This window comes from Acartia tonsa, chromosome 11, assembly GCF_053477335.1.
Source record: "Acartia tonsa isolate MP-2025a chromosome 11, ASM5347733v1, whole genome shotgun sequence".
Taxonomy (NCBI): Eukaryota; Metazoa; Arthropoda; class Copepoda; order Calanoida; family Acartiidae; genus Acartia; species Acartia tonsa.
The window spans coordinates 41,366,374-41,438,462 of NC_137270.1; the positions used below are offsets into that span (position 1 = coordinate 41,366,374).

Consider the following 72,089-nt stretch of genomic DNA (forward strand, 5'->3'; position numbering starts at 1 on the left):
CTTTGCTACACACATACATACAGTTAAATATACATTATGTCACTTTTATATAATAATTACGCTTTTTATGCCATTCAAATTTAGTTGCTATTATGTATGGAATATAGTTGAGTAAATAAATTTGAAAACCTTTCAATAAAAATGAATTTATATTGTACTTTAATAGCATGTAGAGTTTACCATTTTAAATATTTTTAGTTATTTATGTACAAACTAGCGGCTTCGCCCCTAGCCTCTAGGGGCTTTGCCCCAAGAGGTTTGATCAAACCAATTTTTCGTATTTTAGATTTAAAATAAAAAAGGAAAAAAAATTTTTTTTTTTTTTTGGGGGGGGGATATTTTTCATTTTTGGGGGGGGTAGGGGTGTCCCACCCCCCAAGAAAATAGTTATAAACCTTTCCGGGAACTATGAGAAGCTACCCTGTAAAGGAGAACCCGATCGGTTCAGCGGTTAGCGAGATCCTTCGCTACAAACAGACAAACACACAAACACACAGACAGACATCTTTCTACTTTGTATTATAGATATCTTCAAATATTCTTTAAACAGGAACAAAAAGTTTAAAGTGCGCGAAAATTTTAGTCTTTGGGGACGTCCCCTAACAAATTGTGAATGGATATTTCTTAAGCATGTCAGAATTGTCCCAGCAATTTCAAACTTTGATTAGGATTTATGTAACAATTAGAAACGATTTTTTGAGCGTAAAATTCTCTATAAAAAACAAACTAATTTTAACTGAATGACAATAATTTTCGTATTATAATCCTTTCAATTTGAATTTTGGTACATTGATTCCTAGGTCTATAAGGCAAAATATTTAAAATTGGGGGGGGTGGTTCTGCAGTCTAATAGCTAAACAAAATAAGACTTCCGTGCAGCCAAAGAACTTGCATTGAATAATATGAATAATAAAAAATCATGTTGAATATACAGAAAAATTATTTTAAAAGTTTAAGATAAAAAGGATAAAAACAAAAGTTGCGAAGCAAAAAAATCACGTTTAGATTATCGAAAAAGGTTAAATATAGAGAAAATGGTCAGTGGTCATAAAAAGACAGTAAGAAAGAGAACGTTATAAGAGTTATAAGTTAGAAGCATGATAGAAAATCACGAAACTTTAAAAGAAATATTAATATTTGTCTTTTGTTGAATTAATGACGGGCTGACGGACCATGTAAGTTAAAAACACGATGCTCATTGGAAAGGGACATCAATTTGTATAAAAGAGAAGTTAAAAAGAACTTTTCTCATATTGTTCTACACTGAAGAACGGACATATGAAGTAGCTTCGCTACTAAAAAAGATTTTTAAAATTTTGAAATAGTATATTGAGTATTGACGTTTTGAAAATGGAATAATCATGTTTTATCTTTGCCTATACTTATAGAATCTATCTAAACAATGGATATAGAATACTTGGATATATTGACAAGGAAAAAATTTGTCGTCAATTTAGGTTGCTAATATGGAACTCATTTATTGGTCAATTCGTTTATTCAGTAGGAGAGAAGGGAATGGGGTAAGTGTATGGATTATTATTATTTTAGCTAGCTGCAAGTATCACTTGATTAGAGTACATGAAAATCTGGTGCAACATCCAATTATTAATATATCGATTAACTAAATATACTTTTTCCATTTAACGCGCAAGTCTTGTTCTATAAAGCCATGCTTCTGATTTTGGAAGAATAAATCCAGCGCTTGTGAAAACTTTTACTCCCCCCTTATTGGTTAAAATCTAGGGGTGGTAAGATTTAAAGGGGTGCAATACATATATTTTCAATTGTTGGTGGGGTTAGATACACCCTACTAAATTTATACTCCCCTTTATACTCAAAAATAAAAAAAACCTTATTTGATTGGTAAATTAAAGCGCGAAACGCGAAAAAATGTTAAACCACCCTTCTATTTTAGCTTGACAACATCTTGGATTTTTGAGGAACTATTCAAGGGAAAAGTTGACAAACTTTTACCCTCCCTTTCCCCATAGGTCACTGACAAATTTGTTAGTAAAAATAAGTTATTAATGTTCATTTTTTTTTTCTATGATTCTTATTAGTTCTTGTTTTCATAAATATAGGGAGAAAAATATGCCTACTCATAGCATTAGAGTTTTCTTTTTTGCAATTTAAGAAAGCGAAGCTAATCTTATATATGTCAGTTGTTTCTTTTTTAACGTAAGCGGCTTGCCGTTTTTTTGTACGATTTATTTTTTCATTATGACTCTGAACCAGTTCTATTCCAACGGAAATTGATTGGTTTTTCGACTAAGCAATACTGGAAAACCTTCTACAAGATAGAACTATTTTACGTACTCTACTTTGAGGTTATGTACATACCATAGTTGTGGAATAGCTGCGACACTAGTCCCCAAAGTGTATAATGTTATTTTCTTATTCTTTAGCTTAACAACTTTTGTTACTTTTATTAAATTCTGATTAGTTGGTTCAATAAGTTAGTTGTACAAACGTTTATTACTAATTGTAATCGACGGAAGGGGTAATTTTGTGTTTCATAATTGAGGATTTACATAAATTTATCAGGTATTGTCTTATCCCATCCCCGATAAAATTAGTAATTTGTATGAAAATATTCTTTTTAATGATATGCAAATTATGAAACTAGATACTAACAAAATACAATTATATGAAACAATTTGTTATAGAACAAAAATAACAACCTCCATAATAGCGAAGCTCTAAAACGGGAGGACAAACGAACAATAACACTTGTAGAATGTCAGAACTGAATAATCAGAATACAAAAAAGTGTAAAAGTCGAACAAAACAAAATTGTAAGTAAATCTGTTGAAAAACTGCTTAAATAAGGATATTGTTTAAGGACATACTCGAAAGGATAATTCTAGCATGCCTAAATTAACGGAAAGAGCTAACCGTTACGGACCGACCCTAATTATAGAAAAGCTTCGCTTTTAAGAGGAAGTTTGAATGGATATATTATTACGTGGATGCGGCACCAGATTTTCATATTCACTGATAAAGTAGCTGGATGTTTGTCTGTCCGTCCGCCCGTCCTGAACCGATTGGATTCTACTCTTTAGGAAAAGTACCTAGTGGTCCTGTGGTGGTTTAAGGCTATTTTCTTTGGGGATGGGACATCCACAACCCCCCCCCATAAACAAAAAATCTTCCTTCATTATTTTTTTAAAACGGATGGTTGTTGCACCAGTGGTACTGATTTTTTTTTTTCATTAACTCTTGGGTCAAAGCCCCTAGAGGCTTGGGGCGAAGCCGCTAGTACTCTGATAAAGTGATGCTCGCAGATGGCTAAAATAATGATATCACTAATCCACCCCCTTCACCTTATCTCTTTCTATTGGATGAAATAGTTGACCAATAAGTGATGTCCAATGGTCCATGTTAGCAAACTAAATTGGCGACAAATTTTCTCCTATCATAATATCCACGTATATTCTATATCCATTAGACTGGCCCAAAAAAAACATGATTTTTTTAATCTTTACCATATCAATTTGCGGTTACCTTGAAGTTGTTAACGGCTCAAATGTAGACCTTTTAGTGAAAACTAGACCTCTCTACAATGAAAATTGATTTCAAAATTTCAATCTTAAGCTTTTTATCAAAATCTTCATATTTTCATGATTTTAACAAGAAATAATCAAAGAACTGCCAACCTAAAATAATGTAACAAGAGTTCAAATATGAAGGAATTATAAAAAGTAGGCAGAACCGCCATTCCTGCCGAATAATTCCGAAAAAACGTCTAAAAACATTGTTTTATTTAACCCTTACAGATCGGGCCCCAATTCCCACCTTAATAGATTGGGGGAGGGGGGGGCTCAAAGAGCCCCCCCCCCTCTATCTCGGCTCCTGGTACAGATAAAGACGTAAAATTTTTTTCTGGTGGTTTATGTATATTTTTAGAGAAAATTACTTTTTCTAGTCATAGCAGTCAGACCGCTCCTTAGCCGCTTTTTAGCGGCCAGCCGCTAAATTTTAAAACAGCTGTAGAGCGGCCAATTTTGCAGCTAGGATGACCAAATTTTAGGACGAACTTTTATTTTTCATAACAAAAAAATTACTTTTTCTGATCATCGCCGAAAAACGGCAAATACCGGAAACCGCCATTTTCGGCGGTTACGGCGGTAAAACGGCGGTTGGCGGCGCAAATTATTATTTTCATCTGTTTATTATTGCTCAAGGATTTACCAAAAAAAATTATAGGTCTCTAGCTGTGATAGAAGCCACGATATTCATGATTTATATCTGTAGTAAAAGCCGGACAAAAATCGGTCATAAAGTCGGTCAGGGAGAGGTCAAACGGTCATAAAACAACTTTTCTCAGAAGGTCATTGATATCTAAGTATTCACCAAAAAAATTATAGGTTTCTACCTTATACACAAAAGTCAAAATGTAGAAATTAAGACCGGACACCACGACCGACACAGACCAGATATCCTAATAAAATCAACTCTTGCCGACGTATAATTACTAAACTTAAAAAGTCATGAAGTTACAGCTCTCCATCTTACCTACAAAAAAAATGAGACTGAAAAAACAAGAGGGGGGGGGGGCTCTTTGAGCCCCCCCCCCCGATCTGTAAGGGTTAAATTGATAATTTGTGTAAGAAATTGAAGTAAAACAGTAGCTATTAGTCTTATGAGAAGAGAAATGATGAAAAACTCTAAAAAATATACATTTTAAAGACATAAAATAGGAAAAAGTGTTTTTAATAAATTTCATGGCTCAAAAGACATTGTCGCCAATAAAGAGACAATTTACTAAAATAAAAAATTAAATGAAGGTAAAAAAATGCGTAATATACTTATTCTCATATTCAACTTTTAAAAAAAGCATACTAATAAAAAAATTAATATTGCAAAAAATAATTTGATTGTTTTTTATTAAACCAGGAGTAAAGAGTAAGGCTTATCTTTAATTATTTTTCTTCAATGATTTTGCAGTATGAATTAGCTTTTTCAAATTATTGTAATTGTACAAAAATAAATTTTTATACTTTCTTTCTTCATATGTTTATTCCTGGTGATTTTAATATTTTATTTCAATGTTTGTAAACAAACAGACAGAAAATTTGATGTTTTACTTTATATCTGATGTAAGGCATTCTTAATTTGGGGAAGTAAAGGTGAAAATAAATATGCATTGGGCGAGATAGCGAAAGATTTTTTCTTAAAATCAATTATAGGGCTAAAATCTACAAACAATACATAACCTATTTTTACATAACGCACATTGAAAAGCGATTTAGACCTTCATTTGGGCCACACTAATATCCATCGTTATGTCGCAAAAACATAACAATTAGTGTATCTTTGAATTTAACAAAGTGTTTGATAAATGAAAATAGTTAAAAAAAATTATGTATAGAAACGTATTACAATAAATTTTCCATGGATAATAAAATAAAAAACCATAAGATTAATACCAGTTTTGTCACCGGTTTACTGTGATAAATAACTATCATTGCATATTGCCACGGATTAATCTGTATATTTTAAAATTTTCGAAATACGATGTTATGCATGATTTTTCATTACGGCTGAGAACCGGTTTGAATCAAGGGATTTATATCGGATCGAAGCCATACTGGAAAAGGGATTTTAATCAAGTTTGCACATAAAACTACTACCTACAATTTTCCGTTCTTGGCTAACGACGCAGCCACTAGTCTAATTCAAAGAGTAGTTGTTGAAAATCATTACATATGCAAAAAAAAATCCATTAGAGCAAAGTTTAACAAAACATCATTTTAGGAATCGCCTAAAAAGAGCATCATTTATTCATATCATAATATACATATGAAGATGAGGGCACGGCAGCCGCGCGTTGTCCGCGTGTAAGCCTCAGTAAAATCTTCATATTACAACTTAAATTTAGGTGGATGTCTAAAACAGATTATTTATATTTTTGGATTTTTTTGCACTCAAACGGGTTTAAAGGTAAGGTTTAAGGGCGGCTGAGGCGCGGCTGCCGAGCCCTGAAAAATTTCTTTGTCTAAAAATTCCATCTTCCTAAGCAAACAGTTTTGATTACAGTTTTCAAAATAAATCTGTCTATTAATCTTCCGGGTGGTTACAGGGTCTACTTATTTTTAGGTATTTCTTTTCTAGAGCCGATTTCTTTTGGGAGTAAAAAACCTTCGCAGGACCTATGAGAAGCTATATATTGTAAACAAGAAGCATATCGGTTCAGCTGTACATACAGACAGACACAGATCATGTTTAGGATTGTTTTAGGATTAAAAGGATTTGTTAAGTTATTGCTGAATATGATTTTGTCAAAGCGAAGCTTTTCTATACTTTTGGTCCTTGACAACAACAACTTTTTGTATGATATAATTATCCTATTCATCTGATTTTTTAATTTATTCCTTGCAACAAGCGAATCATCTCTAATACATATTTTCAATGATAATTTCAATTATTATAACACTTAGGATTATGTTTAACAAGGATGACAACATCCATAAAAGCGAAGCACTGAAACGGTATGAAAAACGGAAATTAAAACTTGTATAGTGTCAGAACTGAATATTCAGAATATACATGTATAAGAGTCGAAGCAAAATTGTAAGTAAATTTGTTGAAAAACTGCTTGATTCTGGATAATGTTTATTAGGGCGGGTTCATGTCGGAATTAGACAAAGAGGGGATGTGCAACAGATAAAACTAACTTAAATAAAATATGCAATGACTACAATCAAGTGCTCTCCACATATTATCTCAGTTACTACTAGTGCTAGAGGGCTAATATTTTTTGTGCATTTCCCCAGTTTTATAATGAATTTCCGGCTATAAGTCAGTCAAAGTCATATTTCGCTTCCTTACCCTTTATTTACCAACCTTTTACCTACGACCAGACATTCAATTGTTTAGCTATTTGTAAAAGGGTGACCATTTTTTGAATCCGAACTATGGCTTCATGGTGCTCCCAGGAAAGGACTTGAGGAGTAGAATCAGAATTCAAAATATCTCGTTCCTAGCCTTAGAAATGACTAAAAAACCACCATTTTTTAAGATTTATTGAGAATTGTCCAATTTGTAGAGGTTTTTTTGAGATTTTCTCAGGCTAGGAACAAGATTTTTTGAAACGGTCAAAAGTTCCTGATTCTACTCATCAATGCCTTTCCTAGGGAAAACAGTAAAAGTGTCGAACTATGACGTCAGAAAAAATTAACAATTAACCAATGAGAGGCCGCTTCTTTTTGGTTAATTGTTAATTTTTTATGACGTCATAGTTTGACACTTTTACTGTTTTCTTTCCTAGGAGCACGATGAAGCCACAGTTCTGATTCAATAAATTTTGACACTCTTTTACAAATAGCTATATAATTGAATGTCTGGTCGTCAGCGGTTTTAAGACTTAAATTAAATTTTAAATCATCCAGAGGTGTATTATACTCATACAAATCATTTGCTGATCCCCGCTTTGGTCTCAGAAAACAAATGTCCAAAATCGACCCACCCTAATGTTAATGGACATACTTACATTTTTAGGACTTGATTATAGAGTTGCTTCACTTACAATATTATACTTTGTTGTCCCAGAAATTAATATACTAAAAGTCAGATCAATCGGATTATTAGATCACATAAAAATTAGTTGTTAAAAAAGTGAACAAATCAATATGTTTAAAATGGACGTACGGACTTTCTAGGATTATAGAGTTGCTACGCTTTCTAAACCGCACCTAACTTCTGGATGAATTACCATGCAAAATATAAAATATATTCACGAGAAAAGCTATCCGTCACGGACGTACGGACCGATCCTAATTATAGAAAAGCTTCGGTTTTAACAATGTATTATATTCTTTATTTTAACAAGGATGACAATCAATCAAAGTTTCACATTCACAAATTGTTACAAAAAATTTGACAAAGACTAAACTATGTCAATATGATCCATGTGACGTCATAAAAATGAGGTATTATAGATTTCTTTTTTAGGGGTTTAGTTTCCCACTTCTCCTCTCATCTCCCTCATTTTTATGACGTCGCATGGTTTATTTTGACACAATTTGGTCTTTTTCAAAAAACATTGTTTGAAATAGTAAGGAGGATTCTACCAACGAGCAGCGATCAAAGCTATATATAACAGACAAAATAATGGACCAACAACAATAAATGTAGAAAATGATTGATCCTTTCATCTAGACACCCTGTAGATTAAGCAAACATTGTCTAGATTGAAGTTTAAAAATGTATTATTAATTTATTATTATTCCACTAAAACTTGAAATTTTTATATGTCACTAAACAAACATAGACAAAGTTTAATACATTTTTCTTGTATTCATTCGAATCCGGTGGATAGGAACCGGTTCTTATCCATACGAAAAAACTATGTCTAGCATCGTATTATATCCAGCTTTCTACGAATATAAAAATGTACAATCATAAGATTAAAACCAGTTTTTTTAGCCGGTGCCTTCGGCACCTCGGAGCTAAAAAAACTAGTTTTAATCTCATAATTGTACATTCTATATCCGCGGAAAGCCGTTTATAATACGATGCAAGAAATAACTATTATTTGTATTATTTATATTTTTAGTAGCAAAACTATTCCATGTATTTATAAGGTTAATTGTCCATCAGTCCATTCGTGAACGTAAAGTTCTTATGATATGTGTGTGTCTGTACCGAAGAATCTATGTAACTGCTGAACTTATATGGCTCTTCTTTACAGTGTAGCTTCCCATAGGTCCTGGGAAGCTTTATAACTGTTTTGTAGGAGGGTACATCTTCCCTCCCAAAAGAAATCGCCCCTAGAAAAAAAATACCACCGTCAAAGTTATTTTTTTTCTTTTTAAAACTACAATTGGGGATACGACACCTACTCATCCTCAATAGCCCCTGGAGGCCTCTAGAGGCGTATCTGCTAGTTTAGGATAAATAGAGGTAAAGACAGAGAGTGAAAGAGAGATACATAGATAGAAAGAAAGGAAAGATAGAGAGGGAAATAGAAAAGCATAAAGAGAGAGAGATAGTTTAATAGATAGATAGATAGAGAGAGAGAGAGAGAGAGAGAGAGAGAGAGAGAGAGAGAGTGAGTGAGTGAGAAAGAGAGAGACATAAAGAGAGAGAGAGATAGTTTGATAGATAAATAGATAGAAAGAAAGGAAAAGGGAGAGAGAAGCCAAGGAAAGAAAGAGAGAGAGAGATAGATAGATAGATAGATAGATAGAGAGAGAGAGAGAGAGAGAGAGAGAGAGTGAGTGAGTGAGAAAGAGAGAGACATAAAGAGAGAGAGAGATAGTTTGATAGATAAATAGATAGAAAGAAAGGAAAAGGGAGAGAGAAGCCAAGGAAAGAAAGAGAGAGATAGATAGAGATATAGAGATAGAGAGAGAGATAGAGAGAGAGAGAGAGAGTGAGTGAGAAAGAGAAAGAGAGAGAGAGAGAGAGAGAGAAAGAGAGATAGTTTGATAGATAAATAGATAGAAAGAAATATGGAGAGAGAGAGAGAGGAAATAAGTTTGTATTTGATATTGGTTTAGTGAAAAGAAACAAATTTATTCCTTTCATAAAATAATATCTAATTTTCAGTAAAGTTATATTTACAAATAGTTAGACTCCAACATTTTAATGTTCACAATTATAAATATTATAAACATTCCCATAAACAAGGATGACAACATCCATAAAAGCGAAGCACTAAAACGGAAGGACAAACGGACATTAACACTTACATAGTGTCAGAACTAAAATAATCAGAATACAAATGTGTAAGAGCCGATGCAAAATTTTAAGTAAATTTGTTGAAAAACTTCTTTATACAGGATAATGTTTATGGACATACTTACATTTTTAGGACTTGATTATAGAGTTGCTTCGCTTATAACATTATACTTTGTTGTCCAAGGAATCAATATACCAAAAATCAGATCAATCTGATGATTAGATCAAATAAAAATTTGATGTTAAAAAAGTAAAAAAAATCAACATGTTTAAAATGGACGTACGGACATTTCGGTAATGATTATAGAGTTGCTACGCTTTCTAAATTGTACCTAACTACTTAAGGAATCACCATGCAAAATTTGAAATCGATAGGACAATTCTAACCTGCCTAAATTAACGAAAAAAGCTATCCGTTACGGACGGACGGACGGACGTAAGGACGTACGGACGGACCGATCCTAATTATAGAAAAGCTTCGCTTTTAAAAAGTTAAACAAAAGATAAAAGGTTAAATAAACTAAAATGATTCAGATTGGGATGTTACAATATAATATTGTGTTACCACTTTTATATATACGAAACAAATGATCTCTAAAATTGCAAGGAGTGATTATTAGAGGGTTAGTGGGACCCTCCCCAAAAATAGTTATAAACCTTCCCAAGACCTAGGAGAAGTTACCCTGTTAAGGAGAACCCAATCGGTTCAACTGTTAGCGATTTCTTTCAGTACAGACAAACAAACAAACATCCTTTTAATTTATTATAAGGATTATGTTAGTAAAAAAGTTATTTTTACTATGATATTTTATTCCTCACTATCTAAATCGATGTTATAAAATGTAAAAAAAAAGTTTTCTCTATCACGCAAACTTTTAACCCTTGAAATACCTTTTAGAAATTGTATATGTCCTTCTGTCTGTCTGTTTGAAACGTTTTCTAAGCTGCTAAGAGAGATAGACATTAAATAGATTTTTTTGTCTGTCTGTTCGTCCGTCCGTCGGCAATGCTTCTGAAAAAAAAACGCCTTTTCAAATTGTGGTCCAAACCACGTCATAACTAAAGACTTTAAAAATTGGACATATTGGTGCTATGTCAAATGCATGATATTCAATTGATAGTCAGAGTACGGAGAATGTCTTAAAATCCAGACAAAGGTCATGTAATCAAATGGTTGGATGTCTGAAATAGTTGTAATATTAGTGCCTTGAGACTTATCAACAGAATCAAAAGGTAACACCCAAATTTGCATTTTTCATAAATTTTCCTTGAAATATAAAGATATCTCAAAACTGACTGATTGGGCTTGTAAAGGAACCATTTGAGTATCTTAGGTCGAAAAAGGTTTGTTTTTCTAGCTTTTTAGACCAAGTTGTGGCCAAATAATTATAAAAAGTGGTATTAAAAGTGGTATTAATCAGGATTAGATGGCTGACTGGAAAAAATCGTCGTCAATTTAAGTTGCTAACATGGCCATTATTTATTGACTTCGTTCATCCAGTAGAAGGGCAAGGAATGAGGGTAATGATTTGGGATGGAAGAATTGTTAATTTAAACATCTTAAATGCGATGCAACTCTACAATTCTTCAAATCAAAAAGAAAAAAATAAACGTTAAATATCTTATTCAGATTCTTCAAAAATAGACTTTTTGTATGTATTATTCACTGATTTGTGTTTTTTCCTTTACAGGACGATTGAGAATGATAACCTTAGTTATTGAAATATATATATGGCCTGTACAAAGATGTTAGTTTGATAAAGTAGTCTTGGGTTGAGATAGATCAATAGCTTTTAAAACTCTTAAAGTTTATGTACCAGATTTATCATTACTTCTCCTTCGATTTTAGGTGATCATCTAGAGAATCCAGAGCATATTTATATTACACAAGGATATTAGGTTAAGTAACATCCATCAGACAACCAACCCTTTATTTGCACGACTTTAGTCTGAGAAGTCCTAACTGTGCATGGTAGTTAGTTGCGCCTGTTTATGGGCCAAGACATTCCCCCTACAATTACTATTTTTGTTCGCGAAGCAGTATAGTAGGAACCATTTTTATCATCGTTAGTTGTGACGCAGTGTCAGCCCGAGATTCGAACCTATTACCTCCACGGCGACGAGCGGATGTGCTACGTGTTCCTATACTAGATTACTTGATAATCTGATATAACATCTTGTATCATAATAAATCCATTCTAGTTTTAAATGGATGGTTCATGTGAACGCCTTAGTATTTATTGAAAACAGCTTTGCTATGTTTATTGCCTTTCATAAATGTTTAATAAATATGTCTATGTGTTGGTATTTATCTTTTCCGAGGTGTACATTCATTTCTACATGTAATAGCTACGCCCCTAGAGGATTCTAGTGTCTCTTGATTAGAAGGGAGTTGGATTCAATAGGAGAATTTTTCAATTTAGAGTTGAAAAGAAAAAGTAAAATAGAATCTGGGGAGATATTTTTTGAGGAGGGTTGTGGTACTGGTGTCCTCGCCCCAAATAGTTACAAATCTTTCCATGACCTATGAGAAGCTACCTTGTAAAGAAGAACCATATTTGTTCAGCGAGATCCTTTGCTACAGATAAGAAAGCGTATTTGAAAGGTGGGTTTAAAAAAACTGTTTTTGTCCGCTGGCGACCATTGCTGGCTATGGTCGCCTAAAATTCGATCAAATTGATTCTTAAAAGCAGGCTTACATCACATAGTATCTATCTTTCATAAGAGTCGAACAAATACATTTCTCTAAATAAGTTTTATACCCTTCAAAGCATTACTGATAGACTGACAGACGTAAAACATCAATGAGTTGATGCATGATGGTAAATAAATTCTTTTTTAAAAATGCAGCTGTTTATCTCTAAAAACAGCTGAGTAAATAATATTATCCACTAGACAAATAAAGTGATGTACCTAGTATTTGGTAACAATGGATATAATTACTTGGATGTTGCACATAATTTTCATGTAATCTGATAAAGTTTTACTTAAAGTTTTATTATATGATACCGATACCGACATCCGCCCACCTTTACCTCTTTCCCTTCCGCCCTACTGGATGAACGAGCTGACCAATCCCAAAAATAACAACTAATTTTTCACTGTCGACTATTAAACTGTTCAACCAAAGATGTCAATCTACAGAAGGGAAGATGTGTTATCAAAATTTGGGATGTACATAATTTTTTTAGCACATTTATATATCTATTATTATCCCTTAATATAACCTAAAAATAGGTCAGCTGAATTTTAGTTTCCGATTTTGTACATATCACCCTCATCCTATCTGAATATTTACTACAAGCTAAAAAAAAGCTTAAAACTTAAAAAAAAATCAAAATTTGAAAAATTTAAATTTTGAATGTATAATGCATAAATCGTTTATACATTATATCGCTTTCCCTTTGACCGGAGTAGATGAAAATAGCGTTTGCAATAGTTAGTTTTTTTGTTGTACAACTTCGGAAATTAAGGAAGAAATGGGTAATCAATTGATCCCAATATACTATCATAACCGAGGGAGGTAGGGACCATTGGAATGTAAACAAGTTCTATTTTCATTGGGTAAAAACCAATAAGTACTTTGAACTAATCTTGATTAGTTGGTTAAATTTAAGCAGTGTTTAAACTGTTCAACCAAAGATGTCAGTCCACAGAAGGAAAGTTGTAGTTATCAAAATAAGAGATGTACATAGATTTTTTAGTTCATTGTCATATCCCTGAACATTTCTGCGAATAGCCTAAAAACATTTTTTTAGTAACATACGTTTTCTTATTGGTTGACTTAACAACTTTGGGGACCTTTATTGAATTTTGAGTGGTTAGTTCATTACATATAATATCTTAACGTTGTATAGTTAAATTGCAAGTGGGATGAAAACAAATAAGTTGTCGAACTGACGGACGGAAACATGAATTAAATTATAGAGTAGCTTTGCTACTAATAAAACAAAAAAAATGACTATATAATCTCTTTATTAACACATATTATATTTTTACATATAAAAACAATTTAATTAATAATTCGTTGTATTGTTTTATTACTTTTTTAGCCAACTAGAGGTTTCGCCCCTAACCACTAGGGGCTGTGGCCCCAAGTGGTAATCAAAAATAAATAGGTACCTAAAAAATAGCCTAAAACCACCACAAGACCACTAGGTTTGTTTCCTGAATAGCAGAACTCAATTGGTTCAGCGGTTACTGAGATCTTAAGCTTTGGAAAGACAGACATCATTCTACTTTGTATTATAGATTAGCTACAAAAACATAATACATTTATGCTATTGTTAACTACGTTAGTGGACATTTATTCTTAAAGATTACTTCAATTATACAAGCTCTAAAATTATTTTGTATAAACAAGTATGACAACATTCATACAGCAAAGCTCTAAAATCAGACTGCAACTCTTGTAAGAGTGTCAGAAATGTTAAACCTTGTTTTGTGGCTTGCAATAGATCATCCCAAAGCAGAACTACATAACTGCGGTTGGATATTAGCAGGGGTTGCTTATTGGAGTTGCGTCCGCGAAGTTCTGGTTTTAATTTTATTCTTTCCCGATGTTTATAAGCGAAGCTTTTCTACATTTAGCATCGGTCTATCAGTCCTTTCATGACGCAAATTTAGTTATCTTAGAATTGTCCTATCGAATTCATATTTGGCATAATGATTTTTGTGCAGTTAGGTATATTTTTTTAAGATCAATATTTCTAAATACAATACAATCACTCTATTCACTTAATTTTTGGACTTTGGATCCCTTTGACTATTAGGTATTATGTTATAAGCGAAGCATCTCTATAATCAAGTGAATCCATATCAATCTTCCCTTATTCAATTTTTTATTATATATATTAATAGGGAATTTATTTATCTTAATTCTCATTCTCTAAATTCGTCTGTCTGGCTTTCTGATTTTAAAAGCTTCGCTTTTATATATGATATCATCCTTGTTTATCAAGAATTACAGAAAATTAACTATAACTATATAAAACTAACAATTATATAAAAATGCAATAATTCTAATAAATACTTAATTTTAAACATTTAACAGTTAATTACTATGTTTTTTAGCTTTTCCAAATCATATTTAGAAATTTTTTTCCAAAAAAAGTCTTTATATGAAAATTTGTTGTTATATTTCAACTTCTTTCTTCTAATAAAATTTAGAATAGCTAAAAAAAACAATTTTACTAAACATTTTTTTTATAAAGCATTGTATTTTGTACTTTTATGAATGAACTTTTTTCTATGGCACATCTTTTCTTTAATTAAGTTTATCCTTACAATAGGGGGACAAAGTGTATAAAACAATTCAGCCATGTGACGTCCTAAAATAAGAGATTATCCATATCTTTTATAGGGTGTTTCTTTCCCACTTCTCCTCGCATCTCCCTCATTTTTATGACGTCACATGGCTGATTTATGAGACACTTTGTCCCCCTACAGATCTTTTCATGAAAATATCCTTTTTCGAATTTCAATCTTCTGCTAACCTAAAAAGTTACTTTAGGGGCCTAGAAATATATGTACAAAATTTCAGCTCTCTATCTCTACTGGCGACCTAGCGCCAGGCATGTAAAATATCAACAGATAACGGTAGCACGGCGGTTTTAACAATATCTCAGTAATGTGCAGGTTTTCAGCTCTTCTGCATATTTCAATTTAAACACATAAGGCCAAAGATATTATATCCAAAAAATCTTTTGTCAAAGTCTACTCTAGACCTAGCGCCAGTCAGTTTTCTAAAATCATGCATTTTATACCTGTGAAAAATGAAATCGCCAGCGCTAGGTGTAGAGTAGACTTTGACAAAAGATTTTTGGAATATCATATCTTAGGCCTTATGTGTTTAAGTTGAAATATGCAGAACACCTAAATTCACCTTCCAAGCCATTCTCTAAGCATTTTAATATTTTTTTTGAAATAACGGGATTTCAAAACTGCCTTTTGAAAAGGCCTAAAAAATATCTTTTTTTGTCCCTTTTTTCACTGTATATAGTTACAACTTATTAAGATATTATTTTCAGGTAAAAAAAAATTGGCGCTTCCAGCACCAAAACCGGCAAAAACAGCCAGTTAAACTTCTGAACCCCTACTTAACCCACTGACAGACCCCCCCTCTATCTCGGCTCCTGTTACAGATAGAGACGTAAAACTTTTTTCTGGTTGTTCATGTGTACTTTTAGAGAATTACTTTTTCTAGTCATAGCGGTCAGACCGCTCCGTATCCGATTTTTAGCGGCCAGCCGCTAAATATCAAAACAGCTATCAAAACTAAGAAAACCAAATTTTATGACAAACAGTTTGGTAGGAGGGGATGTAACATTAAATGTCTCTTCCAATTATCTTAACTAATATTATACCAAGCGGGTTAAAATTATGTAAGGCTTCCTATTTAAAAAAGAATTATCCCATCATTAGTCATATTAAGTCTTATATTTCTTTATCCCCTTTATCAAACATCCTTTGTTTTTAGATCCTTTTTAAACATAAAAACTTAAATGACTGTAATTTTCTTATTTCTTTAAATGTTTATTAATATGTAAATTTTTTAAAATATATATTTATCAAAAAATTTAATTGATTTGAAGCTTACATGGATTGCCACCACTGGCTGCAGTCAGCTGGAAACAACAGCTGATTTAAAAAAAAATTTAATATGTCATGTAGGCATGTAAGATAAGCTTAATTTTACAATTTTAAGTCTATAAGTAAAAAAGTAAATACACTGGCCATTCAAAAATTAGTTAAGATAATTAGAAGAGACATTTAATGTTACATCCCCTCCTCCCAAACTGTTAAAAGACTGACTTATATCATGAATATCGTGGCTTCTATTACAGCTAGAGACCTTGAATTTTTTTTTGTTAATTCTTGAGTAATAATAAACTTCCATGAATAGTAAGGCCATGACCGTTTGGCCACTCCTTGACTGATTTTTAACTGATTTTTTTTTTCCTACCTGTAGTTTTGCCGTTTTTAAGCTGCCAGTAGCGGAATTCTAAAACAGTTCTAGACCAGCCAATTTTTGTATGTAGTCTGTATGTAGTTTGTGATCATAAACAGATAAAACTAGCGCCGCCAACCGCCGTTTTACCGCCGAAATTGGCGGTTTCCGTTATTTGTAGTTTTTTGGCGATGGTCAGAAAAAGCATTTTTTTGTTATGAAAAATAATTGCTCGTCATAAAATTTGGTTTTCCTAGCTTTAAAATTGGCCGCTCTACAGCTTTTTTAATATTTAGCGGCTGGCTGCTAAAAAGCGGATAATGAGCAGTCTGACCGCTATGACTAGAAAAAGTAATTTTCTCTAAAAATACACATGAACCAACAGAAAAAAGTTTTATGTCTCTATCTGTAACAGGAGCCGAGATAGAGGGGGGTCTGTTATGGGGTTAAGTAGGGATACAGAAATTTAACTGCCTGTTTTTGCCGGTTTGGGTGCTGGAAGCGCCAATTTTTTTTTTAACTGAGAATAATATCTTAATAAGTTGTAGTTATAAACAGATAAAAATATTATTTAGCACTGCCAACCGCCGTTTTACTGCCAAAATTTCCGTTATTTGTCGTTTTTCAGCGATGGTCAGTAAAGGTATTTTTTATTATAAAAAATAATAGTTTGTCATAAAATTTGGTTTTCTTAGCTTTAAAATTGGCCGCTTTACAGCTGTTTTAATATTTAGCGGCTGGCCACTAAAAAGCGGATAAGGAGCGGTCTGACCGCTATGACTAGAAAAAGTAATTCTCCAAAAATACACATGAACAACCAGAAAAAAGTTTTACGTCTCTATCTGTAACAGGAGCCGAGATAGAGGGGGGGGTCTGTCAGGGGGTTAAGTAAAGGTTCAGAAGTTTAACTGCATGTTTTTGCCAGTTTGGGTGCTAGAAGCGCCAATTTTTTTTTTAACTGAGAATAATATCTTAATAAGTTGTAACTATAAACAGATGAAAATATTATTTAGCGCCGCCAACCGCCGTTTTACCGCCAAAATTGGCGGTTTCAGTTATTTGTCGTTTTTTGGCGATGGTCATAAAAGGTATTTTTTTATTTTAAAAATTAATAGTTTGTCATAAAATTTAGTTTTCTTAGCTTTATAATTGGCCGCTCTACAGCTGTTTTAATATTTAGCAGCTGGCCGCTAAAAAGCGGATAAGGAGCGGTCTGACCGCTATGACTAGAAAAAGTAATTCTCTAAAAATACACATGAACAACCAGAAAAAAGTTTTACATCTCTATCTGTAACAGGAGCCGAGATAGAGGGGGGGTCTGTCAGGGGGTTAAGTAGGGGTTCAGAAGTTTAACTGGCTGTTATTGCCGGTTTTGGTGCTGGAAGCGCCAATTTTTTTTTACCTGAAAATAATATCTTAATAAGTTGTAACTATAAACAGTGAAAAAAGGGACAAAAAAAGATAATTTTTAGGCCTTTTCAAAAGGCAGTTTTGAAATCCCGTTATTTCAAAAAATATATTAAAATGCTTAGAGAATGGCTTGAAAGGTGAATTTAGGTGTTCTGCATATTTCAACTTAAACACATAAGGCCTAAGATATGATATCCCAAAAATCTTTTGTCAAAGTCTACTCTACACCTAGCGCTGGCGATTTCATTTTTCACAGGTATAAAATGCATGATTTTAGAAAACTGACTGGCGCTAGGTCTAGAGTAGACTTTGACAAAAGATTTTTTGGATATAATATCTTTGGCCTTATGTGTTTAAATTGAAATATGCAGAAGAGCTGAAAACCTGCACATTACTGAGATATTGTTAAAACCGCCGTGCTACCGTTATCTGTTGATATTTTACATGCCTGGCGCTAGGTCGCCAGTAGAGATAGAGAGCTGAAATTTTGTACATATATTTCTAGGCCCCTAAAGTAACTTTTTAGGTTAGCAGAAGATTGAAATTCGAAAAAGGGTATTTTCATGAAAAGATCTACCCTACATCCTTACAAATTCAAATACATTCTCTTATTTCTGATTTGTATTTTTTACATGTTATCAATTTCATTTTCGTACACTCAAATATAAATAGTCTTAGCTTAAATATAAATTCATTCAAAAAAAAATGTCTACATTGCAATTCGACAAGTAACTATTAATTATTCAGTAAAGAATTGTACACAATGTTTTTTTTTTAATTTTACTTAATTTTAGTTAAAAATAAGTTTTAAATTCCATTTCATATTAATGTTTTGTACTTTATTTTGTTTTACTTCCTATTATTTCAATATTTGATGCATATACGTTTGGTCAATAATCGTTAATTTAAAAATATGTAAAATCTCAAAATCAACCAAAAAAAGCTTAAATCTTAACATGCATCTTTTTTACCAAGCAAAAAAGTTTTATTTATTGGATTTCTGAAAAAGTAACGTATGGCACAACTTAAATTTTTTTAAGAAATGAAAAAAAAGTCGAGTATTTGTATTTGTTATAGATAAAGTGTAATAAACGATCTAAAAACAGAAATATGTTATGACAGTGTACTTAAATATTATTTTTGGACACACATTGGCTGATTAAAAGATACAGGAGTAAACAAATTAAAGATAAATTTTTCTCGTATTCATTCGAATCCGGTGGAAAAAACTATGTCTAGCATCGTATTATATCCAGCTTTCTACGAATATAGAAATGTACAAATCCGCGGAAAGCTGTTTATAATACGGTGCGAGAAATAACAAATCTATCACCCCCTTATAATTTTAAAATGGAAGCGCAGCATGCTCCTGCATTATTTTCTTCTGTTTGTCGTATTTTCCCAGTCATCCTTGTTCTTGTGAAGCGTCCACACAAAGTCTCGTTGGTCGTGTCTAAATCATGTGAGTTGTGTGTTACTTAAAAGGACTCTCCACAGAAAAATCAACTTTGGATTTTTGAAAATCTAACCTGAAACTATTATTCTCTGTTCAATTTTAGGCATTTTTTGTTTTTGTGGCATCGCGATCGAAGCCCTTTGAAAATTTTGTCCGCCGCCTATTTGTACTGCCGCTATAACAATACATACTACACTTTCCTCCACTGAATATATGTTTGCCGCTAAAGAACATTTGCTCCATTGCAACCGGCCGCTCTACGATTTATTCTCTTCCTTGACTGGACAATCCTGCCGCCTCCATTTTGTGTTCGCCTCCGCCAAATATAACTATCTTTTGCCGCAGTTGCCGCATTCATCGCCCTTCTCCGCCACTACTCCGCTATACAATGCTATACACCGCTTACGTCGCTATACACAACACCCCCCAGCCTCCATTTAATTTCTGAACAAGGGAGAGGGGAGCATGTATTGAAACGCGACGTACAGCAATGAATAGCGGAGTAGCGGCGGAGAAGGGCGATGAATGCGGCAACATAGAAGCTAAAAATCACTAAAGCAGCACAAATTGAATGGCGGGAGGATTCACTTAAAGGAGGTAAAAAATTTCAAAGGGCTTCGATCGCGATGCCACAAAAACCAAAAATGCTTAAAATTGAACAGAGAATAATAATTTCAGGTTAGATTTTCAAAAATCCAAAGTTGATTTTTCTGTGGAGAGTCCTTTTAAAGGATCTGGAACGGCAAAAGAATCCTTCTTTTATATCATGTTAGTTCTAAACTATTTTTCTGTTAGTATATTAATATTAGATCTTTACCAATTAAAATAGCGTTTCACAGCTAACATTTACATCGGTAGAATGGCCCCTTTTATCCTACACCATATAATCATAGACATTGCATTGGTTGGGTTTAGTAAATCAAAAAAAAATATTAAAAGGTCCTATGACAAACGCAGGAGTCCCAAATGCAGGAGTGGACAAACGCAGGAGTGGACACTTAACCAAACCTAACCTATTTTAGAACTTCTTTTAGGTTTTTTAATGCCTAACCCCTGCGTAGTGCGGGGGGCTTATTTGTACATTCATATCTCAACCTAACCTAATCTGTATAGAAATACTTAATTGAATTAATATTTTAACACTCCTGCGTTTGGCCACTCCTGTGTTTGGGACTCCTGCGTTTGTCCTGGAACCTCTTAGAAGCATAATTGTAGAATATTTAATGAGTATGGTTTTTGTTTGTCCGTTAAGATCTCGCTAACCGCTAAAACGACTGAGTTTTCTATTTAATAAAGCCTTCCCACATATCTCGGGTTGGATCAAGGCCACTCTGCCCTTTCATATAAAAAAAAAACAGACTCTAGAAGCTTCCTCGTATGCTTTATTATCTTTGTTATTTAATTTATATCAAAATTAGCGGCTCCAGTAAGTCATACAGTGACACTTTAAATTTTGTATGTACATTGAAAAAAGGAACCATATTGGTTCATCGGTTCACATATCTTTCGTTACTGACAGAAAGACAGACAGACACACAGAGATCCTGCTGCTTTTATGTATATGAGCCGTGTTTGCCATTCTACAATTTACCTCTGGTCGCCTGTTGAGTAAGCTCCACAACTGATTACCTTAAAGAAAAGATAACATCCACAGTGTTTTTTTTAAAAGGAAAACAATTTGGCTTAATTTAACCCATTTATCATTGACATAATTTAATCATTAATATTTCTAGTCTGATACAAAACTCCCCTAACCAATGAAAGAAATGAAACGTTGATTATAAATTTGTGTTAATTCTAAGTGGGTAAAAAAAGCAATACTTTTTGTTATAATTCACCAAATAAAAGGTTTTTCTAAAGATTGAAATTATTATTATTGAAAGTTTTAAACATTTCTAGGTTGAACCAACAAATTCAAGATTAAGAAAAAATACCCAAATGAAGAGTTGGTCACGCTGATAAAACTTTAGATACCAGTATCATTTACAGTCCAATATCCCCTCCCTCCCTTATATTTGAATAACTAAAATAATTTTTTTAAAACTTACCTTAAATCCCATTATTTCCAACCCATTTAACACCTGAAAAATTTAAGTTAAATTAATTGGATCATATGAAGGAAATGAAGTCATTCCTAAAAAGGACAGAAATTCCCTTCCAAAAAGGACAGAAATCATCTTCCTTTTTCTCAGATATCTCAAATATGGACAAAAATCACTCTCCTTTTTCTCACATATCTGAAAAAGAGGATAAAAATCACCTTCCTAAATCTCACTTTATCTTCCTAATTCTAAGAAAATTAACCCAATACCTCTAAGTTCTTCCTTATTCTCAGATAGCCTACCTTATTCTAAGAAATTCTTCCTTATTCTAATAAGATCTACCTTATTCTAAGAAATACTTCCTAATTCTATGACAATCTACCTTATTCTAAGACATTCTTCCTTATTCTAAGAAATTCTTCCTAATTCTATGAAAATCTACCTTATTATAAGACATTCTTCCTTATTCTAAGAAATTCTTAGTTATTCTAATAAGATCTACCTTATTCTAAGAAATACTTCCTAATTCTATGAAAATCTACCATATTATAAGACATTCTTCCTTTTTCTAAGAAAATCTACCTTATTCTAAGAAATACTTCCTAATTCTATGAAAATCTACCTTATTATAAGACATTCTTCCTAATTCTATGAAAATCTATCTTATTCTAAGACATTCATCCTTATTCTAAGAAAATCTACCTTATTCTAAGACATTCTTCCTTATTCTAAGAAAATCTACCTTATTCTAAGACATTCTTCCTTATTTTAAGAAAATCTACCTTATTCTAGGACATTCTTCCTTATTCTAAGAAAATCTCTTCCTAAATCTCACTTAATCTTCCTAATTATAAGAAAATTAACCCAATACCTCCTAGTTCTTCCTTATTCTCAGATAGCCTACCTTATTCTAAGAAATTCTTCCTTATTCTAATAAGATCTACCTTATTCTAAGAAATACTTCCTAATTCTATGAAAATCTACCTTATTATAAGACATTCTTCCTTATTCTAAGAAAATCTACCTTTTTCCCTCAAAGTCTTCCTTCTCATCACATATCCTTCCTTTGTCTCAGATAATTTAGCTAATTCTTGCTAATTAGACCAACCATTCCTGGGATCTTAAGCTTCAGACAGAAAAACCTTACTATTTTCTTCATATTCTACCAGGAGATGAGAAAAGTGCTGTGTTGCAATAATTTTATGTAGATCAGATTTTTTCATCCAAATAAAAAAGCTAGCTTTTTTTAAGAGTGAAAAATAAGAATGTTTTTAATTTAATGACAAACTAGCCCCTAGAGACCTCTTTAATTTTAGTGGGTTTCTAATTTTTTTTTTGGGGGGGGGGGAGATTTTTCCTAGGGGAGATATCTCTTTAGAATGTGTTAGTACTCTCCCCCAAAATAGCTATAAACCTTCCTTTGTCTTATAAGAAGCTAAACAGTAATGAAGAACCATACTGCTTCTATATATAATATTAAACAAGGATGACAACATCCATAAGTAGCGAAGCACAAAAAAAATCATGGATGTTAATACGTAGAAGTAAATTTAAAGTGTATTTATTAATTGATATATTTGAGAAAATATTTTGTATAATGATGACGGTCAAAATAAATTACATAAAAGATGCTCATAACAATGGGAAAAATTATTTTGATACTGATATCCCAAAAAGTTTTAATATTGGACCAAAAACACCAAAGATATGGGGGGAAATGTAAAAAATATAAAAATAGCCAAAAACCTGCAAAAAGGAAGTCTGAACGTCATGGTTGTTTTCTTTAAACAAGGGGAAATTTAATTTTGATATGTATAACTGAAAAAGTTTTGGAAATTGTACCATAAACACTAAAGATATGGAGAAAAATGTGAAAAATACAAAAATAGCCTAAAACCTGCTGAAAGGCAGTCTGACCGTCATAGTTGTTTGCTTTAAAGGACAGGAAATTTAATTTTGATATCTATTACTAAAAATATTTTGAAAATCGGACCATAAACACCAAAGATATGGAGAAAAATGTAAAAAATACAAAAATAGCCTAAAACCTGCTTAAAGGCAGTCTGACCGTCATAGTTGTTTTCTTTAAACGACTGGAAATTTAATTTAGATATCTATAACTGAAAAAAATTTGAAAATCGCACCATAAACACTGAAGATATGGATAAAAATGTGAAAAATACAAAAATAGCCTAAAACCTGCTAAAAAGCGGTCCTACTGCTATCGATGTTTTATACTTAATTGTGCTCCTTTATGATAGGAATGTTGTCAAAAAATTTCAGCATTCTATCTTTTATAGGAGCTGAGTAATTCCCATTTCCCCCATAGCGTTACGGACTGACGGACTGACGGACTGACGGACTGACGGACGGACGGACGGACAAAGTGAATTATAGAGTAGCTTCGCTACTAAAAAATATTCTTATAAAAAAGGTAGCTTTTAGAAATTAGAAAAAAAACGTCCGTCAGCTTGGCTAGCCTGGACAAGAATTTGACGCAGCACGGCCGGCTACATGGTAAGGGAGGGGGTGTATTTTTTATGAACGAACACAAACCCACAGACATACATTTAAAATAAGACCATAGACTATGTATATTTAGAATTTTAAGAATTTTAATGGATAATTAATTATATTGTTAGTGTTTTATTTCAAACTAGCGGCTACGCTCCTAGAGACACTTTAGGTGGTGGGAATTGAATTTAATATCTCCATTTTCTATAGTAGTTTAAAATGAAAAAGTGAAAAAAATGAAGGGAAGGGGGTTAATTTTTTTTGTTTTGGTGGGGGGGGGGATCATACTCATCCCCACATTTTTCATTTCTGTTTTTTTTTATTTTAAATTAAAATTTTTTGTAAAGGAGTAATATTTTTCAAGGTGGGTGGTGGTACCCTTCTCAAAATGGCTATAAACCTTCTCAGGATCTATGAGAAGCTACAGTGTAAAAATGAACCATATCGGTTCAGCGGTATCTAATTATTTTAAAATAACTTTTATAATACATATTCTATATTTACAAATTGTCTTTGATATGTTGTCCTTGTCCCATGCCGAAACAGAGAAATCAACCTATAATCAGGAATTAAGAGGGATAGGACAATGGATGATAAATCAATTTACTTAATTAATTAAATAAAAAGTCTCTAAAGTTGTTGAGCCCATTAATAAGAAATTGTTAAAATAAAACTGTGTAATAATCCAGGGAGGGAGTGAATATTGAGCTGTTTATTACACTGCACTGGTCCCCAAAGTTTTATAATAACGTTTTCTTATTCAGTGACTTAAAACTTTTATTGAATTTTATTGGTTTGTACATTAAAATGAGTGTCCTGTCCATTAACGATTCAATTCAACCACTAATTATAACTTACAAAAGGGATAATTTTATGTTTAATCAGTGAGGATTTACATCAACTTATCGGCAATTGTCTTATTCTTTAGATCCCTGTTAATAGTAAACGATTTAACCACCAATTATAACTTACAGAAGGGATAATTTTATGTTTAATCATTGAGGATTTACATCAACTTATCGGCAATTGTCATATCCCTTTAGATCCCTGTTAATAGTATATTTGGGGAATGAATAATAGAACATATGGGTTAGTGAGGGGATGAGTGATGACCAACATCAGAGCTAAAGAATTGTTGATTTTCGGATATTTTTATAATTATAAATATATGTTCAAAAGATATAAAGGATTATGAATTTTCTTAATATTCATATTACTTAATACCAAAAAATAAAATATTTCTTAATGTCAAAACTTTTTGTATTTAGATTTTAGTATTGGTCTTTAAAAGCAACAAATTGGGTCGAGTTGGGTCAATATTTAAAAGGATGGTTCGATTTTTAAAGCTATAAGTACCCTATCTTATTGACATAGAGTTACATAGAAAAGTTGTCGCCAAATTAAGTTGCTAACCTGTTTATTGGTCAGTTTATTCACCATAAAGAAGGAAAAGAGATAGGGTAAAGGGGAGAGGGGATAGATAATGTTTTAACCATCTACAACAATGATATTTTAAGAGGATACAAAATTATGGTTCAACTTCCAATTAATTCTATATTTATTCACGTGGATATTATCACAGGAGAAAATTTTTAGTTAGTTTAGGTTGCAATTTCCCTTCGATTTTATTTGGTGTACAATTTTTCCATTAGGATGGGAGGGAATAGGGTAAAGAATTGGGTGGGGAAGATCGTTATTTTAGCCCGCAAGAGAGTTCACTCTATTATAGAACATGAAATGTTTCGTGTAAGATCTAAGTAATAATAAATCCATTGTGGTGAATTCAAAATTAAAAAAAAATTGAAAATTGACCCACTCTAATTGCCCTTGAATTGATTTCATAATTATCAGCTGTTTTAGTTTACCGACGAAAAGAATAAGTTGCCAACTTTCTATAGAGTTTGTACCACATAAATAGGAATGTGAAGAAAAAAAACATTACATTGGTTGAGACTAGCAGCTACGCCACTAGAGGCTTCTATGGACACTTTGGGTAATTAATCAAATAAAAATGTCTGACTCTAAGCCTGGGATTTTATTTTTGAAAAGGAAAAGATTTTTTTCTGATGGTTAGGGGGGAAATTTTTTTCTTTAGGCAATTTTTCTTGGGAGCTCAGACAAACATCCTGTTACTTTTATAAAAGGATTGCTAATTACATATAGTTATTGAAGAAAATTATCAGTAAAATATACAAAATATTTTAATTTGTTTTGAAATTATTACTTTTTTGGTCTTGGTCTAATATTTTATGTGTTGGCTAGAGAAAGATTGTAAAGACTACTTGTCTTTTTCTGTTATCCTGTTATTATTAGGTTTATTTCTCTGCAAAATTATGTTAATATTATTAATAATTTTATGAATAAAAACATAAACACTAAATGTCAAAAGATACAACCAAAAAAAATACTGAATTTTCTATTATTTCTTAAGATAATTTCATACTTCTGACTGGGGTTCCTATTAAAATGTACTTTATGAATTTCCACCTCTAAAGTACAAACAAACATTTCAGGTCAAAAGATACAACTCAAACTTATCCTACACATGTTGTTCTGATATCCCAATAAACATAAGGAAATATATGTGAGAAAAACCAAGATTTTGAGAGAATAAGGAAGGGGAAAAGGCAGAATTTATATATTCTCTATACCTCTATTTCAGTTATGATATCCCAATATAAATTAGGAAAATTATCTGAGAAAAAGGAAGAATTAGGGGAATTAAGGAAGAACTTCTTAGAAAAAGCTAGGTTATCTGAAAATAAGAGAGAATTAGTAAGGAAAAGGAAGAAGTTCTTAGAATAAGCTAGATTTTCTTAGAATAAGGAAGAATGTCTTAGAATAAGGTAGATTTTCTTAGAATAAGGAAGAATGTCTTATAATAAGGTAGATTTTCATAGAATTAGGAAGTATTTCTTAGAATAAGGTAGATCTTATTAGAATAAGAAAGAATTTCTTAGAATAAGAAAGAATGTCTTAGAATAAGGTAGAATTTCTTAGAATAAGGAAGAATGTCTTAGAATAAGGTAGATTTTCTTAGAATAAGGAAGAATGTCTTAGAATAAAGTAGATTTTCATAGAATTAGGAAGTATTTCTTAGAATAAGGTAGATCTTATTAGAATAAGGAAGAATTTCTTAGAATAAGGAAGAATGTCTTAGAATAAGGTAGATTTTCTTAGAATAAGGAAGAATGTCTTAGAATAAGGTAGATTCTCATAGAATTAGGAAGTATTTCTTAGAATAAGGAAGAATTTGAAGGAATAAGGTAGACTTTCTTAGAATAAGGAAGAATTTCCTAGAATAAGGTAGGTCTTCTTAGAATAAGGGAGAATTTGTTAGAATAAGGTAGATTATCATAGAATTAGGAAGTATTTCTTAGAATAAGGTAGATCTTATTAGAATAAGGAAGATTTTCTTAGAATAAGGAAGAATGTCTTAGAATAAGGTAGATTTTCATAGAATTAGGAAGTATTTCTTAGAATAAGGAAGAATTTGAGGGAATAAGGTAGATTTTCTTAGAATAAGGAAGAATTTCATTGAATAAGGTAGGTCTTCTTAGAATAAGGGAGAATTTGTCTAATTAAGGTAGAATTTCTGAGAATAAGTAAGAATTTGGGTAAATAAGGTAGATTTATTAAGCATAGTTGTAATAGTGAGGAAAAGGAAGAATTTCTAAGAATTAGGAAGAATTTGTAAGATGGTGGACAGAGGTCACCTTCCTTTAGTGAGAATTTGTAAGATAGTGGACAGAAATCACCTTCCTTACAGAGAATTTGTAAGAAAAAGGAAAGTAAATAGCCTTCCTATACCCAAGGAAGGGAATTTCTGTCCTTTTTAGGAATGACTTCATTTTCTTCATATGATCCAATTAATTTTGCAGTTGATTTTTTCCTACTCTTAAAACTTCAAAAAAAAAAAAAAAAATATTAAAAAATTAATATGATTTATAGTTTTTTAACTTACCAAAATCGATTAATATCTGCTAAAGTAGAACAGGTTCTTAGCCATATTGAAAAATCATGTATAGATAATTTTCCACGAATAATAAAATGAAAATCATATAATCAATGGATTTTTGACATCCGCGGAAAGCTGTCTATGATACGATGCGAATAATAAATATTCTTCAAATATCTTTATTCGAAAGGTGTAAAGCAGTTTATTTTTTGATATCTTGAATACAAATATCTAATTCAAATCAGGGATCTTAGGGCCGATGAATTGATGGCATTCCCTTCAATAACACAAATTTACCCCTTCTGTAGATTACAACATGTGATTTTAGTGATTAAAACGCTGGGACACTCAACTTGATGAACCACCCATTGGAAATTAAATAAAAATCACCAAGGTTGTTAAATCAGCGATTAAGAAAACGCTTTTAAAAAACTTTTGGGGCTAGTTGAGCTGAACAGACTAATGTCCCCCTTTCCCTGGATTTAAATAGTAAGTTGCTCTTATCCAGAGAGGGAAGGGATAGCTATGACGTATTTTTTATCAACCACCCTGGCGCTTTCCCTTAAATTGCCTTTTTGAGAAAGAGAACCCATCAGCTTTATTTTAAAATAAATCAAAAAAAGAAGTAGTTGTTCGTGTTTTTTTTATGATTTTTGGGTTAGGTTGGGTCAGATTACATAGGGTACTAGGTAGCTATACATAGGGTTTGGTAAGTATTGTATGTATGTTCCAAGGTGCGTGGAGAGAGGTCTAGTACCCAAAGCGACACCTAGCCCCCTAGAGTCGTAACATAGGGTTTTGACACTGCAGTCATTACTTGGCTAATAATTTTGTTTCTTAGTGTAAAGAATCAAGCAAATTAATATTTTCCAGTCTAGACCTATCCTTATACTAAAGTAACAAGATGATTGTCTGTTTGTCTGTGTGTCTGTACCGAAGGATCTCGCTAACCGCTGAACCGATCGGGTTCTCCTTGACAGGGTAGATTACCATAGGTCCTGGGAAGGTTTATAACTATTTTAGGGGAGGGTACCACCACCCTCCCAAGATAAATCACAATAAAATCGAAAAAAATGAAAATATTTCCGCCGCATAGTGTCGCTAGCGTAGTCGCGCTGCGTAGAGACATGAATTTAACAGCTGATAACATAGACAAATTATTTCTCAAATTAGATATTTTAAATAAAATAAAAACATTTAAATGCCACTAGAGGCCTCTAGGGGCGTAGCTGCTAGTGAATAATAAAGGAAAAATAATTTATATTCCATTGTCCTATCTTGATATCCATGTAATTTAAAGATTATACCTTTATTTTATGAAAGGGTTAAACTATTGAATATCAAATATAGTGGAAATTTTGGATAAATACAGATTTACAAGAATGGATATAGAATATACATGGATATTATGACAGGAGAAAATTTAGGTTGCAACCATGGACTTCATTTATAGGTAAGTTTGTTCAATCAGTAGGAGAAGAGAGGATGGGATAAAGGGGGTGCATGGGGGGTATCGTTATTTTATTACTTTTTTAGAGTACATGAAAATCTGATGCAACATCCAAGTAATAATAAATCCATTAAGACTATAACTTATTTTATGAAAGGGTTAAACTATTGAATATAAAATATAGTGGAAATTTAGAATAAAATAGGCTTACAAGGGTTTAATTTGAGTATATATGTTAAAATTTCAGTCATCATTTAGGGATTGAATCTGCGCCTAAATCTTGTAAATACAAAGACGAATAAAAGAGAAGGAAGGAAAGCATTGATCTAAAATGGGCTCAACACTAAGATGTATAAGTTGGAAAGAATTTTAATGTTAGAGGGAGATTTGAAATCTGCATCAAAGTTTAAGGATTTTTTTTATAAAATTCGTTTTTTGTATAATTCTTTATCTAAAAGCGGAAATACAATTTAAGTTAATTTATTTTGACATCTGTGATTGGTGGATTGAAAATTACCTTCGCTCTGATAGGAGAAGCTTAAGTGTCGCACATCATTCAACCAATTAGAGCGCAGGTAGTTTCCAATCCACCTATCCTGTTGGTCAAAATTTATGAACTTAAATTGTATTTCCGCTTTTAGATAAATAATTATACAAAAAACGAATTTTATAATAGTTATTTCTCAGATCGTATTATAAACGGCTTTCCACGGATATAGAATGTACCATTATGAGATTAAAACTATTTTTTTAGTCCTGAGGTGACGAAGGCACCGGCTAAAAAAAACTGGTTTTAATCTTATGATTGTACATTTTTATATTCATAGAAAGCTAGATATATTACGATGCTAGACATAGTTTTTTCGTATGGATGAGAACTGATTCCTATCCACCGGATTCAAATGAATACAAGAAAAAAATTGATGCAGATTTCAAATCTCCCTCTAACATTAAAATTCTTTCCAACTTTTATATCTTACTCAACACATTACAATTCACATAGTTTCCAGACAAAGGGTCGTATAATCAACTGGTTGGTTGTCTACTATAGTCGGGATGTTTAGGGTGTGCCTTTGAACATAATTTAAAAGTCTGACCCTACTTTGGAATTATAGACGTCCAAGGTGTCAATGAGAGGTATCGTAAAAAAAGACTAGTTGACAGCTTTAAACACTGTTATCGGCTAAAGGGGTTTTCTAATTATCGGGGGAGGTGGGGAATCCTTTATTGGGGGGCGTATTTTTTTTGGAAGTGGGTGGTGTCGCAATTTAGATAAAACCATCCTTGGACCTAACAAGACACACACTTCAAAGTTAAACATTAAAACTTTGGTAAATATGTCTTAAAGTTGTAAAATTATGTTTTAATCAATGTTAAAAACTTGAAAACTTTTTTTCCGGATCATTCCTAGATTTCGTTATTGGGGGAAATTTAGAGGATGAATATTTTTTCAGAATTTTTCCAAACCCCATCAATATCCGCTGGATTATATAGAACTGATTTAAATACGATACGTTACTGAACTATTCTGTATTGCTGAGAACCGGTTTTAATCCAACGTATACTTATCGGTTTCAAAGCCATACTGGAAAATAAAACTAAGTTCAAAAAGGTTTTACAAGATTTTTTTTATATGGGTTGTTCCCCAAATCTAGAAAAAATGAACGTATGCCTTTTCTTTCTAATCCTCTGAAATCTTTGACAAAGTTTTGACTCTAAGAATGCTGCACATTTAGCAAGTTATACATATGGTCTTTTTAAAAAGCCAAGATTTTCTATATAAAGATTCCTTCAACAGTTAGGTACAACTTAGAAAGCGTAATAACTCATTAATTGTTACCCGAAAGTCCGTATATCAATTTGAAACATGCTAATTTTAACTTTATTGACGGCATTTTTTGTGTGATATGATTTACCTATTCATCTTATTTTGGGAATAATGATTCTTAGGACAACAAGGTAAAGTATTATAAGCGAGGCAACCCTATAATCAAATCCTAAAAATGAAAGCATGTAAGTTTACTGTATACCAAACATACGCAATTTTGGAGCAAATTTATGTACAATTTCGTTTAGACTTCAAAATTAATGTTCTGCTTAGTTTTGACTCTCTACAAGAGTTATTGTTCGTTTGTCTTTCGAATTTCAGATATTTGCTTTTATAGATGTTGTCATCCTTGTTTTAAAAAGTCTTGAGATGTTTTCAGACCATATCTCTGTAAGTCTACTATTATTTCTATTTAGAGGGTGGTAGAACACTCCCCAGAAATAGATTAAAAAGCTAAATTTTAAAGGAGAACTGTATGTATGTTCAACGGTTAGCGAGATCCTTCAGACAACGACCTGTTAGTTACTCTTATATAAGTACTTATATGAGTTTTAGATATATTAAGTTTATCAGATGTTTTTTTTTATTTTGATTCTCCATATTCAAATCAAAGAAAAATTCATATTTTTGCTTTAAATAAATAACAAGGATGGCATTTGTAAGAATCAGAGAATATAAAAAAATCTATTAAAATCAAAGCAAATCAAAAACAACAATTTTATTATAATAAGACAATGAACGATAAAATGATATACATCCCCAATCATTTAAGACAAAATTACCCCTTTTGAAGATTAAAATTGTTGGTGTAAAAGTCTGTACAACATGTTATGAAAGGGTATGCCTTTTTAATTACATTATTTATCAATTAATAAATTACAGGCAGTGCAGACTAAGTGAGTTACAGACTAACTTCTTGGTACTAAAAATGAATTGAAACATAAAAATTGAGAAAATAGGAAATATAGAAATGGAATATAGCAGATTATGCCATACTAAAAACTTTAACTTTTAAATATTAAAAAACTTTTTCAAAAGATGAAGTCATCTAAAGTTTAGAAAGTTAAATATATGTTTTTTCTTCAAAAAAGTACATTAAAAGTTTTAAACCAAACTTAATTGGTCAATTTGGCGATAAAAAAACATTCATTTAAACAAAAAATATAAATTTTCTTGCCTCCATCAGGAATTAAAGGGATAAGACAATGGACGATAAATTGATATACATCACCAATGAGTATACACAAAAATACCCATTCTGTAGATTACAATTAGCGGTTGAAACGTTTGGACACTTAATGAACTAACCAATCAAAATTTATTAAAAGTCCCCAAATTCTTAATCCAACGAATAAAAAAATGTTTTGTCCGAGTATCCATATATGATTTTTTGGTATTTTGCTACTAATTGATTTTGTCATCCTTGTTTCAATATAGAACAATGTAAATAACAAAGTAATTTCATGAAAACAATCATGATTTTGATTCTACTACAAATAGATATATATATAAAAACAAGGATGACAACATCCATAAAAGCGAAGCACAGAAACGGTAGGACAAACGGACATTAACACTTGTATAGTGTCTGAACTGAATAATCAGAATATTAAGGTATAAGAGTCAAGCAAAAGTGTAAGTAAATTTTTTGCTAAACTGCTTGATACAGAATAATGTTTATGGACATACTTACATTTTTAGGACATGATTATAGAGTGGCTTCGCTTATAAAATACCCAGGAATGTCCCAGGAATCAATATACCAAAAATCAGATCAAACGGATAATTAGATCAAATAAAAATTTGTTGTTAAAAAAGTAGAAAAATCAACATGTTTAAAATGGACGTACGGACATTCTGGTAATGATTATAGAGTTGCTACACTTTCTTAATCGTACCTAACTACTACAGGAATCACTATGCAAAGTTTGAAATCGATAGGACAATTCTAACATGCCTAAATTAACGAATAAAAGCTATCTATCTCGGACGGACGTACGGACCGACGGACGTACGGACCGACCCTAATTATAGAAAAGCTTCGCTTTTAAAAAAGCAAAAAAATGAGAGAAAGCTTAATAGAGAGAGAGAGAGAGAGATATGAAAAAATATGCCTCTATACCATTGAGAGAGATAGAGTGAGAAATACTGAGAGAAAGAGAGAGAGAGAGAGAGAGAGAGAGAGAGAGAGAGAGAGAGAGAGAGAGAGAGAGAGAGAGAGAGAGAGAGAGAGAGAGAGAGATAGAGAGAGAGAGATAGAGAGAGAGAGAGAGAGAGAGAGAGAGAGAGAGAGAGAGAGAGAGAGAGAGAGAGAGAGAGAGAGAGAGAGAGAGAGAGAGAGAGAGAGAGAGAGATATATAGATGTCTCTATACCCATCAAAATTGAGAGAGAGAGAGAGAGAAAGAAAGAGAGAGAGAGAGATAGATATAAATAAAAAAAAATAAAAAAAGTATGTCTGTATACCAATCAAAATTGAGAGATAGAGATAGGGAGATAAGACAGAGAGAGAGAGAGAGAGATAGATGTCTCTATACCCATCAAAATTGAGAGAGAAAGAAAAGGAGAGAGAGAGAGAGAGAGAGAGAGAGATGGATAGAAAGAGAAATAAAAAAAGTATGTCTATATACCCATCAAAATTGATTACAAGTAATAAAACTACAACCTACATTGGGACACTGAAACTCATACAAAAAATAAATATATTCAAGTTGTGTTATTGTATACCATCTATAATACAAAGTAGAACGATGTCTGTCTGTCTGTCTGTCTGTCTGTCCGTCCGTCCGTCCGTCCCTTAAGATCCCGGTAACCACTGAACCGATCGGATTCTACTCTTCAGGGAATATACCTACTGGTCCTGTGGTGGTTTTAAGCTATTTTCTTGGGGGGTGGGACACCCCCAACCCCCCCAAAAACAAAATTTCCTTGGTCCTTTTTTTATCACCTCTTGGGTCAAAGCCCCTAGAGGCTAGTGGCGAAGCCGCTAGTATTATATAAAGTAGTAAGCGTTTTTTGTATGAGTAAACTTTTCTCTCTCCTACCTTAAGTGCCCCTAGAGGCTTCTAGGGGGCGTATCCGCTAGTCTTTTTTAAATTATTGGCACTTATATACAATATACACCCTTTATTTTGAAAAAAAAGATAATATGGGGGGGGGGGGTGAAGAGTTTTTCGGGTTTTTCCCTTTTTTTGGTCAGGATTGGTTATATTTATTATTAGATAGCCTCACAGGGTTAGGGTATAACAATCAATGCCGGCACTTTTGGATGTAAATTAATTGTCTTATCCCTTTAGATCCCAAGGATCAGTATATCTTCCTGTACCAAGTAAGTCTCTTTGATTGCACAACATTTGTCTGGAAATATTAGCTCTGTAATTTATCCCTTTACAGTCGGGCTCTTGCCGCACCTTCATCGGTCGGGGGGGGGGGGGGCGTTCAACGCGCCCCCTCTATTATCTCAGTTCCTATAAAAGCTAGAGGGCTAATTTTTTTTGTGCAAGTCTCCTGTTTGATAATGAATTTCCTACCTTTTATAAGTCTAAGTCAATTTTCGCTTCCTTCATCCTTTTATTTTACAACCTTTGTTTTTAGGTCTATTTTACTTAAAAATTTCAAACGGCTGTAATTTTCTTAATTTTGAAGCTAGAAGAACAATATTTTTCCAGAAATTGTTTATCTTTATGTAAATTTTACATTAGAAATATCAAAATATAAATTTCAGCGGCCGCAGCTGTACTTGGCAGCTGCCAGCCGTCGCAGTCGTTGGTCGTCGGGAAAACGGCAGCGGATCTTTATGAAATTTTAATACGTTATGTAGACATGTCAGAAAAGCTTAATTTTAAAATTTGAAGTCTCTAAGTAAAAAATTGCGGCCACAGGTGCCTTTTAAAGATTTCTGGACACCTGGAGGATCAGGACCTGCAGGATCATACCTGGAACCTCTTTATCTTTCACGCACAGAATGAGATAGAAAAAACCGGAAGAGGGGGGGGGGGCGTTGAACGCCCCCCCCCCCCGACCGTTAAGTGTTAAGGGATTTCCTATTCATGCATTCCTGATTCCAATTTTTACCCATAGAGGTATGGGCCATTGGGCTATTTATAATAACGTTTACTAATTCGTTGCCTCAATAACTTTTGGGGACCTTTTAGAACTTTGATTGGTTGGTTCATTACTTTGACCACTAATTGTTATCTGAAGAAGTGGTAATTATGTGTTTCATCATTTGGGATGTAAATAAATTTTTCTGCCATTGTCTTATTCATTCAACCCTGATTCCCCCCTTTTTCCCGCAAACAAATATGAAAACAATAAATAATATTACAAATTAGATAAACCTTGTCCATATGTAGCAAAGCTCATATATAAAAATAATTCATTTATAACAGACAGATCATTTTGAATTGTAAAGTAGTTTTGAATGATCCAAAGAATTATTATCTCAAATAGTAGCTGTGTAAATCGGTGCTTTCCCTCAAAGTGCCTAACGAGCACTGAAACCCCTCCCCTAATTTATAAAATAAATTATAATGAGGGGTACATTTTTTTTCTCACATGAATAACAATTTATTATATATATAAACACAGGTTATTTCATTAACTTTTTATTGATGGAATACAATTGTTTCACTATTAAAATAGATCATCAGTTCAAATTAAGATGTATAAAATAAGAGTTAAAAAATTTATGTCCTTGCATTTTGAATCCTTTTAATAACAATACAGGGGGGGCCCTAACGCTGCGTGACCTATATCTGTATTGTCCTATCCCTGTACCAGATTTAACCTACCCAACCTGACCTAAAGAAATAAGAAAAACAAAAAACTAGCATCCAGGTACGTCCAAAGGGGGGGGGGGGTTAGGGGTGATTTCCCCCTCCCCCAGAATGAATGAAGGCAACCCAAAACCTCCCCCTCCCTAAATAAAAAAAGTTTAAACGTCCTTTCCTCTAATTTTCAATTTTTACCCCCCCCCCCCCAAATAAAAAAGCTTGGACGGCCCTTGCTAGCACCTCATCTTATTTCAATTTCTTTCAAATAAATACTTAGAAACGTTATTTTCTAGACGGACAGACTAACAGAAACAGTAAATTATAGATAAGCTTCGCTCCCAAAAAGTTATGTTACTCTCCAAAACTTTATTAGGTTTACAGATAAATGATTAGGAAAGATTTACTGGAAATTTTTAATTTATTTTCTTTAGAGTCGCAGCTTCTATAAAAATTTTGAACGACAGTCCGTTTGACCGTTCGTTATATATATTGGGGCGTGTAGGTCGATTATCTACTCTAAATATATACTATTTAAAAGTGTATGCTTAAAATTCGGACTTTTGTAGGTAAATATTAATCAAACGACATGTTATAATTTTTTTCTAAATGGACGTAATTGTTGAAGGAATCACCATGCAAAATTCTCAAGTGATAGAACTATTCCAACATGCTTGAATTAAGATAAGAGTTATCTGTAAAAAAATACGTACGGGCAGTCAAACCCTAAAAGCAAAGCTTCGCTACTTCAAAATTTTGATACTGTTTATTCTTTGTGAGATATTGTCAAATCTAAATTGTTTTTATATTCAAATTTATTTTCCTATCTCGTTCACAGGGACAGGGATATATATTAACTAATGAAATCTAGTAAAATTAAGAAAAATAATTATTATTAATAATGGTTGTTGTCTAAGAATGAATTAAGAGGATGTTTATGCGTCTGTCTGGCATAAATTTGTATATTCAGTTGCAAAATTGTGTAAAAAATGATCTGTTTCAGAAAGTACATTTTTACGACTTGCTTATAGAGATGCTTCGCTTAAATCACTGTATCATATTCTCATAGGAATCATTGTTCCAAAAATCAGATGAATAGGATGATTTGTTACACATTAGAACTGGTTCTCAGCCATACTGAAAACTCATGTATAGCATCGTATTAAAGACAATTTTCCACGAATATTAAAATAAAAATCATAAAATAGACACCAATTTTGTAAGCAAGGGCCTTCGGCCTCTTGGGGCAAATACTGGTTTTAATGCTATATATATTTTTTTCATTTTCATATCCGCGAAAACCTGTCTATAATACGATGCGATAAATAAATATAAATTTTTTTGTGAATATTTTTCCTTCGTCCTTTCTTAGTTGAATGATGACAAGACAAACTGTAAGCATAAAGTCAGGGAACTTAAGGATAAGACAATGGATGATAAATGACACAATACAATCTTTCCCGATTTTGTATTAATTTTGCGGAACATGATTCCAGTTACGTCATGTTTTTCTTTCCCGAAAAAGGGAAGGGGGGAAGAAAAAAAGAGATGGGAGAAAAGGGGGTTTTCCCCATCTCTTTTGAAGAGATTTTCTTCCCCCCTTCCCTTTTTCGGGAAAAAAAATATGACGTAACTGGAATCATGTTCCGCAAAATTAATACAAAATCGGGAAAGATTGTATTGTGCAATGATAAATTGATATACAGTCCCAATGATGATAAACAAAACTACGCACCCATTATTGAGATTGACAAGATTTGATTCTACTCCACAACCCACATTTTTTGAGCCATTAATTATCACTGTTTAAAAAAAACTTTGGGTACCAGTGTAATTTCCAGCCTAATGTCCCCTCCCTCCCTGTTATAAAGCTCAGATCTTAGGGTCACCTCAAAATCAGGATTTAAAAAAAAAATAGCAACGTCCAAACTATGGCCGAGGCTAACAAAACTGGTATTAATTTTATGATTTTTATTTTGATATTGTCTCTAATATGATGCTATCCCTATTTTTTCAGTATGGCAGATAATTGGTTCTAATCCAGAGGATATCAATCGGTTTCAATATAAAACGAACACAGTAATAGTGTCTGACTGATTATGACGTAACAAAAAAAATTAGCCAATGAGAGGCCACTATAAATTTTACCATTGGTCAATAACGGCCTCTCATTGGCTAATTTACGTTTTTGTTACGTCATAATCAGTCAGACACTATTACTGTGTTCCAAAGAAACCAGGTTTGTAGTAAAACAAACATGCCATGTTATACATTCTTAAGCAGTTTCCAAGATTTTTAATTTAATCTATTTTCAGCCTACTTTATAAATTAAAAAGGGAAAATTTCATGGAAAAAATTTAATCCCTATAATTAGATCAAATATTTTTATTACAAGTCCCTATTATAAAGAAGTAAGACTTTTTTGCGCTTAAACTTTCAATAAATACTGAACCGATTGAATTCTCTATTTATAAAAAGTTTCACATAGGTCCTGGGTTGGTTTTAGTATAGTTAAATTCTAAATTAAGGCTCTGTATAGTTTTAGGCTGTTAGACTGAAACTTAAGTTAAAAACATCTTACTGCTTAATGCTTTTTAGTTAAAAAGAAATTTTTATTTAGAAAGAAACACATACATCCAACTATTATGGCAGATAGACGTCTGATGAAAAACGGATCATATAAAATAGGAAAAAAATCTTGTATTCTTTAGAAAGGCGTACAACATGCATATTTTGTCAACATATTGAATATAGTAAACGTGGATAAGTTGACAGTGGATAATTTGTCGTCAATTTATGCTGCTACAAAGATCCTCATTTGTTGGTCAGTTCGTTCATCCAGTAGGGTGGAAAGAGATTGGGTAAAGGTAGTATCGTTATATTAGCCAACTGCAAGCATAGATTTGTTAAAGTATATAAAAATCTGATGCAACATCCAAGTAATATCATATCGATTGTCAACATATAGTATGTAAACAATTGTCTAATATTTCTGTTACAACAAAACAAGGACAGCTCTATGTTTATACCTAGCGCAGCACAATAACAAAGTAACAGGGTGTCTCTTTGTTTGTGTGTATGTTTGTACCGAAGGATCTCGCTAACCGCTGAACCGATCGGGTTCTCCTAGATTCTCATAGGTCCTGGGAAGGTTTATAACTATTATGGGGGAGGGTAATACCACCCTCCTAATAGAAATCGCCCCTAGAAAAAAATCCCTTCCCCCCCCCCGAAAAAAAATTTACTTTTTCTTTTAAATCTAAAATAAAAATTTTGTTATCAAATTCAACTACCCCCTCCTCAAGTGCCCCTAGAGGCCCATAGGGGCGTAGCCGCTAGTACAAACAATAAAAAGCATTCTGTGCAGGTATCCAAAGTGCAAGAGAGCTAAAATGATTAGGGGGGTGGGGGTAGAACATTTGGCCGTTTATTAAATTATTCCCCAAAGTTTTATTATTAGCTTAAAAACTTTTGGGGCTTATCAAAGACGTCCAAGGGGGGGGGGTAAGGCAAATTTTACCCCTGGCGTAAACATTTTGGGGGAGTAATTTACCCCTCCCAAAAACAAATACCCCCTCTTAAAAAAATTTCACCCCCACCAAATACAAAAACTTGGACGCCCCTGGGGCTTATATTGAATATTGATTTTTTGCAAGGGCTGATATTCAGCCATTTAATTCCATTTGAAAATGCCGAAAATTAAATATTTTGTCGGAGTAAAGTGGAGTAACACTGTTTTTGGTGTAATTGAAAGGGAAGTGGGTAAGAAAGGGAAGGGGGTTGAGGGGAAATTTTCAATTAGAATTGTTTGTCCGAATCACATTCCATTTTCCCTGGATTGTTTGTTTCTTTGAGTTGGGCGTCCAAACGTTTCAAGCAGAAGTATTGTAATCTACAGAAGAGGCATTTTTTTGTATCATCATTTGGATGTACATTAATTTATCGGCCATTGTCTTATCCCTTTAGAACCCCCTTCAAGTAAGCAATTTAGATTAATTGTCCTCTCCCTGTATCCCTGAAAATTGGGGAATCTTACCATCCAGGAGGGAACACTGAACTCCGCCTTCTTGTCCCGGTCATTCTGATACTCCGGCTGTTCTTGGACCTTCTCACACAGCTGGCGTACCTGGAGATATAAATAGAAAGTTAGAAGGATGGATAGATAGAAAGTTAGAAAGATGGATAGATAGATATTCTGATACTCCGGCTGTTCCTGGACCTTCTTACAGAGCTGGCATACCTGGAGCCATAGATAGATAATTAGATGCTTAGATATATATATATATATATATATATAGTTCAAGAGAGATCTTTGAAGCTGAGAAAATACCTTTCAAAAATGCATTGAATTCAGCTGGCTACAATGATGACTTCACCTACTCACCCAACCAACAACGTCATCCTACTACAAGGTGCAGGAGAAGAAAGGTTATTTGGTTTAATCCTCCTTTCTGTCAAACAGTGAAAACTAATGTTGCAAGGAAATTCTTACTACTGATTGATAAACATTTTAAGAACACACCTCTTCAACAGTACTTCAACCGTTCTACAGTTAAAGTGTCTTATTGTTGTATGCCTAGTATCAAAGCCATCATAGCTGGACATAACAAATTCTTAAGATACAGCTGCTGCAAACACTCAACTTCCAAGATTGTGCAACTGCCGTGGTGGCCAAGCTGTGTGTCCCGTTGGAGGCCAGTGCTTGAAGTCTTCCTTGGTCTACAAAGCAGAAGTCATCAATGCAGTCAAACCTGCCACATACATTGGCCTGACTGGTAACACTTTTAAAGAAAGATTTACTGGTCACAAGTCATCCTTTAACAATGCCAATGCAGAGCACAAAACCAGCCTATCATTATTCATTTGGTCATTAAAACGAAATCAAACTAATTTTGATATTAGATGATCCATCCTGCAGCAAGCACCAACCTACAACCCTAGCTCCGGTGCATGCAAACTCTGCAACCTAGAGAAGGTGAAGATCATGTTCAACAATGACGTCACCATGCTCAACAAGAGGTCTGAGATCAACAGCAAGTGCAGACACAGAGACAAGTTCCTTCTGATTGAACACCTGGCTGCTAATGATACTTGATACTGCCGTTTCAAGATAGTTTTTTTTAAAATTATGTTTATTTGTAATTTCAATATTTTAAATAATCCTCTAAATTTAATTGAAAAAATCTAGTAATTCTAATATCATTGTCAGTATTAAATTGTAACTGAAGATTGCTTAATGCATGAAACATGATGTTTTACAAATAAACTTTTGTTCATTCTATGTGGACTATACATATATATATGTATATATTATCCCGGTCATTCCGGACAAATAGAGAGATAGACAGAGAGAAAGATATACCTAGAAAAACTAATAAAATTTGTTATTTTCAGTGATTATTACCGACTAACCTTCTATTATTGTTAAACAGATAGATAGATGGATGGACATTTAGCCAAACAGATAGATATATTTACCGAGGAAAAATTAATAGAATAGGTATTTTGAGTAATTGTTACTGATTACATTTCTAGCCTTATTAAATATATAAGCAGACAGATAGATAGATAGATATACTGAGGAAAAAGTAATAAAATTGTTATTTTGAGTGATTATTACTGATAACCCATCTAGTCTGGTTTGATTGGCATATCTCATTACTTTACAAACTTCTCACCTTTTCCTTTCAGGGATCTAAAGGGATAAGACAATGGCCGATAAATTTTTGTACATTCTTAATGCTATGCATAAAATTACCCCTTCTGTAGATTACAATTCCACAGGGGTCTAAAGGGATAAGACAATGGCCTATAAATTTATGTACATCCACAATAATATACACAAAATCACCCCTTCTGTAGATTACAATTCCTCAGGGGTCTAAAGGGATAAGACAATGGCATATAAATTGATGTACATTCTCAATGATATACACAATATTACCACTTCAGTAGATTACAATTAGTGGTTAAAACGTTTGGACTCTCAATTCTATAATATACCAACCAATCAAAAAATTTAATAAAAGTTCCCAAAGTTGTTGAGCCAACAAATAAGAAACATTACCATAAAACTTTGGCGACTAGAGTAATAAGCAGCTCAATGTCCCCTACCTGCCTGACTTTTTCCTTCAGCCGAGAGCGCGTATAGCCATCTTAGTTAGGGTAGAGCTAATTACATCTTAGGAATACATTTTTTTCTGTGGTTCTTTTAGGCAATACCTAGTCGTTTTTTCACACCTCCACACTTTTAAAAAATGTTTATGAGTGTTCATCCTTGTTGTTTTCAATCATACCAATCAGAGAGAGAGAGAGAGAGTGTGAGAGAGAGAGAGAGAGAGAGAGAGAGAGAGAGAGAGAGAGAGAGAGAGAGAGAGAGAGAGAGAGAGAGAGAGAGAGAGAGAGAGAGAGAGAGAGAAAAGAGATAATAGTGAACGTAAACAGAAAAATAAAAAAAAATTATACGATCTATCTATCTATACTGTCTATCTATCTATCTATCTTTCTATCTATACTGTCTATCTATCTATTTAGCTATATATTTATATACTAACCTCTGGATGATTTAATCCTTGAACAACCACCCACCATTTGAAAATACTCTCCCTAAAGATAAAAAACATATGAATGTTTACAACGGAGTTTAAACTTTATTAAAAAATGGCTGGTCTTCAGGATTCTCCTTGTACTAGATACTTCTGGTGCCAGGTATTCTTTTAATACCCTTTTTGAGTGAAGGAGTATAAAATATAAATAGTACTATTTAAGTACTATTTTAAAAAATATACCTGGATCTACTTGGATAGCAACCAAATCGTTAAATCCAAATTTTGTTTTATAAAAAGTTTTAAAATTTGGAATCTTACACAAAACTAATTTAATCCCAAAAACCTTAAGGAGGGTAGGGTTATTAACACCCCCCTCCCCTCCCATCTCGAATATGGTTAATTCAATGGATTTATTATTTCTTGTAACTTATACAAGATTATCATATACTCTAATAAAGTGAAACTTGTAGTGGGCTAAATTAACGATCATACCCATCCACCCCTAACCCCAACCCTCCCCTTCTACTGGATGAAAGGACTGACCAATAAATGACAATGGAAATAGGAAGCTAAATTGACGACAATTTTACCCTGTAAAGGGATAAATAACTGTATCTCCCCATCGCATCAACCTTGTGCAACCTTTTTATTGGGTCATTAAAAATCAACCAATAGTGTCGCTTATATTAAAACAGCCAGTAGCAGAAAATAATTTAGAAGCAGACGATAAAGGTCATTGAAAAGGGAAGGGAGGTAGTTGTCTGTATTTACATCTATACTAGAGGTCTGTTATAACACATACACAAATGAATTGAAGAAAAGCTTTGCTCCTGTATGAAAACTTTCCATCGAGCTACACATCTTGAATAAGTGACTCAAAAATACGGAAAAACTTTCCAAATTAGATTTCTCATTCTCAACTTGTTATATTTTTTTTGCTATATATTTATTTTATTGCAAGATTTTTCACGTTAAAGTTAAAAGAATGTGTCCTAACTTTTTTGATTCTTAAAAAAATAGCTAGTCCGTATCTTTAGTAAGTAGTAGATGTAAAATGATCCATAGAATTTAGATATACAATAGGTTTTTTTGTACACCTCTTATTATTGATGTAAATTAAGTTATTTAGAAAAATAGTTGGTTTTAAGGTACTAAAAAAGCAACAAAAAATAAGAGAATTTACATTATGAACAAAAATAGTAAGGTCTTTAATTTGACACTTTACTTTTTTAATTCTGTTGAGTACTTATTGAAAAAATCCATTTTGTTGAACCTCGTTGAATCAAAACTTTGAATTTTAGGAGATCGTCACGAATGGTTAAAAAAAAATCACAATAGTTAGGACATGTTCTTTGTAAATTGTTATTTAATTACAAACTTTTCAAGAAATTAAATTTAATCCTTTATTTAGGAATTACAATTCTTCTTTGTTAATACCAATTATAGTATGCTATTGTAAAATTGTAAAAACAAGGATGTCAACATCCATAAAAGCGAAGCTCTGAAACTGTAAGACAAACGGACATTAACACTTGTTGAGTGTCAGAACTGAATAAACTGAATATTAATGCGTATGTCTATACAAAATTGTAAATTTGTTGCAAAACTGATTAAATACATGATACTGTTCAAGGACATACTGACGTTTTTAGGACTTGATTTTAGAGATTCTTTTCTTTTAACACTATACCTTGTTGTAATAGGAATCAGTATTAACCCTTACAGATCGGGGGGGGGGGGGCTCAAAGAGCCCCCCCCTCTAGTTTTTTCAATCTCATTTTTTTTGTAGGTAAGATGGAGAGCTGTAACTTCATGACTTTTTAAGTTTAGAAATTATACGTCGGCAAGAGTTGATTTTATTAGGATATCTGGTCTGTGTCGGTCGTGGTGTCCGGTCAAAGTCGGTTGGGTAGAAAAAAAAATTAGAAAAAATTCTAAATAAATCTTAATTTCTACATTATGACTTTTGTGTATAAGGTAGAAACATAAAATTTTTTTGGTGAATACTTAGATATCAATGACCTTCTGAGAAAAGTGGTGTTATGACCGTTTGACCGCTCCCTGACCGACTTTATGACCGATTTTTGTCTGGCTTTTACTACAGACATAAATCATGAATATCGTGGCTTCTATTACAGCTAGAGACCTATAATTTTATTTGGTAAATCCTTGAGCAACAATAAACAGATAAAAACATTATTTGCACCGCCAACCGCCGTTTTACCGCCGTAACCGCCGAAAATGGCGGTTTCCGTTATTTGCCGTTTTTCGGCGATAATCAGAAAAAGTAATTTTTTTGTTATGAAAAATAAAAGTTCGTCCTAAAATTTGGTCATCCTAGCTGCAAAATTGGCCTCTCTACAGCTGTTTTAAAATTTAGCGGCTGGCCGCTAAAAAGCGGCTAAAGAGCGGTCTGACTGCTATGACTAGAAAAAGTAATTTTCTCTAAAAATACACCTGAACCACCAGAAAAAAAATTTACGTCTTTATCTGTACCAGGGGCCGAGATAGAGGGGGGGGGCTCAAAGAGCCCCCCCCCCCCCCCGATCTATTAAGGTGGGAATTGGGGCCCGATCTGTAAGGGTTAAACAAATCAGATGAATAGGATAATTTTAACATTCAAAAATTTGTTTTGATTTTCTTTTTAGGAACAGGTTTAGACATCCAGTTGAATTTTAAAGTTATAATATGAAAATTTCAATGAGTTTTACACGTAGCTGGCGCGCTCTAATATTGGCTTTGTTGATATATTACCAGAACAAAAGTTTTACATAATTCTATATATTATTTTATATTTGTAGACACCTAAGCGATTAGTGGGGCAAATTTTTTTAAAGAATCCATCTCTGGGTATAATGTCAACTAAGTGTCGCGTCATTGTCTAATTATTTCATCTTATATGTCTCTCTCTCTCTCTCTCTCTCTCTCTCTCTCTCTCTCTCTCTCTCTCTCTCTCTCTCTCTCTCTCTCTCTCTCTCTCTCTCTCTCTCTCTCTCTCTCTCAACTAAGTGTCGCGTCATTGTCTAATTATTTCATCTTATATGTCTCATTTTGTTTATCTCACTCAGACAGACAGGCTGACAGACAGACAGACAGACAGACTGACTGACAAAGACAAATAGAAAAATGAATTAGGGATCTAAAGAGATAGGACAATGTCCAATCATTTTATACACATCCTCAATAAAGATACAAAAAAATAACCTCTTCTGTTGATTACAATTAGTGGTTGAAATGTTTAGAAACTGAAGTTAATAAACCAACCAATCAAATTTCAATCAAAGTTTGCAATTCAACAAATAAGAAAGCTTTTCTATAATTAGGGTCGGTCCGTCCGTACGTCCGAACGTCCGTACGTCCGTAACGGATAGCTTTTTTCGTTAATTTAGGCAAGTTAGAATTTTTTTAAAGCGAAGCTTTTCTATAATTAGGGTCGGTCCGTCCGTCCGTCCGAACGTCCGTAACGGATAGCTTTCTTCGTTAATTTAGGCATGTTAGAATTGTTCTATCGATTTCAAACTTTGCATGGTGATTCCTGTAGTAGTTAGGTACGATTTAGAAAGCGTAGCAACTCTATAATCATTACCAAAATGTCCGTACGTCCATTTTAAAAATGTTGATGTTTTTAATTTTTTTACAAGTAATTTTTATGTGATCTAATTATCCGATTGATCTGATTTTTTGTATACTGATTCCTGGGACAACAAAGTACAATATTATCAATATTACAAGCGAAGCAACTCTATAATTAAGTCTTAAAAATGTCCATAAACATTATTTTGTATCAAGAAGTTTTTCAACAAATTTATTTACAATTTTGCATCGACTCTTATACATTTATATTCTGTTATTACACTATACAAGTGTTAATGTCCGTTTGTCCTACCGTTTCAGAGCTTCGCTTTTATGGATGTTGTCATACTTTTATTAAAAAAACTACTATATAATATTTCCAATTCTGTCTGCAGTGACGTCCAAGCTTTTGTATTTAGAGATTTGTAAATGAGGGGTTTTTAAGTTTGAGGAGGCAAACACCCCTTTACAACACCCTCCCTACCTTTAATTTATATTTTAGCCAGCTGCGAGTATAATTTTATAACATGAAAATCTGGTGCAATCTCCAAGTAATATTATATCCATTTCAAGGAACTAATTTTAATTTCCTAAAGAAATGTATTTTGACTTTAGTAAGACTTTTGATCAATCAAATATGTCTCACAATAAAGATATATTAAACTTCTTTATGTTTTATTTCTAAATTTAAGATTTTTTCTTTTTTTATTTCCTCTATTTGTCTGACTATCTGTCTGTCTATCTGTCTGTCCATTTGTATTTCTCTCTCGTTTTTCACTATATCTATTTTTATCTATATACCCTCTCTCTCTCTCTCTCTCTCTCTCTCTCTCTCTCTCTCTCTCTCAATCTATCTTTCACTCTCCTCATCTCTCTCTCTCTCTCTCTCTCTCTCTCTCTCTCTCTCTCTCTCTCTCTCTCTCTCTCTCTCTCTCTCTCTCTCTCTCTCTCTCTCTCTCTCTCTCTCTCTCTCTCTCTCTCTCTCTCTCAATCTATCTTTCACTCTCCTCATCTCTCTCTCTCTTTCTCTCTCTCTCTCTTGAAATAAGATAAATTATAAATTACTCTTAATATGTGCTACATCTCCCAATTATTTATCTATTTATCAAAATTCTTCTTCATTATCAAATTATCTTCTTTATTATTAGAACTAATGGATTACTATATACATATTACAATTTATCTATTTATAAATCTATCTGCATGTAAATTTAAAGTGTTCACGAAGCTGGGAAAAAGTTGATATATGTCACTGATTAATGTTTTTTAAGAGTACTTTTTTGAGAATTAAGTCTTAAATACTTCCCATTTAAAAATAAATCAAATTTAAAAAAAACGAATTTATTCCCTTGAAAACATCGTTGTATTTTGAGTTTTATTATACATATCTTAAAATCGACAAATAACAATCTTTTTGTTGAAGTTTACTTGCAAATTTAGAGTAGAATAAATTCTTTTGTTACATACATATTAAACTAACCAAAAAAGTTTGTAATTTCTTTTTACGGGGAGATTAAATGATTTTTACCGAAAATCGAAAAGATATTACCAAATATGGGTATAAGGTCAGCTGATTTATAGTTGTCGATTGTGTAACATAGCACCCTCATCCTATCTCAATATTTACTACTTGCTAAAAAAGCTTCAACATACTGCAGAGCTAAAATATGATTAGGCCCCCACATAATTGGGGGATTTTACTATAGATTGAGAAAGTTTTTAGATATTATGGTTTTTTTATTTTGGGGTAAAATTCTTGCTTAGATTATATTTGATTAATTAACTAAAATCTATAAAAGATATTTAAAAGAATCAATCTTTGAAACATGAATTAATTTGCTATAAGCGTTTTCTGAGTACAGCCAGGTTAAATCAAATACACACACACACAAACATACATAGGACTCCACAGAACTTGATTGTTTAATACTTCAAAACATGGAATAAGATAAAGAGACAACACAAATTATATTCTTTTAATATTAATCTGTTATTCATGGATGTACATTAATTAAAGCAAGGCTTTTATCTTAATCCTAAACACAATGTAAAGATGGTTCCTGAGGTAATAAATCAAGTCAGTTACCAATAAACCTATACAAAAATTGAAATAAAATAACATGTTTTTTTAGTTATGGGAATAAAATTATTTACTTTTTATAGCTATTGAAATTTTCCCGTACTGGTCCAAACTTACAACTTAAAATACACTGAAGGGACTGCGACTTTTACAATATTTAGTAATGTTTGGTTTCTATACTTCAACTTAACAAAATCCGTTGGTACCATTTGTACCACAAAAGATAAGGAGGGGGACGGAGAATGGAAAAGGGAAACATTAATGCCCAAGGTAAGTGAATGAGTGTGTGTGTGTGTGTATAATGACAGATATATAATTAAATTTGACACATTACGAGATTATTTTACGATGATAAAATGCTTTTTTTTATGTAAATACTATAGAAAGACTGCTATATTTTATGCTGAATATGAGCAGCAAATGATATTTGTTTATTCTATTTAAACATTTTAATTCTTAAATATCATGCTTTCTACAGATTTAATCAATTTTTCTTTTGTCACTATACCTGCATAAACAAAGCGGTATTTGGTTAATGATTTTTTAAAATAAACCAAACTTTTTCATTACATTTTAGAGAAAGTTCAAAGATAAATATTAAAAGAGATATACTACAAAAATATTTTCTAAGTATCAATTTTTTTGTTTTTATCTGCAAGCGAAGAAATAACTTTTTTTCTCTTAGTTTAATTGATGCTCAGATTTTAACATTATTTTCATGTGGAAACACTCTCCGCATTTTAAACTGATTTTTTTTTAACTTAACTGAACTTTTAAGGCATAATTCTTTGAAAATTACTTAAAATATAAAAAAAGGTAAACGAAAATGCATTTTGAAAAATTAAATTCTCGATCACTTTAACTATTTATCCATCCTATTATATTTAATCAGCGAGTTTTGTCAGAAGCTTAAGATCTCAATTAGAACAACTGAACAGATTGAGTTATATTTTTTAAGTAATCTTCAAATAGCTCCTGTAATTATTTTAGACCATTCTATTTACAGATTTAAGTCTTGAGATGGTTTCCAGCTATTTTTCTAGCCCCTTTCGGCCTTTTCAAATAAGGAGCTCCTAGAGGCTAAGGGCGATACTGCTTGTACAATGATAATGTGTAAGGGTTGTTTCTGACATGATGTCGCTGGCCACTGAACCAAATGTACACTGGGACGGTTTTAGCCTGTTTTTTTTTTATAAAACTATCAAATTATCCAACGATAAATAAAAAAAAAATGTATATCTGTCTATCTGAGCTAAGCCATCTATCCATCCATTTTCTATCTATCTATTTTACCTGACAAATACATAAGGCATTTTCCTTTTTTTCTTTTTTCTTTGTTTTCTTTTAGTATCAGAACATTTTCATTCTAATAATATAAAAAAAAACTTAACCGATTGAGTTCTCCAATTTAGAGAAGATTTACAGATTATGTACAGGGATAGTTTAAGGCTATATTATCTTTAGATTTTATTCTTGGATGGTTTTAGTCTACTTTTCCCCGTTGATTTATCCTATAATAAGCTTCACTGTAAAGGAGAACCATGTTGGTCAAGTGGTTAGCGAGATCTTAATCTACAGACAGACATTCGGATATACTGTTATTTTTTAGTAAATTCCCATCCCCAACGAAAATAGTTTAAAACCACCACAGGACCAGTAGGTATGTTCACCTGTTTTACCAAGATCTTAATCTTCAGCCAGGCAGTCAGACAGACTAACATCGTTATACTTTATGTTATAGTATGATAAATTATCTGGATATAATAGTTTTGTCCTAGAGGGAAATTATGCAAAATTCATTGAAAAAAACAAGCATAATAATTTTCATAAAAGCAAAGATCTGAAACGGTATGACAGACGAACAATAACTCTTGTAGAGTGTCATAACCTTATTTACTAAATAAGAATATATAAGTTTTAACAAAATTATACGTAAATTTGTTTCAAAATTTCTTAAATATAGAATTCTGTTTAAGGACATACTGAAATTTTTAGCAATGATTATTGAGATGCTTTGCTTATGATATTGTACCTAATTGTCATTGGAATCAGTAATCCAAAAATCAGACCAATCGAATGATTTTATCACATAAAAAATTGTTGTTAAAAAAGTAAAAAAAAAACATGTTTAAAATGGACGTGCGGATATTATAGTAACGATTATAGAGTTGATACGCTTTCTAAATCGTACCTAACTACTACAGGAATCATCATGCAAAGTTTGAAGTCGATAGGACAATTCTAACATGCCTAAATTAACGAAAAAAGCTATCCGTTACGGACGTCCGGACGGACCTTCCCTAATTATAGAAAAGTTTCGCTTTTAAAAATGAATAGACAGTTTTATAAAATTTTTATTTGCTTTACACCTATCATGTAAGCGATTGTAGAGAAGCTGATGTAAAAAAATAGCATAAAACATAAATCTATAAATAAAAAAGTCTAAAACACAACTGGACATAGACTAAGCTTCCCTAAAATTAATAACTAATTCTTTCAGAAGCAACAGACAACCTTACAACTTTATATAATAGGATTAAAAACAAGAATGACAACATTTATTTCATTTAATTAAGTATGCAATAAAGTTCTTATTTATAGACAATTCAACCAATTCTTTAAATTATGACAAAAAACCTTACTACTTTATATTATAGGATGGTTTAATAAATCATTTAAAAGCTATCTTATGGACATATTTAATAGAACATACTTCATTTATTCTTAGTTCTAAAAATTCGGACAAACTGATCCTATTTATAGAGTAGCTGCGATACAAAAAAAATATATTAAAATATAACAGGTTGCGTGATTTTTCTTTATAAAAATATCATATAAATACTTAAACTTTCAAAACAAACTCTTATGTTTCACCTATAAATATTATAAAACACTGCTATTTTGACTTATAGAACATTAGCAGCTGCGCTCCTAGTACCAAGGGGCTATATAATCAATTGGGGATAGCATAAAACCATCCTAGAACCTCAACACAAAAAATGAAGAACTCAATTAGTTTAGTGGTTAGTATCGTGAGATCTTAATAGACATTAAAAGTCTTACTACTTGATATAATTTAATATTAAAACAGCAAAAAATCACAAAAAATTATGGAAAAATAGTTTATACTTCTCTATGGCACAGTATCTCGTAAATAACTAAAAACCAAAAAGCATGTGCATATAACACACACACACACTCACACACACATACACACACACACACACACACACACACACACACGGAAGAAACGTCCGAGAGAAAATATATGTATATGGTAGAACCATAGTATATATTGCCCAAATACATCTCGTACGGTCCAATACAGAATTTGGATGAGAGAGATGGAGAGATGGAGAGAAAGAGAGACAGAGAGAGAGAGAAAAAATAGAGAAAGAGAGACAGAGAGAGAGAGAAAAAAAGAGAGAGAGAAAAAGAGAGAGACAGAGAGAGGGAAAAAAAGAGAAAGAGAGAGAGAGAAAGAGAGAGAGAAAGAGGGAGAGAGAGGGAGAGAGAAATATAATGGATATAGGATATGTGTGGTTATATTAACAAGTAGAATTTTTCGTCAATATAGGTTGCTAATATGAAACTCATTTTTTGGAAAGTTTGTAAAGAAGTAGATAGATATAAATATGTAAAGTTTAAACAATTCCTCAAAATTTTTGCCGTCTATCTTCGCTACTTAAGAATGTTGTCATCCTTGTTTTTATTTGTACATTCTATTGCCTGGACATGCAATATACCAATATTAGTCAAAATATTTGATTTATAGCTTATAATTGCATTCATATTGGAAGCGTAGCAACTCTATAATATTGTGAATTTACGTCCTTATAAATATGGTTACTCTAATCTAATGTGTACCATATAATTGCTAGCAAATTGTAAGCGTAGCAACTCTATTAATTGTAAAATATTACGTTTTGCTGATACTGTTTTGACACTTACCTAGCAATAGCAATAGCAACAATATAAATTATCATTTAACGCTCGATTCTAAATATTGATGATCTTTAGGAAAGAAGGGAAGGGACATTTTCTTTAATAAATCAATTATAATTTGTGCTTTTTGTCATCTTAAATTATGATGGAATATTTTAAAGCTTATTATATAACTAAACAAGAAATATGACATGCAAAGCAAATATACTGATGTTTTTAGATTGTCTTAGGAATCGTCATTTTAAAAATCATGATCAAATGACAGCTGTATCAAATTTATTAAAACTTTTTTTTTTAATCAACATTTTGAAAAAGAACATACCGCATACATTTGGTAAAGATCAAAAACATATTATGCTTTCTACATTATAATCAAGTTTAAAATCTATAGAGCAATTTTAACAAGCTGAAATTTACAATCAAAATTATCCGTTACAGACTAATGGACAGTTTTAAATCCAGGAGCTGGTTTACCTTTTCGTAGAAAGACAAACATATATATCTGATATCTAAAGTAGCTAAAATTAAAAATCCGCACAAGTCAGCAAAATAATATAAAAAAAGTTAATCAACAAAGAACTTTTTTAATGCCTTTAAAACATGTTTTAATCATTAGATAAGAATAAAGTATAAAGCAGATTCTAAGTTGAGAAAACAAGTACCCGTATTCGGATTGCGCTCGATGGGGGTGTTGCTATAAAAGACCAACTCTACAAAAGACCAACTAAGGCGTTGCTACAAAAGATCAACACCTACAAAAGACCGACTCTACAAAAGACCAACACCTACAAAAGACCAACATTAAAAAATCGTAATGCTAGAAGGTCATGGCCGCAGAGCTCGGCCCCCTAGCCTGCCTAGCCGCGGACGCTCGGCCCCCTTGCCTATAACCTACCCTAACCTAACCTATAATGTATGAATGTTTAATGTACATTAACTTATTTATAGTTTAGAATTTCGTGGACTTTACAAAAAGTGGTTGGCAGATTTTTTTCAAATTTTATATATTTTTTTACAATATTTAGGTAAGGTTAGGTTAGGTTATAGGAAAGGGGGCCGAGCGCACGCGGCTAGGTAGGCCAGGGGGCTGAGCGCTGCGACCATGTATTAATATGTATTACTTTATTAATAAACTAGCGGCTAGGCCTCTAGAAGCCTCTAGGGGTACTTAAGTTAGCAGGGGGAAAAGTCGACCTCATTCCATATTAAATTTGAGTTTCAAAAGAATAAAAAAATATTTTTTTGGGAGGGGGAGGGGGGTAAAGATACCCTCTCCAAAAATAGTTTAAAACCTCCCCAGGACATATAAGAAGCTTCACTGTAAAGGAGAATAATATCGATTCAGCGGTTAGCGATATCCTTCGGGACAGACAAAAAACGCTTACTACATTATATAATAGGATTTAATGTTTATATAACAATATATAGGTGTTGGTCTTATGTAGGTGTTGGTCTTTTGTAGGTGTTGGTCTTTTGTAGAGTTGGTCTTTTGTAGGCGTTGTTCTTTTGTAGAGTTGGTCTTTTGTAGGTGTTGGTCTTTTGTAGAGTTGGTCTTTTGTAGCAACGCCCTCGATGGGTGTTACAGACAACCAACCCCTAGATTAAACAACCTTTGTCTGGAAGCCTTAACTGTGCAGCATTGTAATGAATTGCACCTCTCCAAGGGCCAAGGCATTACTAATTCTATTAATATCAAGCGCATTACTTGTAATTGTATTCACATTTTTTAACGTAACTTTCATGAAGCGGTGCCAATATCAAACCCAACACCTGCTCGACAGCGATCTGACACGCTACAAATAAAACAAATGCAAGTTTTGAGATCTTAAAGATCTTCACTATAAAGATGAATCACATTGGTTCAGTGGTTAGATCTAAAGCTTGCATAAAGAAACAAAGACATCCAGTTTCTTTTATATAAGGTTGGATTATTCAGATACATTAAAGTTAAAATCAAGAAAAACAAGGATGACAACATCCATAAAAGCGAAGCACTGAAACGGTAGGACAAACGGACACTAACACTTGTATAGTGTCAGAACTGAATATTCAGAATATAAATGTTAAATGAATAAATGTCGAAGCAAAATTGTAAGTAAAATTGTTGAAAAACTGCTTGATACAGAGTAATGTTTATGGACATACTTACATTTTTAAGGACTTGATTATAGAGTTGCTTCGCTTATAATATTGTACTTTGTTGTCCCAGGAATCAGTATACCAAAAATCAGATCAATCGGATTATTAGATCACATAAAAATTTTTTGTTAAAAAAGTAAAAAAATCAACATGTTTAAAATGAACGTACGGACATTCTGGTAATGATTATAGAGTTGCTACGCTTTCTAAATCGTGCCTAACTACTACAGGAATCACCATGCAAAGTTTAAAATCAGTAGGACAATTCTAACATGCCTAAATTAACGAAAAAAGCTATCCGTTGCGGACGGACGTACGGACGGACGTACGGACGGACCGACCCTAATTATAGAAAAACTTCGCTTTAAAAAATGCAATTAAGCAATTTTCCTTATAAATAATATTTTTTTCTTTGTTTCATGTTTAGTCGATTTTTATCATCGATTCAGGGAATATTATTTTATTAAAATATTTTCAAGTATGGCTTCGAAACCGATTAATTTCCGCTGGATTAGAACCAGTCCTATCAATCATACTGAAAAATCATTAATAGCAATATTACAGACAATTTTTTAACGAATATTAGATAAAAATCATAGAGGGCCTTCATCAAATCAAACTGATTTTAATCTTGGAATTATTCATTTTTATATCAGCGAAAAGCTGTCTATAATTCAATATTATGCGATGTGTTAAAAGTAAAAAAATGTGTTTTTAAAATAATATTTTTGTAAATAAGGATGAAAACGAGAGATATCCTAACATGCCTAATTTTTATAACAGGTAGAGTTATCTATAATACAAAGTAGAACGATGTCTGTCCGTCCGTCCGTCTGAAGCTTAAGACCTCGGTAACCACTAAACTGGATTGGATTCTACTCTTCAGGGTATATACCTATTGGTCCTGTGGTTGTTTTAAGCTATTTGCTTGGGACCCCCCAACCCCCCCAAAAAAATTATCTAACCCCCTTTTTTTTCATTTAGGTAGGCTAACGTGCTAAGCATCAGCCTGTAGCAGGCCTATTTTTGACTTCCCCTTACCTCATGGAGCGAAGCCCCTAGAGGCTAGGGGCGAAGCCGCTAGTTATGTACAAAGAGACGTATAAACAGAAATAAAGACAGACATACAGACAGAATAAAACATACAAACATGAAGACAGACAGAATGACATACATACCATCATACAGACTTACATACAGATAGACAAACATACAGTCATGCAGATAGACATGCAGACAGACAGACAGACATACAGACAGACAGACATACAGACATACAGACATACAGACATACAGACATACAGACATACAGACATACAGACAGACATACAGACAGACATACAGACAAACATACAGAGATGCAGACAGACATGCAGACAGACATACAGACATACAGACATACAGACATACAGACATACAGACATACAGACAGACATACAGACAGACATACAGACAAACATACAGAGATGCAGACAGACATGCAGACAGACATGCAGACAGACATACAGAAAGACATACAGACAGACATACAGACAGACATGCAGACGGACATACAAACAGACATAAATACAGACCAAGATTTGAAAAACTGTGTACTTTATAAAATTTGACCTTTCAATACCCTATCATCTCATGAATTATTTTAGGTGTTCATTGCATTGAACACTTTTACCAAGTTGGCAGGGAATACGAATATCAATATGAGGTAACATCTTATTTTACAAAGTAGTAAGGTTTTTTTTGTCTTTGTAGCTTAAGATTTTGATAACTGCTCAAACAATTGGGTTCTCCACTTTAGGTTCTGGGATGATTATAGGCCATTCTATTTTTTGGATTTTTCAATCTTTGTTTTTTTTTTCTTTCTTTCTCATTCCCTTTGACCACAGAGCCCCTTAATGATAAGGGCGTAGCCGCTATTTTCAATATGAGGTAACAACTGTAGAAGCGAAGCTACTCTATAACTAATGTAAGTGTGTACGTCGAAAAATCATAAAAAATGTTTACTCTATAATATCCATTAAATAGGGGGACATTGACCAAATTTCACCACGTTGTTGGCTCAAATATTTTAGGTAATTGATTGGTTGGTTTCAAACTAACATTGTACATACTTTTCAACCAATAGTTTTAGTGCTGATGTATTAATTTACGGTGATGATTACAAAAAGAATATATATTTTGAATAGTGAAGAACCACAATTTTTCTCAACTATTTAATTTTTTTATGAACTAACCCCATTTATTGTATTTTTGAAGGTTTGAGGGTTTGGGTGTTACAATAAATATTTGAGAGAAAGTACCAATACATAATTATTAATTTTTATAAATCTTGGAAAGAAAACGAAATTTCGGATTTATCGGACGAAGACCAAACTGCATAATTTTGGCTCCACTTTTGACGTCATATTTCACATCTCTCATCTTCCTCATTTTATGACGTCACAGGAATCAAAAGTTATACAGTTTTGTCTTCGTCGGTTTGTCGTATTTTCACAGTAGCGTTTCTCCTATTTCTAGCCCCTGCGGGGGGCTCTAACCCTGCGAAGCCTATTTTCTAACCCTGCAGGGCAATCATTAACACTTACTTAACCTAAAATAACCTTCAAACGCCACTGTGACCCATTGTTATTTTAGGGAAGAATTCTGTCTGGAATACCCACCCTCGCCCCTCAATACTCTGGTGTTTATATGCAGGAAAAAAATATATTCATCATTAATTCCAGTTTAGCTAGGAACCGATTAATATCCGCTGGATTTGAACCGATTGATGTCCGCTGAATTATAACTGAATCTCAGCTAAACTGAAAAATCTTTTATAGCATCACATCACAAACAACTTTCCACAAATATTAAAATCATACAATTAATACCAGTATTTTTATTTTAATATCTGCGGAAAGCTGTCTATAAAATAATACTGCAAGACATACCTATTCTTAAATTAAAAATTGAAAATGTTTTTGGGATTAAAAAAATAATCTATATCATATTTAGTCCTCATTCTTTTTCTCCCTTTCTCCTCCAGCCCCTCTTGGATAGGTGAAAAAATAGATATAGTGAACGTGGATGTATATACAAGAGATAATTTGTCTTCAATTTGCTAATATAGAACCTATTTAATGGTCAGTTCGTTCATACAAAAGGTGGATTGGGGGTATCGGTAGATTAGGCAGCTGCAAATATCATTTTGTTAGAATACATGAAAATATGTCACAAAATGCAAGTAATTTTACATCGATATTTGTGCAAAGCTAAAAGTTTATTGAAATATATTTTGAATAAAATTTTTGAAATAACAGGCCAAGTTGATCCTTCAAGTGTACCCTAACAATTGGTTTCATCTGTTTGTAAGTATCTTTAGTAGCGTAGCTACTCTATAAAGATATTTAATGTCCATACGTCCGTCCCTTTGTAAAATACATCAGATTAGCATGTCTGCGAAGCGATAATTGACTTTTTCCCCAACAAAATAAACAATACTAGATTTTTCTTCTTTGCTCATGCTAACTCTTATTACTATTGTATACCATTTTAGTAAGTAAGTAAGTAAGTAAGATAGGTACATAGATGAACTTTTAACAGACCTTACACTGTTATGCCAGGTCCAACAACCCAGGATAACTAAGAGGAGTCCATCTCTCCTTTTCTGTCCAAACACCTGGGTTATTAGGTTTTATAGAAAGACCTTAGTGTGTTTGGGGTTCATATCCAACATGTGCCCTATAACTAGTCTTTTACTTCCCCCAAAAATGTTGGACGTTCATGATATATTCCTAAACATAACTAATTTTCTAAAGGTAAAAGATGTAAAATACAAGAGTTTCAATGAAATGTTTGATGGTGCTGCCGCCAGCAGCTGGAAGACCCTGGATCTGGTGGCCAACCAGACCAAATCTCCGGACCATTCTTTCATTGAGAAACCAATCAAGTTTTCAATGAGAAATGGAATTCTCTCCGAGATTATTGTCTCTGAAAAAGAACCTGGTAAGTGTTGAGATTTTTCAAGTATTGAAAATTTTCTAGAATAGGGGTCGGTCCGTCTGAAACGGATAGCTCTTATAATTTATTAGAAGCAGAAGTGTCAAACCATAGTTATCAGCTAATTATCAGATTGTAAAATTAACTAATAAAAGATATACATAGGATACGTAGAATTATTGACAGGGGGAAATTTGTCATTAATTTATGTTGCTATTATGGACCTCATTCGTTGGTCAGTTCATTCATGCAGTAGGAATAAAGGGGATGTAGTGTAGAATGTGGTTATCGCTATTTTAGCCAGGTGTAAGCATATCTTTTTTATAATACATGAAAAAATTGTGCAACATCCAAGAAATAATACATGAATTTGTATTTATGTTTTCCTTTTTCTACAATTTTGTTTGATATAAAACACCTGAGAAAAAACTTCAAAACTTTTCAGAGTGGGAATTGAATTTCAAGAAAGCTTTGGTTTCAATGATAAAGATTCAAGAACACGACAAACCTGTTGTTAGGTATATTATTTAATAAAACTATTATATTATTATATTTATACAAAAGTAACAGGATATCTGTCCTTCTGTATGTACCAAAGAATCTTGCTAACAAATTAACTGATATGTCTTCTTTACATTGACGCTTCTAATGGTAGGTATTTAACTATTCTAAGAGGGTATCCCTACCCTCCCAAGAAAAATCGCCTCTTTCCATTAGTGACCCCAGAGACCTCTCTAAGGGTGTAGTCTCTATTTGCTATTTCCCTCAACATTGAAAAACAAATAATTACACCAGGGAGGAAGGGAAGATTGGGCTGTTTATTACACTAGTCCCCAAAGTTTTATAAAAATATGTTTCTTATTTGATTGTTCAATATTGATTTGTTGAGTGACCAAACATTTCAAATTGAAATTATGATCTACAGAAGGGATAATTTTCCAAATCCTCATTGGGAATACACATACGTTTATCGGATATTGTATTTTCCCTTTAGATCCTTGATTTACTTAATTTTTTAAACTTTATTTTTCTTCACAGGTCTAACTCTGTGAGGCAGGAAGGTCGCACCAAGTTGGATAGTACTTGGAGAGTTATGGAACAGGGTATTGATGGAGTCTGTGAGAACAGATACCACTACAGCCAGGTATAGTTATGGAACAGGGTATTGATGGAGTCTGTGAAAACAGATACCACTTCAGCCAGGTATAGTTATGGAACAGGGTATTGATGGAGTCTTTGAGAACAGATACCACTTCAGCTAGGTATAGTTTTGGAACAGGGTATTGATGGAGTCTGTGAGAACAGATACCACTACAGCCAGTTATAGTTATGGAACAGGGTATTGATGGAGTCTGTGAGAACAGATACCACTACAGCCAGGTATAGTTATGGAACAGGGCATTGATGGGGTCTGTGAGAACAGATACCACTTCAGCCAGGTATAGTTATGGAACAGGGCATTGATGGAGTCTGTGAGAACAGATAACACTTCAGCCAGGTATTCGGTGCTTTCAAAGAAAGTACCCTGGTGAAAAAAAAGTACTTTAAGCTCTTTATTTTAAGAGGGGTAAAAAAGATTATGCTAATTATGCTAAAGGTATGAGAGAGTTAACCAATGTATTTCAAAAAAATTGTGGGTGATAAAATGAGGTGTTTCAAAGTTTGAGGGAGTTAAACACCATTTACCCCCAGCCTTGAACTTAAATTCAGGTTTACAATTAAAAAATACATTGAAAATAATAATAATAAAAGTGCTAGGTATTTAACTCAGTCAAAAAACTTTTTTTTATCTTTCATCAAACAAATCACAATAACATATTCATTCCATTCACAGTATCTTCAAAAGAAACACAAATTTAGTAATCTAAATCATCAATATAAAATCTATCTATATTTCTGAATATTATTCAGGTACCAGACCATTTAGTTCCAGATTTGATTGAAGAATTGCAACTCAAGGCAAAATAAGTACACAAAATATAGATAAAAGATAAAATAACTTGGTGCAAAGGTTGTGCAATCAAAAGAGTTAATTTCTGCAGGTTGTTTGATGATACTTTCTATGGTTTGCACAAAATTTACTTTTTTTATATACTAGCGGCTACGCCCCTAGAAGCCTCTAGGGGCACTTAAGGTAGGAGAGGGAAAAGTTGACCTCATCCCTTTTTAAATTTGAGTTTCAAAAGAGTAAACAAATATTTTTGGAGGGAGGAGGGGTGAAGACGACCTTCCCAAAAATAGTCAAAAACCTTTCCAGGACCTATAAGAAGCTTCAAAGTAAAGAAGAACAATACCGGTTTAGCGGTTAGTGAGATTCTTTGGGACAGACAAAAAATGCTTAATACCTTATATAATAGGCTAAGTTTTCCTTCCCAGGACCTATGCAAAGTTACATTGTAAAGGAGGATCATATCGGTCCAGTGCTTGGCAAGATCCTTTAGTACAGTCAGATACAGACATCCTGTTAATTTCATAGGAGGCTTAAAGAGTTCTACCTTTTATTACAAATCTCTTAGCAAAAAAAGTTTCACTACATATTTTGGCCTCCAGGAAAAGTGCTCTGAAAACCAAATGTTTGAAATAACCAAGACAAGAGATTTCAACTCTTGTCTGAACAAAACTGCATTCAATGTCAACCAACATGGTGTTTATAAATGCAGAAGAGGTTAGTTTTTTTAAAAGTGAAACTGTGCACCTACACAAATAATGGAGGGTTATGTTTTTCTATACTAAATCTTCTTGGGACAGGTAAAAAGCTTTATTGTACAACAATTAGTGAGATCTTTTACTGCAGACAAACACAGACAGACATTCAACCAGTAACTTTTATCTAGGATAATGATCAAACTAGTATGATCAAAATGAATTTTCCATTTAGGGACCTGTGCCCCCAACTGGCAAAGAAGTTCTTTGACAAGATATCTGACTTGTGGTCAAGGTTTTGACTCTAGCAAACTTCTCTACATTATCAGTGAAGGTAATTTAGTGGTATACAATTTGGATACATAATATATTAGTAGTTGAAACATTTAGACACTAAATTAAAGGAACTAACCAATCACCATACAATATACGTCCCCAAAGTTGTTAAGCCATCAAATAAGAAAGCGTTATTATAAAACTTTGGAGATTCGTGTAATAAACAGCCAAATGTCCCCTCCCTCCTGACATTATGACAATCTGAGTGATTACAAGAACTTAAAGTAATTATTCTTCTATTTAGTTTTCTACACTTATTTTTTTTAGGTGAAATTCAACAGAAACTGATTGATCCTCAAGATGAGCCAAATTTTGGTGGTACCCTACAAACTCTGAAGCTTGTTGATGAAAGGGACACCTTTTCTAAATTAGATGAAATTCAACTTCCAAGAATGATTCAGGTAGAGTCCAGTTTAGTTTAAACCCCTTAATATTATAATGAACCTTGATACAACAATGAAATAGTTATTTTCTTATTGGGATCTCAAATCAAACAAATCATGTAGATATTATCCTCTGCAGCTTTCTACTGGTACTTTAACACCTTTCTTCTGATAATTTTATTATACAATCTTATTCAGGATATTCTGTATGAGTATACTGAAATCACAGACATGAAAAGATCTAGAAGATCAAACACTGATGACAGTTCTGATGATGAAGTTACTGAGAATAAAGTGTATGAAGAAACATTATTCAACAACAATCATACCAGACGCTCTCTGCTGTACAAACTTAAACCCAAAAGGATTGTTTTCTTTAGAATAAAAGTAACATTAAAGTCTTTTATCCTTAAGAATGAGTTTTTTTTGTCTATTTTAAATAAGAAAACATTATTTGTGCAACTAGTATTGAGCAAAAGATAGTTATTGATCTTCAGGACCTTTTGGAAAAACTGCAACAAGATGACTGGGAAACAGGGATCTCATTCATTAATTACCAGATTGAGTTCTCAAGTTTAGGGATGCTTTACATAGGTCTTGGGATGCTTTTAGGCTATTTTTCTGTCTTTGCCTAACCTTGCAATAAAAATTCAACTGAATAAATTTTTCTTTTTACAAATTAATAACTTTTTGGATCATGGAAAGAAAACAAATTAGCGGGTTTCGTCATATTTTCACAGTAGCTTTTGATTATTTTGGGTTATGTTAGGTTAGGTAAATCTTTAGAAATATGGAGAAAAGTTACTGTGAAAATACAATGACACCAGCTTCTTTGTTCTCTTTCCAGAATCCAACTTTTAACCCTTTACAGTCGGGCCCCTTGCCGCACCTTATTATCTCAGTTCCTATTAGAGCTAGAGGGCTAGATTTTTTTGTGCAAGTCCCCTGTTTGATAATAAATTTCCGACCTTTTATAAGTCTAAGTCAATTTTCGCTTCCTTCACCCTTTTTTTAACAACCTTTGTTTTTAGGTCTATTTTTGACTTAAAAATTTCAAACAGCTGTAATTTTCTTATTTTTGAAGCTAGAAGAAAAATTTTTTTCCAGAAAATGTTTATCTTTATGTAAATTTTACATTAGAAATATCAAAATATAAATTTCAGCGGCCGCAGCTGTACTTAGCAGCTGCCAGCCGCCGCAGTCAGCGGTTGGCGGGAAAACGGCGGCGGATCTTCATGAAATTTTAATACGTTATATAGACATGTAAGAAAAGCTTAAGTTTAAAATTTGAAGTCTCTAAGTCAAAAATTGCGGCCACAGGAGCCTTTTAAAGATTTCTGGAGACCTGGAGGATCAGGACCTGCAGGATCATACCTGGAACCTGAAAGTGACATGAACACCTGTATTTTATATAAGGATGTACTACTAGAGGATTTTTTAGTATTTAGGTACGATAAAATGCTTTGTTTTAGTCAAAAAAAATATTTTTGCTCTTTACCTGGATGACCCTGCCAGGTTTGCTGGCATCCTGTGCCCGCCAGGATGGAGATTTTTAAAAAATTCCAACTCTCAGTTATGTGTCATACCCATACTTAAAAAGTCAAGCAGTTTGGGCTCTTTATCTTTCACACACAGAAAATGAGATAGAAAAAACCGGATTGGGGGGGCGTTCAACGCCCCCCCCCCCCCCCCCCCCCGACCGTTAAGGGTTAAAATATGAATGAATTATTGGTAAGACCACTATGTTGCCAATACTCTGCTAACCACAAGTGATCTTATTTCATTGTTGGATGAAGACAATCTCAAGGATCTACTTGATATCATCAGGTGATTTTTTAAAAAGAAAGTTGTTTTATCTTTTAAAAGTTCAAAATGTATATTAGTCTAAACATAATAATCATTTTACTAATACTACAACTTGTTTTTATATGACATATATTTCTAGAAAAAAAGTAGCCAACGAAGAGAAAAAGCACGCTGTTGAATCTTTGTTTCTTGACACCGCTCTTATGACTGGCACTAACTATGCTATCAACTTTCTTATTGATCTAATTTATGATGAAGAACTCTCTAATCAGCAAGTTCTCTACAGGAAATAAAGATTACTTGAGTTTACTTAAATCTTGATTACTTAATGAATTCACCTGATTTGCAGTATCCTTGGAAAAATTTAGAATATTTGTATAGTTGTTATTAATTTTATTCCAAAAAATCTTTTATCATGAAATGATTAGTCTTGTTACTCTGCCCCACTACATTCAAACTCCATCAGCTGATATTATTCACAAAATATTTGAACTTGTCAAGTCTGATGCTATTTCTAAAAATAAAATCCTCAAGGTGATTTTTTTTATTTAGTCTTGATTGATACTTCTAATCTAATTTGATTTGCTTTTAACCCTTACAGATCGGGCCCCAATTCCCACCTTAATAGATCAGAGGGGGGGGCTCAAAGAGCCCCCCCCCCCCTTCTATCTCGGCTCCTGGTACAGATAAAGACCTAAAATTTTTTTCTGGTGGTTCATGTGTATTTTTAGAGAAAATTACTTTTTCTAGTCATAGCAGTCAGACCGCTCCTTAGACGCTTTTTAGCGGGCAGCCGCTAAATTTTAAAACAGCTGTAGAGCGGCCAATTTTGCAGCTAGGATGACCAAATTTTAGGATGAACTTTTATTTTTCATAACAAAAAAAATACTTTTTCTGATCATCGCCGAAAAACGGAAAATAACGGAAACCGCCATTTTCGGCGGTTACGGAGGTTAAAACGGCGGTTGGCGGCGCAAATTAATATTTTTATCTGTTTATTATTGCTCAAGGATTTACCAAAAAAAAATATAGGTCTCTAGCTGTAATAGAAGCCACGATATTCATGATATATGTCTGTAATAAAAGCCGGACAAAAATCGGTCATAAACTCGGTCAGGGAGCGGTCAAACGGTCATAACACCACTTTTCTCAGATGGTCATTGATATCTAGGTATTTACCTAAAAATTTTTAGGTTTCTACCTTATACACAAAAGTCATAATGTAGAAATTAAGATTTATCTAGAATTTTTTCTAATTTTTTTTGCTACCCAACCGACTTTGACCGGACACCACGACCGACACAGACCAGATATTCTAATAAAATCAACTCTTGCCGACGTATAATTACTAAGCTTAAAAAGTCATGAAGTTACAGCTCTCCATCTTACCTACAAAAAAAATTAGATGGAATAAACTAGAGGGGGGGGGGCTCTTTAAACCCCCCCCCCCCTTGATATGTAAGGGTTAAGGATAATGGAAAGAAAACGAAGTAGTGGGTCATGTTGTATTTTCACATTAGCTATTATAGGTTATTTCAGATTAGGTAAATGTTAATGATTGACCTGCAGGGTTAGGAAATTGACCCAATATGGGCTGCCAAAAAAAGGAGAATAGCTACTGTGAAAATACACTGAAACCTTCTACTTCATTTTCTTTCCATGATTCGCATTTGATCTAGGCAAATGGTGATATTGCTCTTGCTGAAATACTCCACAAGGCTTGCATCCATACAAGAAGACATCAGAACTTCCCTATTCATATTCTGGGTGATTTCTGTGATGAATTGTCTCAACCTATGCATGATGAGTATCTCCCTTACCTTGTTGATAATCTTAAAACTGTCCAAGATCAACATATGAAGGTAAAATATCTATAGTAATAATTAACTAAACACATAATAATCTAAAATAATTTTAAATGTTTATAGATATCAGCTATTCTGAGCATGAATGCTCTGGCTCATCCATCTTTGTTGGCCTATCTGAAACCTATCATCAAGGGCCAAGGTAAATTGTGTTCTCATATTATTTCAAAACTAATTAATATCTGGTGGATTAGAACCAGTTCTCATCCATACAAAAAAACACTGTCTAGGATCGTATTGTATATAGTTTTCTAGGGTATCTCAGGGCTAAAAAACTTGGTTTATAATTGCACATTTTGTATCTATGGAAAGCTGTTTGTAATATAATATAACATTTAAATATATTTCTTTTTTATTTCTAGGTATAATCAATTATGATCTAATTTACTTTAATGCCTAAACCATTTTATTCTTCAATAATAACATTTCAATTATTGTGTTCAGGATCTTCTAATCTCCAACAAATTATTGCTTTACTGTCCTTGAAACCAGACAAGTTTGCTGATACTGAGGAGATCAAGAATATGTTGGAAGAAGTACTTTTCAATAGAGACATGATACCAGAAGTAAGAATTATCACCCATAAATAATCAGATTTAATTTTTAAAACACATTTGTAAAATCTACATATTTAAAATATTGGAATAATTATTTGCAGGTGAGAATTGCAGCCCTTATGCCCTACTTGAGTATGAATCTTCAAATTTCTGACATCAAGAAACTCGAATTCATTAGCAATACAGATAAATGTTATTTGTTTGCTGACTATTTGAAGTCAATCTTGCCGTCTGAACTTACCAGAGTGAGGAGTTATGACAGTTATGACGATGTCTCTCATGATTATACTGATCCTGGATTTGTGGGTGATTCTAAGGGATACACCCCATTGGTACACTACTATAGAAAAATTCAAAAGAATGGTATTCATCAAGTTAACTATCTCGATTCCCTCTTCATGTTACATCCCAACAAGCAGGTGTGTCCATTATACTAATTACATTTCCTATTTCAAGGCAATATGTCTTAACCCATTAGTGACAAACCAGCTTTTATCGCCCGGTTACAAAAAATCAAAAAAAAAAAAACGGTTTGCAGTTTCTTAAATAGCATCATTCTCAGTATGAATCCCCCCTCTACTACCCAGGTTTTCATTTCCCCCTGGAGCAGGCAGTTTTGTTTACTTCTGTTTGCCAGTATAGCTGAACAAAATTTGAAAACCAAGAAAAACGAGGTGATTTCAAAATACGCCTCCTAACTTTTTTTTATGTAGTAAAGTTGCTGATTTTTTTTCGTGAAATTTAAAGTTTATTGGCAACTACATCCATTTGTAAATTGTTTTTATCCAAATTATTATTTTTTATATGATTTTTGTATCGTTTTTTACGTGCTATATAGCTCCGCCTCGGCATATGGGGGAAAGGTCCGAAATTTTTATTACCTGGTTTTACTAATAGATCTTTTTTACAACAACAACAAAAATGGGTTTTATTAACCGAAAAGGGGTGGCACCTATAGCCAAAACACTAAATGTGATATAAATCATTTCCTATCTTACATGTAGCTCTATAAATTACAAGAGGTTTTGTAGTTTTCAATTACAGATCGTATTGTAGTATTAGCTACTCTACAACTCACTTTGGACGTTCAAAAACGGGTATTTAAAAGAAAAACGGGTTTTAATACCGGGGGAAACCGCCAAAAATGGGTACCTATGGCAAAAAGTTTCTTTACTCACGCCGAACTGGGTTTATTTGCAACTTTCCTGTGGACGCCACTAGAGCAAAAAAAATGAAATTCCGTTTTTACCATAATAAAGCTTCCCTGAAATTTTCAGCTTGATACGTCCATAAAATTGGCGCTCGGCACGAATGGGTTAATATCTGTCTTTATAATTATTTGCATACAAATCACTTGACAAAAACAACTCTAAGGTCCTGACAGATTCTTTCCCTTTTCCAAGAATTGTTTTCCATATGAAAATTCCCTTTTTTATAGGAGTGCTAGTAAAATTTTATTTTGGTTAATTATAAATGATTTAAAAACCTTAGTTTTATGCCTGGGCTAAGATGTACGAAACCCTTCAAATTTCTCTGTGGCCAGTAGGAGAACAACAGGAAAGTTTAGCTGATAATCTGATTAAACAAATTGAAACCAACTCCCTCAGGTAATGGAAATAAAATTGGATACCATATGATATATATTTTTGGTTCAGATTGTACTATTTAGTCCTTTAATAAAAGTATTAATTATTGCACTTATTAAGATTTGGACTTACCAAAATCTTTGACTCTGCTCCAAATGAAGTGATCATTCCATCTGAGATAGGATTACCTTTCCTCTTGGAGGTTCATTCTCCTGCAGTGGCCAATTTGAGGTTAAAGCAAGGCTCACCAGCTGTTGGGATTAATACTATTCAGGTACATTTTAATATAATCATTAATTTTAATAAAAAAAGGACTAATTGAGAGTCTCTCAGTAAAAACAGACACACATTTGACTAATTTTGTTTGTTACTATTCTTTTTAGAAAAATCACATTTCAGGTAAAAACTGGTTACTTGGGAACCATCTGTCCTTTCACTAGAAGAATAATGGCAGCTGGAGTTGATGTTCAAACTGTACAAAAGATGTCTCTCACTGTCAAGGATACACCTATTCATGGTGCAGATTCTGAATTGTCTGTAGAAGTTAACCCCCAAGAGAACTCAAAAACAAGGTATAGATATATTGCAAAACCATTCAAGTTTATAATTTATGAAATTATAATTCAATAGTTTACAAATTTCATAAGAATGCCAATACAAAATAAATATAAAAATAACATACACGCTTAATGCCAGGAAGATGTTTTACACTTGTGCTAAGGAACTTGGTCTGCTTAACATTGTTCATTCTGTCCTTGATAAGAACACTCTTGAAATCAACACTGAAGGTAAGATAAAATATTACAAACTGACATATCTTACTACAAAAATCCCAGTATTCCTTGGTTCAATTGATTTATATTGGTTAAACCATATAGTGATCTGCCTTCAACATATCTTGTAATAAACCTCTAGAATTTATCAAGTGGCAAGCAGAGGGTTTAACCAGGGAATGCATGTGGCGCTCCCAAAATTTTCAACATCACATAGGGGTTAAGGGGGTATATTACAGACAGCAAGAGGATTATATTTTTAATATGAAATGTAGCCACCTTACCATCTAACTCAAAGTAAAGAAAGTGTCCCTAAATTGGAAAATAATTGATGTCATACAAATTATCATGTAGCTATATTATAATTGGGTTGTAGAATGGTGAATACCATTACCCAGGGTGGTTAATACACTACTCTTATTTATTTCAGGGTTTGTACATTGACAACCCCATTATCTGCACCCCTCTGAATTCTTCTATATTGAGAGTATTCAAATAAAACTTAATTTTAGATGTTAAAGCAACTCTTCCAACTACTGATGACAACATTGATGATAAACAAGTGAAGACCTTCAAGATTAAATTCCCCAAGATGGCCCTGAAGGAAACTCATGTACAGGCTTATGACGGAGCTTTTGCTGGAGATTCCATGGCGGGTGGAGCCATGGCTGGAGGTTCCTTATCAGGAGGAGCTATGGCTGGAGGATCCTTATCAGGCAGATCTAGACACTCAAGAATTATCAAGGCTGAACAGGTAATGTGAGATACATTACAAGTTGACAAAAATAGAAGGGGGGCAGTCAAAAGATATTAAATGTAATCAAACAGAAACTCAGGGTGATCTTTTCATGCCCAAATTTATAGGAGTTTTATTTGTAAGACATTTGATTGAACTGAAGTTAAGTACTTCTATTTTGTCATCGGGTCAAGATCAAGGCCTTGAACATTATTTAAATTTTAGAAAGACTGTATGAGAAAAGAACATTTGAAACTGAAATCTACTCAGCATCAAACTTGTTTCTCTAGCCAGAAACTTCTTCAGTGTGGTTCTGATTGTCTTCAAGGTAGATTTAGTCAGGGATGGTGGGGTCATTGGGCTGTTTATTACGTTAGTCCCCAAAGTCTTGTAATACTGTGTTCTTTTTTGTTGACTTAACAACCTTGATGACTGTTATTAAATTTGGTTTCTTTGGTTCATGTAGTTGCGTGACCTAACATTTCAACCACTAATTGATATCTACAATATGTGTATTTTGTGTATTATTGTTAGGGATGTATATCAGTTAACAACCATTAGCTCCCTGATTCTTTTCAAAATACTTAGACAATATGATGTACTTTTATTTTAATTTCATTTTTACATAAAATAATTCTATTCATATAAAATCAATCAATATCAGTTTTACTTTTTATCTGTATTTGCTACTTTTTGAAAAATTTATCTTTGTTTTTCTTCCAAAGGTGATATAGAAACCAAAAGTGTTGAATTCTCCTGCTACTCAGATATTCAAATCAAGCAGGTAATAGTTATTTCTTGCATAATATTATGAACAGCTTTCTGCGGATAAAAAAATGTAAAAAGATGGAATTTTTCTAGGATCAAAACAATTTTTTTTAGTCCGTGCCTTTTAATCTTATGATTGCACATTCTTTTATTCGTAGAAAATTGTATATAATATGATGCTATATATAATTTTTCAGTATGGTTGAGATCTGGTTCTAATCCACCTGATATTAATCTGTTTCAAAGAGATACTAGAAATCTAATTCTTAAAGCCTAAGTTTTAAAATCAAATTCCTGTCACGGGTTCAAATAAATTTTTAGTAGATAAAATCCATTGCTGATCTTAATAAAACAAATATATATATTTATGAAAGTGATTCTTTATTTGAGGCTGAAATCCGCGGACTGAAAGTGCCCAGAGGTCGTGGCCTGCTTATTACAGTCAGGATTCAGGTATGGAAAACCTTTTTATGGGATCTAAGATTTTTTTTCTATGTTTCATTTTTCTTACTGAAACTGTTAATATGAATACTATTGTACTTTTAAATGCAAAGTTCATATTTATTTTTATATATATACTGTTATTTCAACAACTATTACAAATAAATTTGTTTTTGACATAATGTAATATGTATAGAGCAGAATATCCCAACACCTAAAAATAATTTAAAAATAAAAGGTTATAATTTTTTTAGGTTCCTGGAGTTTGTAATGCTCTGTGAAATAAACAACTAAGGATTCTTTACTATATTGTTTAAATTTTTGATCAATTTTAAAGAATAAATTTTAAAAGCAAGGATTGTGGTTTTTATTGTTATTAATTAGTTATTTTTTTTTATTTAATTAAATAAAATTTATATGTCTATTGCAAATACATGTTAAAAAAGGAAAATTGAAAAAGTAATTAAGATTTGCAATTAAAAATTAATTTCCTTTTTTAGTAAAAAATGTTTATTGCATAACGTCTTTGGATAATAACTACTAATCCTAATCCCTTAGTGGATTGTTGGGGGAGGAAGGCATAAATGATATACCCCCCTTCCTGTTTTATATCTCTTATTATGTGTAAAAGATAGAAGGCTGTAATTTAGTTGCAATAATCCAATATAAATATTTTCTTGTTTTATGACTTTAACAAAGCATTTTGTAATGCTAAACTATTGAAATAAAAAAAAAACTATAACTTAAAGTATCTAGGTATGATCTTGCAGTTTTTGATAACCCAGGCCTTAAGAAAAGTTTTTTAAAATACCATTAAAACATAAAAAAAATAACATGTATAACAAAAACACATAACAAATATCACACTAAGTAATAGTATATTAAAACATTATATAATAATGTTTAATAAATTTTATCAAATATTTGGTTTTTCTCTAATCTTCTATGTTCAAAATGTCTTCTTCCTAAAGAATAAAATATACAAATATGTATATTAGGATATATAAGTTGGAAGGAATTTTAATGTTATGGAGAGATTTGAAAACTGCATCAAATCTTAAGGATTTTTATAAAATTCGATTTTTGTATAATTCTTTATCTAAAAGCTAAATTACAATATAGGTTAATTAATTTTGACATCTGTGATTGGTGGATTGAAAAATATCTGCACTCTGATTGGATAAGCTTAAGTGTCGTACATCATTCACCCAATTAGATCGCAGGTAGTTTCTAATCCACCTTTTTATTGGTCAAAATTAATTAACTTAAATTGTAGGCGTTATCCGCTTAGAAATTTTTTTTTCAATTTTGAAAATTTGAGTACCCTAAAGCAACAACCCGTAGATTATTGTAATTATCTTTTCAGAATTGCTTTAAAACCTATTGTTATCTACTGGATTAGAACTGGTTATGATCCATACTGAAAAATCATGTATCGTATAGTATTATTGACAATTTTCCACAAATAATTAAATCAATATTAGTGACAAATGACCCATGTTTTACATAATCACGTAAACTTTTAAGACCAAAAAAAGAGAGACGTCTTTTTTTATAAAACATTTGATACCAATAAAATTTACAATCAAATGTCCCCTCTCTTCTGGAAAATTAGTTACATTTAAGCTACTTAAAAATTACTATAGAACGAGTAAATTATGATGAATTACCTTTTGTTTCTCTTGATAAGTTTCTTTTCTATATAATTGTCGGGGCTTTGTAGATTTTGTATTAGTTAACATTCCCTGTAATAAAAAAATACTTCCGGCTTCGCCCCTAGAGGTAATAAAAAAATATAAAAAAATAAGTACTACTGGTGCTGCTAGTAGTTTTTTGTGAAGAATTCCTGTAAAAACATTGTTCCCCATAAA

The 72,089-nt window shown here is 32.6% G+C and overlaps 2 protein-coding genes and 1 long non-coding RNA gene across 4 annotated transcripts in view; 1 reads left to right on the top strand and 2 right to left on the bottom strand.

Annotated features, from left to right (window-relative positions):
• Positions 1-19,367: 19,367 nt before the first annotated feature.
• LOC145331853 (uncharacterized) lies at positions 19,368-49,630 on the bottom strand. The gene is made up of 6 exons (XM_080176701.1): positions 49,556-49,630; positions 42,616-42,667; positions 40,098-40,187; positions 21,548-21,580; positions 21,091-21,128; positions 19,368-19,496 (listed from the first exon to the last, which is right to left on the bottom strand). The coding sequence occupies exons 1-6, from the start codon at positions 49,573-49,575 to the stop codon at positions 19,418-19,420; spliced, it is 312 nt and encodes a 103-aa protein (XP_080032827.1). The 5' UTR covers positions 49,576-49,630; the 3' UTR covers positions 19,368-19,417.
• Positions 49,631-54,750: 5,120 nt separating this feature from the next.
• On the top strand, positions 54,751-70,573 carry LOC145332331 (vitellogenin-like). Of its 2 annotated transcripts, XM_080177324.1 has the most exons (30): positions 54,751-54,793; positions 55,084-55,129; positions 55,993-56,051; positions 56,981-57,037; positions 57,643-57,693; positions 58,144-58,330; positions 58,770-58,842; positions 59,363-59,468; positions 60,236-60,283; positions 60,875-60,989; positions 61,203-61,301; positions 61,571-61,704; positions 61,885-62,049; positions 62,151-62,221; positions 63,421-63,513; positions 63,632-63,776; positions 63,919-64,026; positions 65,172-65,354; positions 65,421-65,499; positions 65,802-65,923; positions 66,016-66,333; positions 67,406-67,521; positions 67,621-67,774; positions 67,900-68,072; positions 68,197-68,288; positions 68,786-69,027; positions 69,235-69,337; positions 69,735-69,793; positions 70,168-70,230; positions 70,473-70,573. In XM_080177324.1, the coding sequence occupies exons 2-30, from the start codon at positions 55,087-55,089 to the stop codon at positions 70,497-70,499; spliced, it is 3,285 nt and encodes a 1,094-aa protein (XP_080033450.1). In that variant the 5' UTR covers positions 54,751-54,793; positions 55,084-55,086; the 3' UTR covers positions 70,500-70,573. The 2 variants fall into 2 exon arrangements, with proteins under 2 accessions (XP_080033450.1, XP_080033451.1); XM_080177325.1 differs by lacking the exons at positions 54,751-54,793; positions 55,084-55,129; positions 55,993-56,051; ... (3 more) ...; positions 58,770-58,842; positions 59,363-59,468 and adding an exon at positions 59,727-59,822.
• A 508-nt stretch (positions 70,574-71,081) lies between these two features.
• LOC145331896 (uncharacterized) overlaps positions 71,082-72,089 on the bottom strand; it is a 1,637-nt gene continuing 629 nt past the window's right edge. Inside the window, exons 2-3 of the long non-coding RNA XR_013883953.1 lie at positions 71,889-71,963; positions 71,082-71,183 (exon numbers count right to left, since the gene is read on the bottom strand). This is a non-coding gene — a long non-coding RNA (uncharacterized LOC145331896). The remainder of the gene's footprint in view (positions 71,184-71,888; positions 71,964-72,089) is intronic.

Bases quoted from the DNA above. Each gene is read 5' to 3' on its own strand.
- LOC145331853 (XM_080176701.1), bottom strand. From the start codon at position 49,575: ATGCCTTATGTATTTGTCAG. The intron at 40,188-42,615 runs GTTAGTATATAA...TTATATCTCCAG, and splicing joins AAGGATTAAATCATCCAGAG to GTACGCCAGCTGTGTGAGAA. The intron at 21,581-40,097 runs GTAAGATTCCCC...TAAATTTTTCAG, and splicing joins TCAGTGTTCCCTCCTGGATG to GTGTTAAATGGGTTGGAAAT.
- LOC145332331 (XM_080177324.1), top strand. From the start codon at position 55,087: ATGAAAACGAGAGATATCCTAACATGCCTAATTTTTATAACAG. The intron at 55,130-55,992 runs GTAGAGTTATCT...GAATTATTTTAG, and splicing joins ATGCCTAATTTTTATAACAG to GTGTTCATTGCATTGAACAC. The intron at 57,038-57,642 runs CAGGAAAAAAAT...TTTTTGAAATAA, and splicing joins AATACTCTGGTGTTTATATG to CAGGCCAAGTTGATCCTTCA.